Source organism: Salvelinus sp. IW2-2015, linkage group LG6.1, assembly GCF_002910315.2.
Source record: "Salvelinus sp. IW2-2015 linkage group LG6.1, ASM291031v2, whole genome shotgun sequence".
NCBI lineage: Eukaryota > Metazoa > Chordata > Actinopteri > Salmoniformes > Salmonidae > Salvelinus > Salvelinus sp. IW2-2015.
Window position 1 is genome coordinate 7,526,856 of NC_036845.1, and position 54,784 is coordinate 7,581,639.

The following is a 54,784-nucleotide window of genomic DNA, read 5'->3' on the forward strand; positions in this document are numbered from 1 at the left end:
ACAACAGGTGTAGACTAACTGTGAAGTTCTTACTAACAGGCCCTTCCCAACAATGCAGAGAGGGAGAAAAGGGACTAGGTAACAGGATAGACTAAACAGTAACAGCAGCGTATGTGATGAGTCAAGAGTTCGCACACAAAAGGTCAATGCAGTAACTCCGGGTAGCTATTGGTTAACTACAAACAAAAATATAAATGCAACATGTAAAGTGTTGGTCCCATGTTTCATGAGCTGAAATAAAATATCCCAGAATTTTTACATACACACACACAAAGCTTATTTCTGAAAAATTGTGGCCAAATTTGTTTACATCCCTGTTAGTGAGCATTTGTCCTTTGCCAAGATAATCCAGCCACCTGACTGGTGTGATATATCAAGARGCTGATTTAAACAAACTTCTAAAATAGTCTTATGGCTTGGGGGTAGAAGATGTACAGGGTCTTGTTGGTTCCAGACTTCAACCCTCTCTCTCGATCTCTTTTATATATATTTCATTTMAATTTGTCCTCTTTAATATTAGTTTTCTGTTTAAGGCATCCTTACCTTAGCAACACAGCACACACACCATAAATAATCAAGTCAACCCTTGTCGTTCTAATGATAGTCTACAATCCTGGGGGGTTAGTCATTTCAGGGAGTGGGTTATATTTTATATTCCTGGGGGGGTTGGATGTCTCAAACCATTCCTCTCCTCTCATCCCCCTCTCATCTTGGAGAGAGTTAAACTGGGTTGGTTTTCCTCTTATTGCTCTGTCTGTGACTGACAGCAGGCAGGCTTTCCTCAGCCCTGTCCCTCTGGGCTTTCTGCCTGCCTTACTTCCCGCCTGCCTGCCTGCCTTCCTGGGATTACAAAGTGTGTGTGTGCGCGCACACATRAATACAGGTCTGTGTAATGACCTGTGGTGTGCAAGGTTGACTCAATTAATACTCCCCAGTGGAGACGAGCAATCCTGGGTTTCAATAGCCCTCCCTCCTTCCCTCACTAGAGCCGAGCAGGTCCCAGAGCTAATCTGTAGTTGGTTTATCTGCTGCAGGTGGATTGAAGTGAGGCTGCTGCCTGATCCCTCCCAAACACCTAGATCACACAGCAGTAGGCCCCTACACTAGGACACYATACACACTGGTCTTCAAGGTCTGGAGAGGCACCAGGATCCAGCTAGAACACTCAGATTCTGAACCCTTCCCCCCACATGAGGGGAATACCAGTGCTTCTGGCTCTTCCATCCTGGCAGCAGAGTCTCAAGGTGGTTGTAAAGAGGTTATGTGGTTGCAGAAGGGTTATTTTGTGGTTGGAGTCTGACATTGGGTTGGTGCTGGGAGTGACGGTGGGTAATTCTAGGAAATGCCTTGTTTTCTTTCGCTATCTTTTTTCTCTCTCTCTCTCTTCCTGTTTAAAGACCATGGTAGCAGAGGTAGGCTGTGTGGATTGCTCATAACCACCACCACAGAAGACCGTCAGTCCTGGCCTTTGACTCGTYTCTCTATAGGGATGGTGTGTTTTCCACCCCACCTTCTCTAGTTTCTGTTTCTCCACTCAGAGGATGGACAAACCAGTAGAACCAGTTATGATGCTAAAATTGATWTCGGTATCAATCACGTGGGTGTGTGCATCATGTTAAGAAGCCTGTGGCTGCACAATATGGGAACACACACGCACGCAGAGAGAGAGTGAGAAATGTTGGTAAACATTGACAGGTGTGTCGCAGCAGATAATTTGTCTTTACGTAGAACAGGTAGACCAGACACACACACACACCGATGCACACTCATTCATACAGTTAATTACATTTTCACGCAGACATGCACGAAAGACACCTTCTGGTGACTTGTCAGGATGTTGTGGTCCTGATAATGTAGGACAACATGTACACAAACACACACCAATCCCTGTACACAGTGTGTGTGTGTGTGGATGCCCAGAGTAAATAGCTGGTTCTAGAAAAGCATAAGCAATCCAAATGATTTATGACCTGTGTGGAGCAGACTGGGCTTTTTCCTCATCACTACATGTGCTCACACACACACACACACACACACACACACACACACACACACACACACACCACCACACCCCTACTTAGGCAAGACTCCTGGAGCGTGAGCCTACTTTGCTTACTGTAGGTAGTCTTATGCGACTGTACCAGACGCAATTCCACAGAACTAATAATCTGCATCGGACAGACTAGGGCTGGTACCGCAATAAGTGCCAAAAGCTTCCTCTCCCTCATCAGGCGGACTGGGGCTGGGGCCTGTCCCAATAGTGCCAACAAGCTTCTCTGCCTACTCACCTTTCCTTCATGGCCCTGACAAAGAACAGGGAGGGAAAACTAGGAATGCTTAAGCGTTCTCTTCCTCTTCCTCCCAGGGCGTTGTCTCAGCGGGTGAACGGTGGAACCGGAGCACGTATGTCCTACCCGAGCCAGGCGGTCAAACCTTGAGGTTTGCCTCTCACGACCCTGGAGGGATACAGCTGCTCACACAGCGTCAAGCATGTCAGACAGAAAAACATCGTATGTAGGACCAAAATAAACATGATTTTTACAACATGAAGAAGAAGTACCTAAAGATGATCACGACAGCACATTACCCAGGAGAACTCATGGCCATTCATGAACCATTAACACAGAGAAAATTCTACAGTTGATTACTTAAGCCACTTTGTCCTTGATCATCCAGTTTTACGTGCACTGTACATGACTGTACTGAATATGCTATTTGATCTTGAAAGCTTTTATTGCTACCTGTGTAGTGGCGAGCGGCAGGTAGCCAGTGTTAAGAGCATGTGGGCCGTAACCGAAAGGTTTGCTAGATCGAATCCGCGGGCTGACAAGGTTCAAAAACATCTGTCGTTACTGCCCTGCTGAAACAAGGCAGTATAGCACCTGTTCCCTTGGTAGACGCATTATTGTAAATAAGAATTTGTCTTTACTGACTTGCCTAGTTAAGAATAAGGATAAAAAGATCTAATCAAAGATTGTAATACATGTTCACAAGAAAAGAGTAAGCTGTCGCTGTTATTTATTGACCCCTTTTCCCCATTTGACAGGTTGTGTAATATTTGAATGAATGAACTTGACTCTACTACGCAGGTGTCCTGGATCTATGAGCCGAAGGAGGGCGAGCGGCTCAACATCGCCGTGTACCACCCTACCTTTGGGGCAAGCTACCCCACATCTCCCCTGAAGGGGCGGGTCCGCTTCACGACGGAGCCCCCCCCCCTCAGCAACCCCTCCATCCAGATCACGGACGTCAAGATGACTGACGAGGGGAAATACATCTGTGAATACGCCACCTACCCCAGCGGCAACGAACAGGGCGTCACCTCCCTCGTCATGCTCGGTAGGACTGTCTGTGTGTGTTCTGTTTCCCTAGACTGTGTGTGTGTATCCATGTTCTATTATGTATCTGTGTAAGTGCTCTCGTGCCACCTCCGACCTCTACCCTGTCCATGCAGCTTAATTGCTATTAGAAGTGGTATTGTCAGATCAATTGTGTTTCTGTTAATGCGTTAGAATCATTGCTCTAACCTGGGCGCAGCTCCCCGCTCTCCCCTCTGGCGTTTATTGATCCGGCTGCTTGTCATGCTTGGTGTCGGCTCTTGTCCTGATTGCTCTACTCACATTCAACAGCCATATGGAGAGGGAGGGAACAAACAGTTAGTCTGTCTTGTTTTCGCCAGTCTAGTCGTTTATCAATATTGGTATTCATTAATTATTCTCTCTCTTCCCTTCATCAGCCAAACCCAGGAACTCTGCCTCCGGGGTAACAGTGATAGCCTCCACTGTCGCCGCGGGAGCCAAGCCAGTTGTCGTGGCCCGCTGTGAGTCGGCCGACGGTCGCCCTGCTGCCCAGATCGCATGGGTGACGGCTGTCAACGGCAACGCTACCTCCGCCTCTACGGCGGGCGCTGACAACACTGTGACGGTATCCAGCCAGTACATGCTGGTTCCCACAGCAGCAGACAATGGCAAAGACATCAGCTGTTTGGTGTCCCATCGAACCCAGGGGAAGCCTGAGAGCTTCCTGATGAAACTGGCCATCGAATGTAAGGCCACTGCACACACTGGTGCACACATGTATCACACACACACACACTTACTCATGCAGAGCGTATTCTCAGACCTTTTTAATGTTGTCATGAATATGCATCCGAATATAATAATTTTCTCTCTGTAGGAAGTCCCACTAATTAACCTCTCTCTCTCAGACCCCCCACAGGTGACCATCGTGGGCTATGATAATAACTGGTACATGGGTCGGACCAACGTGGCTCTGACCTGTCAGGCTACTGCCAACCCCATTCCTACCACCATCACATGGAAAACGTGAGTATCTATCCGTCGGCCGGTCTCTTTGTCAGTCTGTATCTCGGTCTCTCTCTCTCTCCTTCTTTAATTATCACTCTATCCACAGGCCACTATAAACCACAGATAGTATTGATAATAATGATCAACTCGACAGCCACTGGCCTCTTATCTTGATGATGGAGAAATGGTGTAACTTTCCATAGTGGAGTTTAACCCCAGTAGAAACAATAAGCCATGCAGTGTCCTAACTGGCTCCTCCATAATCACTTACTTGTATTACGTTTTTCTAGGTATGAAAAGGTCATTTGGAAGTAGGGAGATCTGGGCCAGGTTCCAATACTTATGTTTTCCACCCTCTCCTCCTCCTCTCCCTCTACCCCCAGTATGACTGGTCAGATGCCAGACACAGTGSAGATAAAAGAAAATGTGCTGACCGTGCTGAAAGTGGACGAGCAGGCCAACACAACCTTCGTCTGTGAGGTCAAGAACCGCCTGGGCACCGGCAAGGACCAGGTCACTGTTATGGTCCGAGGTGAGTCCACACACACCTGAAATGACTGTAATCATACACATGTGCATGCTATGCTACAAACACACCTGGACACACACCTGAAAACACACTTACTACACATGCAGGCATGCTGGGTCTCWCACACACACACACACACACAGAGGGTGTGGTGATGCTTGCCTGTAGTCAGGGAGAGAAGCATGCTCTGTCCCTGGGGTTAGTGGTTGGGGGGCAGTTTACTGGGCCTCTATTCCTCCGTTTGGGTTTTCCATCTATCCATCCTCTACCCTTTGAAACCTTATCACCCATCCCTCCTTGTTTGCATGCAACCCTCTCCTTCTGTTCATACCTATGGATCCTAGCTGTGATGTTTGACCTCTACTCGTCTGTTCATCTACTGGTAGAATGGATTGCATCATCATCAGAGACCGTTTCAGGTCTCCACACACTGGCAGGGTTTGTTTGAGTGTACAGTTTGCATTGGACTGGACTGATACTCAACCTTGCTATCTCCTTGTTGTGTACTGTGACTAGACAACCACTACACCACTTGAAAGAGATGTTTGGTCGACCGCGCCGTTTAAATAAATAACACTCCGTCCATCTATCCCCTCCACGAGTTCCACCTTGATCTCTCTCTCTCTCTCTCTCATAAAAAAATACATCCGCCCCCCTGATATGCACTTTACCTGAAGTCGTTTTGTGCTGCCACGGGGGAATGCAGGACAAATGGAGAAAAAGGGCAATTCACTAGTGAATGTTTTAAAAGCCACCACTCCTCTACCTCCCCGCTCCGTCCCTCACCTCCCCCGCTCCGTCCCTCACCTCCCCCGCTCCGTCCCTCACCTTCCCATGGTACTAATGTGTTCTCTCTGATGGGCCACTAGCATCTCTCTGGAACATAACGGACGTCCCCATGCAGTCCCACAGGGTTTTACAGGGCTGGGTATGGAGAAAGGGCTGGGTATGGGTACAGGGCAGGGTCTGGGGGGAGGGAGGTAGTGGGAGGAGGGGAGAAAAAGGGGTGATTGAACGAGTGAGATGGAGAGAGTGAGAAAGGGGAAGGCTTGGTAGAAGGTAGAGAGCGAAAGTGACTGCTTTTAGAATAAGGAGGGGGGTGAGAGGGGAACAGGATGCAGATGCCATTTTAAAACCCCTATGGGAATCTATGGCACTGCTTCTTCTCTACCACTATCACCCCCTCCATTTTCTCTCTCTGATTAGTGTGTGTGAGAGCGAGCAGGCTGACAGTGCTGTGAGTGTGTAGTGTAGTCTCTCTCTCTCTCTCTCTCTCTCTCTCCTCTCTGAGCGGATCAGTCGGCCTCTGCTGCTTCAGCTCCTGGCTGCTTCTCCTTAACTCCCTCTCTTCTGTCCTCCCTCTCCTCCCCCTCACCATCCTGTCTCCCATAAACTCTGCTGTCCTTTCCGGTCTCCCAGAATGATTTCCTGTCCTCCCTCTCTCTCCTCTGGTCCATCACCCCTAAATTCTTTCCTTCTTCCTCCCTCCCCATTCATCTGCTCTCTCCTGCTATAGGGAAAGGTGGATGCCTAGTCAGTTATACAACTGAATGCATTCAACTGAAATGTGACTTCCGCATTTAACCCAACCCTTCTGAATCAGAGAGGTGCGGGGGTCTGCCTTAATCGACATCCACGTCATCGGCCCCTGGGAACAGTGGGTTAACTGTCTTGCTCAGGAGCAGAACGACAGATTTTTACCATGTCAGCTCTACTCCCCTCCCTTGTCCTGTCATCTCCCTCCTCTCTTCTTTTCTCCTGTCATTCCCCCTCAGTGAGAAAGACAGTAAAAAGGGGGATGAATGAACTGAGTGCAGGCCCACACAGAGAAAGACTGAGACTGAGAGAGAGGTAGTGTGAATACAGATGGAGTGCTAATGCAGTGGAGCTGTGTCCAACCAGGGCTGACAGGGGCCGTGGCCGTGAAATGGCCAGCGTCTGGACCAGGCTAGAGCAGGCTCCTGTCCTGCTGCTGCTCCTGTCCTGCCCCCAGCTGTGTGACAACTGACGCAGAGAGCCCTGCCCAGGGTTACGAGCTGACCTGGGATCTGTCTGTTGTCTCTGCCCCTGGTCCGGTCCTCTGTCAGTGTTCCTATCAGACTCCTACAGCGCTGTACTGATCTGTGCTCAGTGGAGAGACATGCCGTTAGCCCTCTCTGTGACCCCCTCTCTCTGTCTCTCTCTCAAATACCAGCCCACAGCACTGAGGCAGTCTCCATTTCCCCTCTATCTCCCTCTCACCCTGTGTCTCTCATTCTTCCTCTCTCCACTCTCACCCCTCTCCCTCTCATCCCATTCTCTCTCTCTCCATCTCCCTTCCTTTCTCTCTCATACCGCTCTCTCATCCCCCTTACCCTATCTCTCTCTTTCATCCTGCTGAGCTGGTCTCCCCTTCTCTTAAATACCTGKTCTCTTAATCACTGCTTAGCTCCCCTGATTCTGCACTGGATCCTGCTCCGCCGCAGTTAGCTAACCCACTTTCTGCCATCACCACTGTCTCCAGAGCTGGTCTCTCCAATATTCCCATGCACTGGTGTCACATCAAAATCCTCCCCACCTGTTCAGACAAACCTTTGTCCTTTCCGTTTCCCCCATTCCCGTCCAAATCAGCCCCTCTTAATGAGTTAACCTGCATCCTTCCTATTTCWCATATTCCCCTGTAGTGGTGTCAACCCCCCTTCAGAGGATGCATCTCCTTCTTTCCTTTTTCCTCCGGTCTGTCAGTCAGTCTGTCTCTGGCCATGCGTACAGAGAAGAGCGACAGATCTAATGTAGTTTGTTCCTCTCCAGCCTCCAGGCCTGACTGCCCTCTGCCATCTCTCCACCCCTCAGTAAGAAATGATCAAGACCAGAGACCTGTATAAATGGTCTGATCCAGACCATTCAATAAGTCACATTCAGTACTGCTGCTAACTCACCATCTCTCTCTTTGTGAAGAAACCAACCAATCAGTCTTCTCCCATGATGTGATGTAATATATGCCCATGCACCACTGAGTGGTGTGTGTGTGTGTGTGTGTGTGTGTGTGCGTTGGGGGGCTGCTGCATGTATTTAGGAGGCGGGCGGCAGCAGGCTTTATATCCGCCCCATCTCTCTCATTACTTGCGGTTACTTGGAGCTTATGGTCGTGCATGATGCAATCTATAAAAAGCATAATTTTCCTCAGCCAGTGGTTTTTGTGCTTGAGCGATGCATAGTGTACTTTCTGGGGTTGTTTCTTTCTTTTTGGCCGGACAGCCCTGGGGGCCAACGAGCTCTGGGGCCCCATGCGCCTGTCTGACATAAATAATTGTGACAGTAACCCTCTAAAAAGTAATTAAGAATCTTTTTAATGTACTAGGAAGCTAAGCATTTGTTTCTTGGCCTTCAAGAATGTGACTGACCAAAGTGCCTCAGGCCTTGAAAAAGAAATGAACTGATTGAAAGTATAAGGGGATATCGGTGAACAAATGCCGTTGGCAAGGCTACGACGGCGCCAGTGCAGTGAGTGGAGCTTACTCAGGAGTTTAAAAAACGTATGTCGGATCGAGAGCCTAATGCTTCTTAAGTAGGTCTTTATGAGTTTTAGTTTAGAAAACGATCTCTCCACAGACGCGACAGTTACAGGAATGGTTATAAACAGCTTGATTGCCGTAGCAAGAGGGGAACTGGGCAGAAGGGAGTGGTGGTGCAGAACTGCTAGATTTAAAGCATCTTTATTTTAGCCTCTCGCATTCTCCTTAATTGCCGGACTCAACGGGTTACGGAAAGAGATGAACTGAATAGGAAGCTCTGGGACAGGTCGTCTGGATACTGGACAGCCAATAAGTTGGCAGATGCAAATAAATGTATCTTGAGCGGACAAAAGTCCTTGAGGGCTCAAACAAAAAAAGCYTGTTGTGATTTTGTTCATWCTGGTGAARCGTCATTTGAGTTGTGTGGTTGCAATATTAACAGTCCCTTATCTCTGGTWTATCTTGCTATGCACCATTCAAGACTAAGTTTAAATTGTGTGCAGCGCAATGGACATATAATGCACAATGTCACAGAAAAAACTGTCTGGGTTGTCAATACTCAGTATAGAACACAGTCGGGTCTGTAACCTGGACCTACAGGCCGTGGTGAGAACATTTGCACACAAAAATGCAATCCGACGCAGCCGCATACTGTAGCTACTATAGGCCTCTACATTAAGACTGGTTTTACACACAAAAACTTTCTATCCAAGCTGGGAGAGAGTGCGAGGAATGGCTCATGTCATGCAGGTTCAGCTAGGATATACAGGACAGTTGTATATCAAATGAAAACATCAATTGGTTGCTGATTAGTATGCTGTTGTATTAAACATGTATTTGACCATCTGCAATGTTTGAATTTCTAACTTTTAATTACTGAACAAGTAATGACTTTCTTGCCCCCTGACAGCAGTCTAAATGGACTCCCTACGACAACGTGTATAGCATCGTGAAATGTTAGGTTTAAAATGAGAAAATGACGACCAAATAAACATTTATCCATTAAGTAAAGCTATAGGCTTTCTGTGGTGCCAGGGCATGTAACCTATCATCGTTTTGATAGGCAGCTGCATAGACAATTTCAGCATCATGGACAGTGATTGGTTGTCTATACTTTGTGAGTGGCTCTCTGGCTGACGCATTTGATTTATATTTGGGGGGGGGGGGCTGACCTTGTGGGGGTGAGACCGAGGGAGATATGAGTGCATTTTTCATTGAGAGGATTGTGTACCGCTCTTCCCAAGGCGTTGTGCTCAGTGTGTTTACTGTCTGACTGGGAGAAGTGTCTCCCCTGTGTGTGTGTGTGTGTAAGGAAAGTTCTCAGGTGGGGAGATTTCCCACATCCTCACGAGGACAAAAGTTATTTTAAGCTTAAGGGTTAGGGAAAATTGGACTTTGAATGGAAATCCATTTTGTGTCCCCACAAGGATTGTAAAACATAAGGTGTGTGTGATCATGCTGGTGAGAGCTTGTCCCATGCTGTTTAAAATGCCAAACACCGTGGGAGAGGAAGCATTCCTTTACAGGAAGCTGTTTAGTGAAACCTTGGGACACAACACTGCTGTCCTCTCTACCTCTGCTACCTCTGCTAGCGCTTCTGCTGTCCTCTACTCACGCTCTGCTGTCCTCTGCTCGCACTCTGCTTCCTCTGCTCGCGCTCTGCTGTCCTCTGTTCGCGCTCTGCTGCTCGTCCTCTGCTCGCCTCTGCTTCCTCTGCTCCGCCTGCTTTCTCTGCTCCCTCTGCTGTCCCTCTCTCGCCTCTGCTGTCCTCTGCTCCGCTCTGCTTTCCTGCTGCTCGCGCTCTGCTGTCCTCTGCTCGCGCTCTGCTTCCTTGCTAGCGCTCTGCTGTCCTCTGCTCGCGCTCTGCTCCTCTACTCACGCTCTGCTTCCTCTGATAGCGCTCTGCTGTCCTTGCTCCTGCTGTCCTCTGCTCGCGCTCCTCGTCCTCTGCTCGCGCTCCTCGTCCTCTGCTCTAGCGTCCTCTGCCTAGCGCTTAAGCGTCCTCTGCTAGCGTCCTCTGCTCTAGCGTCCTCTGCTCTAGCGTCCTCCTGCCTCAGCGTCCTCCTCTCTCTAGCGTCCTCTGCTCTAGCGTCCTCTGCTCTAGCGTCCTCTGCTCCAGCGTCCTCTGCGCTAGCACTCAAGCGTACTCTGCGTGTACAGGTGAGCAGTGTGTGGAAAGACAAATGGAGAGAGGAGGGCTGAGGGGTTGGGGACATGGAGGAAGAATGGGAGAGGAAGTAGAGAGTGGTAGCAAATAACTAGCAATCTCACCAGCCGATGTGTCTGGAGTCATGAGCCTTGCAATATGACCAAACTGAGGGAAAACACACACACCGTCCGGGGCTTATACAACGGAGCTCAATTGGGTGTTCAGTAGCTAGGGGAGAGAGGGCAGACTGACTCTCCTGTTTTACATTATAGTAGCTTGAAGCAGGAGTTGTCATTCTACTGTCTTGCTCTGTCAGTCACCACCACCCGCATCCTCTTCTCCTTCATCCCTGYCTGCATCCCTCCATCCATTTATCATCCTCCTGTCCTGTCCTCCTGCATGGCCTCCACCTGTTCATCCAGAGGATGTCTTTTGTTTTTGCTCAGTCGTTCTGCTATTTTGTGGGTGAGGGGGCTGAGACTAAAGAGAACCTGCACACTGCCCTCACACTGTTTAGGAGAAGATGTCATTGGCACGTTGCCTTGATGTTGCAGAGACCTTGTTATAGTGTTGCTCTGACGTTTATTAGGGTGTTTGTGAGGGAATAGGGACAAGAGCAGCTCAGAGGGAGAGTAGGAAATTCCAGTGACGTTAAACACTGCTGTTAGAGCCTCAGCACGCACACTCCCACATGCAAAAACACATCACATGGAATACAGTGCAGACTGCTGACATCATCCAACCCCTCTTCTCTCCCTCTTGTCCTCTTTATTTCCCCTTTATTTCCCTCCATCTGCTTTCTTTCTCAATCTGCTTTCCTCCACCTGTCTCATCCTCTTCTCTCTGTCTCTCTCCTTTCCCTTCCCTCCTTCCCTTCCTACAGAACCCTCTGTGGTCCCCTCCAATGCAGGCGTGGTGGCAGGTGCTGTGATTGGCTCCCTTCTGGCCCTCCTCCTCGTCGCCGCCCTTATTGCCGTCCTGGTTACCCGGAGCCGCCGGCAACAGCATGGTTACCGCGGCAACCAAAACCCCAGCTCCTACGACATAAAGTCGCGCATCTTCGGTGGCGGCAAGAAGGGGAGCAAGAACGGGACGGGTGCTGGCYCCGGGGGCAACGGGGCGGACGGCAACAACAGCCCCATCTACGTCTACAAGGAGGGCTCCGCCCATGATGGCCTGGCTGCCAAGGCCAATCACCACGTGCCGCTACACCTGGGGGGGCATGGTGAGGGGGGGGTTGCCACGGCGCAGGACATCTTGCTGAGCGGTGAGCTGGACGAGGCGGAGCGGAGAAAGTTTGACCAACTGGAGGACGACGACGAGAGTTACGACCACTTTGGAAAGGGCGAGCCCATCCTGCAGCTCCGCCCACCACATGACCAGGACGGAATCATGGGCGGTTACCTTGACGACGACATGGAGTCTCTGCGCGACGGGTCGGTCATCTCACGGACTGCCGTGTACGTGTAGAAAGAACGGGCAGAGGAAGAGGAGGAGGAAGGGAAAGTGGGATGGAAGAAGGAAAGGATGAATGAAAATGTCCTCCTTCCAGAGGAGTTGGTGGTGTTTGGTTCTCCTCTGTTGGATCATTTGAAATATAATAACAACGACCAACAATGCAGCCCATAGAGAGAGCAAGATGAACTGGATGACGTGGCTGTGGGAGGGAATGTACAGAAACAAGATGGAGGACTGGTGTATTGATAAGACAAATCTTTTTCTCTGGTCCCAATATGAAAAGTGGATCACTTGGTATTTATCTACCAAAACAAAAGAAATCCTAAAACTATCTTCCTCACATTGCTGCTCTGTCTGTTGTGTTCCTCCTTTCCTTAGCTTAGGGACCTTGGAGATTGAAGCCTCCAGAGAGACACATTGCGTTAGGGACTTGTGGGTAAAATGGCATCTCCATGCAGCCGTTCCCTCGCTAGCTAGAGAAACTCCTCACGAAAATATTCACTCTTATCTCCACTAAACGCACAGTAGCAATGTAAGGGGTGTCACGATGATATCTGCTCCCTGCTATTCTCGTCTCTCTCCTGTGGGACAACGTTTGTTCCGGCTACAGTAGCCTTGTTTCTGCTGTATGTGGCAGTACTGGGGAAGGGAAGGGGAACTTTGGCAGCGGAAGTGGTCGATGTAGTTGTAGTTAAGTAGAATGTCAGACTCTCTCGTGTCTGTATGTTGCAGTAGGCCTCCTCTTTCTACCTCATTCTCTCTGCTATTGTGCCACCAACTGGAAGTATGCACAGAATTTAGTTTGGGACATTCTGAAATGATAAACAACTTACTGAAGGAGGGGTAGTCATCTAGATGAAGAGTACATGAAAGGGGGATTGATAGAGGGAACCATACAGCTGTTCTCATCTCTGGAGAGACGGGGAGAGAGGGATTAGGATGAATTGATAGAGSGAGAAAAAGGAAAGGCTCTCAAACAGCAGGGCTGTTCTCCCTCTCCTCTGTTTGATCCCTCTCTTCTTGTGGTGTTCCTGACARCTAAGAGTTTGATTGCTAATGAGCCATGAAGTCACCGCTCAGCTTAGCCCACGCACACCAAATGACCACCGCTTGGATGTTATGACGTGGACATTTTCTCTCTCTCCCCGTCTCCTCCCCCAGTCTTTCTCCATCACCTCTCTCTACCCTGTGTGTGTGTGTGATTTACACAGGGCTGTGTGGAGGTCAGGGATACAGGGAGAGCAGAMGGAGTATTACATGGCTCCCTCCCTACGTGTCAAACACCCCACTTACTGTACCCCCTTCCTCCTGCCAGACCTGACTCAGAAAGCCATGGTGGAGTCATGCCCTGCTCACTGTACATCTCAGCTTTCATAGGTTGGTTAGTCAGGTTATATAGAAATCCAAATACATGATGGCATATTTGCATCTGTAGCCAATTAAGATATAAATTAAGTCAAATGCATTGATTGATTCTGTGCATACACATGACCTATTATAGGACCTATATTGACTAGCAGAGGTCTGGGTATAATCCTTCATGATTCAGAGAGACCGGAGCCTGATAGTTTAGTGACTAATTTGTCTTTCTAACAAGAKAGGGCTGTTCAAGCCAATATCACCATGTACAACTATTATACATCACTAGAGGCAAACAGATGACCACTGGAAGGCTATGACCAGCTGTCTTCCTGAAGAGCCTTAGTTTCCTACCCTCAATAGCCCAGATCTGAATCAATCCCTGAACGATTCCTATCTCATGACTCCCCTGTGATTCATCGTGTTCCCTGGTTAATCAGTGGGGTTTCCTTGGCTGCCCTGACCAGGCGAGGCACCTGATTGGCCCATTAAGCCTGGGTCTGTTTCTGGGTCACGGCCAGCCAAAGGTCATGGGGTCACAGAGAAACGCACATATTACACACACAGTGTTCCAGGATGACGTTAACTCTTGTGGTGGCTGTTGACCTTGGTGTGGGGGAGAGAAAGGGACAGAGAGGGGGGAGACTGGGAGGAAGGGATAGATACTGACCCACTGCGACTCGCCTAACCATCAGCACTTGATAACACGATAGCCTAAGTCTGTCAGTCCTCAGTATAGGCCGAAACTCTGGCTTACATAAACATTATAGATACAGTACACATGCAGGGAGCAGGGCTCTACAGTGCAACCATTTTACTTTCATATGCGCCTAAGTATTTTGCTTGGCAAAATGGAATCTTTATTTTGGAGCACCGGTGCGCCTAGACAAATTTAGAATTCTAGCTTTATTACCTCAAATATTTTTCACTGTGCTCCTAAATTTCTTTGTGTGCGCCTACATTTTTCAACTTAGCCACACACGTGCTCCTAAAAAAGGTCAGCGTAGAGGCCTGTAGTGAACTACTTATAATGACCACTAAGAAACACGTATCTCCAATCTTTGCACTTGTGTGTAACACCAAAACAGGATATGCCCACGAGTTATATTTGTATGAAGGTGATAAAGTGTGTCTGGAGAAATATTGATAATGTCCTTAAGTGTGAAGTGAAGAGGGAGGGAAGGGAGAAAGTTGTATGTATATTTTGGTGTGAGGTATCTGTATACTATATATGTACGGATCTTTATTTTTCTTGTCGAACTCCTGTGGAAAAAATGTGGATATTGATCAGTGTAAATTATTGCTGTATAGTCAATGGTGTCATGTGGAACTCACTTCCTAGTTTGGCCAAGGTCAAAGTTCAATCAGAGCCAATAATACTGTACTCCGAATGTAACTGCTTGAATAGACAACCCTTCAATGAAAAGGTATAAGATGCACATCTTCAGCTATTAAATACTGGTGAGTCTAGTTCATCTCAAGAACAATAGTTGAAATGTTTTTCAGCCAGGTTGATAACTGAAATAACTGGACTGGCAGGTTCACTAAACTCAATCAACATACTTAAGATACCTGCTCCTTCACCCATAAACACACATACTATTTTTCAGATAGACTAGCTCCCACAGAGGCAGTGATCTGTGTGGTTTCTGAGTCAGCGCTGTGTGTGTGGCTCAGAGGCTTTGGGACATCTGTCAGTGCCACAGGGTGTGTAACCCGAATGGCCATTTCCTGCCCCCTCTGTCTCTTAGCATTTGGGAGTTAGAGGAAACATTACTGTACACTGTCCCCTGCAGCCTGATCTCACTCTCTCTCACTCACACACACACACACACACACACACACACACACACACACACACACACACACACACAGAAAGGGGTAACTAGTAGGAGAGACACTTCCCCAAACGCACACAAACACTTAGTGGTCCGAACTCTGTCAGAACATTCACAGACCCTTCTGTTCTTCAGAGAGTGGGAGAGAGCCACACACACACACTCCTCTTGCCCACTGTCAGGGATTTAAGGAACATGTGTTCTGAGAACACTTTCTGAGAATCATCTGTACTGTTGCTCTCTCTCTGTGAGGGCTGTGTTTTTAAAGCTTTCATAAAATAAATACCCAATTGGCCAATCTTTTACAACATTTATTTTTWATTTTTTTAAGTAAATGCTTTCTGGGAATCTACTTCTCTTGACCTCRGCTTGTACTGCCTGGCACAAAGGTTTTAAAATAAAAATGCTTTTAGAGAGTTGACGTAATGTTCCTGACCTGGAGCTAACACAGCGTTAGGTTATTTAGTTGTTGTTGATAATCCACATTCCTCCTTTGGCTCTAAACACTGATGACTAATCGAAGCCTTAACTTCCTTGTCGTCTCAATCGCTCCCCCCTGACGTGTACATAGTATAAATATATAAATACAGTATCTAGTGGAAAGAAAAATAAAGAATTACTAATTTATGGTGTCACATGTTCTATTTCTCAGCGCCAAGCATGAAGGATTTATTATCTTCTGTATCAATGCTTATTTTACAAGTCCTTATCTTTTTATCTCTTATTGCAGTGCTTTYTAATTTATGTTTTTGGAGTGCTTTATTTCTCGACTGCTTTGCTGTGACTACTACGCCAAAACAGGCTTAATGTGCTTTTACCGTGCACCATTCTGTACAGTGCACACTCAACAATCTTATCACAAAATTTGCTTTTTATTCACCGCTCTCTGAACTTGTTTGTTTTATTTTTTTWAAGAAACCTTTTAGAATTTGTCACTATTTGTCATGTCTTTCTATTTTGTTGTTTTTTTGTATTTGGTTGCAATTAAAATGTTCTTGATTTTTGAAACAATGACCTTGTTGCTCTGTATATGTACATAGAAGGAATATAAATAGTAATTTAATYTCGGTATCTGGGTATATTTATTATCAATGTTCTCTGTTAGCTAGTGTAACATGTTAGCATACCCTGGAGGGTGCTGAGTCTTGCTGTTTGTCTCGTTTCGGTTGTGATAAAACTGTTCATTGTCAAGAGTGCTGATAACGTACAGTATCTAGGCTATGGGAATCAACAGGAGAAGGGTAGCGAGGGAGAGAGGTGAAGTGTGTTCACTCACACACCCAAGCCCCTCCCCCTGTTTGTTTGATATGCATATGTCATCTGGTTGACTAAGGTGAACCCGCTGCCGTGGTAACGGGTAGTTTGGACAGAGTGGGAGAGTCAAGGAAACGTACAGATACAGTGTGTAATGGCTTAGGAATGTGGWGAGGCTTTAGTATTACCACATAGAGGGAGGGTTTGTTATCAGTTGGGGAATGTGCATGCTGGCTGAAACTAAGTAATTAGACCAGCTCTCAAGGGCTGCATTCTTTGAACCCTCTGACTCAACCAGACTGGTTTGGTCAAAAAAGTGGGAGGAGACGCGTGCTTGCATGCGCCCATCATTTTATCACTGTAAAACCGTGTGACCTTCACTCCCCACAGTAATACAGTGCAGAGATGAAGTCGAAATGGATTCATTGTGTGAAGGTTTGAATGTTTTTCTGCCCTGTAGTTCAGCAGAACCAATTTGGTTCTTTAGGTCCGTATCTTCCCTGTGTCTCGACGCATTGCACAGGTCTGTGTGTGTCGTCTATAGGGTTTTTCCGTCGATGCTCAAACTATTTATTCGGAGTCCAGACAGCCATCTGGCTCCACTAATTGCTTTGAGTTTGAGGCTGGCAAAATCAAAAGGCGACTCGCTCGCTCGCTCGCTCTCTCTGCGCTCCTGCTGAATGCTAAAGGCTTCCTTTCACCACGAACGGAAATGTGGCATCAATTAAAACGCCTGAGAGGAATACAAGCACACTGTGTTGCGCTCGACACAAATATTTGAACGTCCCTCTAGTTTAAGAGCAGTGACCCCTTAAACCAAAACCTGGCTGTTCAACCAAAAACCACAACCTAGATTTGAAGCCAAACTGACAGTGCGGGGCCAAGCTCTCAATGTTGTTCCAATCCCTGTTTCTAACGCTAGTGCTGTAACAGTCAGTGTCAATCCCTGTTCTAACGTAGTGCTGTACCAGTCCAGTGTCAATCCCTGTTCTAACGTAGTGCTGTACCAGTCCAGTGTCAATCCGCTGTAGTTATATTGTAGTGATGCCCGGGGCACTGTCATGGTGGCCCTGTTCTGGCTCCCTGTGATGGGAGGATGAGGCAGACATTGTTTTTGTGTGTCTGTCGGACTCGGTTAGGAATCATCGTATGTGTTTCTGTGTTTGTTCACGGCAGCGTGTACTATAACAGCATGTCAGTGTTTAGACACCAGCAAAGTGGGACAGTTTGTTTCCGTGTCTGGTATGATGGCCTGAGGGGGGTGCCGTGTGTGTGGTGGTGGTATTCGAGTGAGGAGACGTGTGTGGACATCTGAGTGGGTAGACGCGTATCTGCGTGTACGCCTGTTTACCCTGCAGCATTCAAAGTATATACTGTCCATGGCTTCTAATTGTCTGAGCTACTGTCCAGTCCATACAGTAGTGTATAGATTAACACACAGCCTTAACACACACTTTAAACTGTTCTAGTCTGCTGATGGATGGATAGAAGCKGTTTAACCTCTCACCCTTAGGCTCCAGGCCTGACTCAACAATCCCAGAGTGTGATAGCTGGCCTGATGAGTGAATCACAGTATGATGTATTGATGGGCTGACCCATGAGGGCGTCTCTTCAATGACCTATATGAYTAGCCAGCCTGGTTCTGACCTTGTTTTAATGGGAGGTGAAACTCCTTTTGGCCTCATCACATGCTTTGTGTAGATTCTGTTTTGACTTTCTCCAATCCAGAGCCACAGACTTATTGTGTATTCATAGTTTATTTATTTTTTGCAGTTTCTTTTTCTTTTTTTATCAAATCCTGTATATGAGCCGGGTGCTGCACACCAATGACAATATTTGACATCTTACAGAGCACTTTTCCCATGTGCTGTAATTGATCTTCTACTCCCTGCTGTTTGCATAATGATGGCTTCTCCTGGCCTAGCCTGGGTACCTGACTGTCTGCATTATATCTGCATTCCACACTATTACTCTGTTGTTGTGTCAATGTCAAGTACACTAAAGCAGAACACACTGGAACTCTTGAGACTACTCTTTAGCATAACAGACACAGGAAATGGTATTGTTCACCTATCAGTAAGTCATAATGTTGACTCTTCYAGTTTTATTAAGCTACATTTTGTGTGCGCACACACACTCTCTCACACACACTCAACCCCTGCCTTGTGTGGGGGGGATGCCCCTGTATCCCCTAGCGTCCCAAGGAGATTACTCTTCCTCTCCTGATGCTGACTGGGCTTGAGCTGACGGCAGACAGGGAGCAGGGGATTGTGGGTAGCAGGGCTCCCAGGGGTGGTGCATGGTTGGCCCACTGCCACCAGAGCAGAGGGGGTATCTGACAGGGTTGGGGTGGGAGTAGAGGGTGGGTAGTTGGATAAATGTAAATCCAGTTGAATGCACCTTCACCATTGAACAGAAGCGGTGTTTTGGAAGGAGGACGTGGGAGGGAAGCGGGGGGGGGGTTTGGTAGAGGGGATGGGTTTCAGTATAGTTAGGAGGTGCAGGAGGACTGTGGAGGAAGAAGCGGGGGGGGGGTTGTACGCAGGGATGGGTTCAGTATAGTGTAGGAGGTGATGAAGGGTGTTTGGGAAGGAGGGACTGTGGAGGAGAAGCGGGGGTTTGTAGAGGATGGGTTCAGTATAGTGTAGGGAAGGTGATGAGGGTGTTGGGAGAACTGTGGAGGAGAAGCGGGGGGTTTGTAGAGGATGGGTTTCAGTATGTGTAGGAGGGATGAAGGGTGTTTGGGAGGAGGACTTGTGGGAGGAGAAGCGGGGGGGGGGTTGTAGAGGATGGGTTCAGTATAGTGTAGGAGGTGATGAAGGGTGTTGGGAGGAGGACTGTGGGAGGAGAAGCGGGGGCGGTTGTTAGGGGATGGGTTCAGTATAGTTGTAGGAGGTGATGAAGGGTGTTTTGGGAGGAGGACTGTGGAGGAAGAAGCTGGGGGTTTGTTAGAGGGAATGGGTTTCCATATAAGTTGTAGGAGGTGATTGAGGGTGTTTGGAGGAGGGGACTTGTGGAGGAGAAGCGGCGGGGGGGGTTGTAGAGTGCATGGTTCAGTGTAGGAGGTATGAAGAGTTGTGCGGAGGAGGACTGTTGGGGAGAAGCGGCGCGGGTTGTAGAGGGATGGTTCATCGTATAAAGTGTGGTTATTTGGGTGAGGAGAGGAACGGGCGGGAGTAGGATTAGAAGAGGGGGGCATGGGTATAAGTTCAGCTGATTCCTTGAGATCAGCTGTGTGTGTTACTCTCTCTGTCTATGTCCCACTCCATGGTGCGAGTTACCTTCAACACCACCTGCAAAAACAGACCGGCCCCAGCCGCAGAATGAAATTGGTGATGTCGTGTGTGTGTGTTGTGTTGATGTGTCGTGTGTGTGCTGTGTGGGGGGTTTGTTGTGTGTGTGTGTTGTGGTTGTGTCGTGTCGGTTGTGTGTGTGTGGTTTGCGCAAGCTCCCATGCTGTGATGTAACCTGCAGAACTTAACCTCTCCCTGATAGACCACGAATAATAAATGACCATTTTCAGGGCTGCTGTTAGCATTTGCCAGACTGACCACCCAGTCTGCTGTAGTCGGATTCTTTATCCAAATGAGAATGTTACTCCTTGCTCCGCTCTTAAGAATAGAATATGTGTGGTTTGGCTCCGGGCGCTCTGTTACATGATCAGATGCACTGGCTGCTTAATTCACCGTCTCAACAGTGCTCTCAATCGTGCTCTCACCACCACACACACACAGACACCACACGACACAACAACCGAACCGTCAAGAGAAGAGCGAAACAGAAATACTCTGGGCTCTAGGTTGCGTTCAGAATAAGTCGTATACCAATTTTATTGCGACTCTTGTCAGGTTCTAGAGTGAATCAACTCTCAGAGTCGTCTTTGTGGACTGTGTACATGCGTCCTCTCCTACCGGATATGAGATTGCTGTGTTTTCTCTCTGAGCAGTCCGGAGGATTTGTCCAGTGGACTTGGGGTCTCGTCCTCTGTAGGTGTGAAGTCTATTTCTGTTTCTTGTGTTTGACATTCCAAATTGAGTCAGCCGTTGCCCGGAAGTACTGTGAACAACTTCAACACAGCTATGTCGTTGTGTGAGGGCAACTTCTCTTGACACTTCTACACACACACTCTGTATTATCTCTCCATTCATCCTCTCTATCAAACATCCATTCTCCATCCTCTATCTCTCTGCTCACTCTCACCTCTTCTATTCTGTCCCTCTTCTTTGACCTTATTCTCCCTCTTTCACTCTCATCCACAGTACGAAGTGGAGACATGATGGTGGGAATCTGACAACCAATCCCTCGCTCCTCCGTTCGCACTGCTCAGAATACGACTCTCTTCTTCCCCTTAATCTGTTCTCCTCTGTTTTCTCTGATCTTGGTTACCACAGGAGACTGACAACCCCACCGGACATGTTGCTGCATGCCCAATTCAGATCGCAATCTATTCTGTGTAATAAAGGAGTCCTTACCCTTTCCACTTATTGAGCTTCTCTGTTGCAAGCCAGACGTTGTCTAGAGGGCAGAACAGAGGGGAGCTGAAGGTATTGAACTGTGTGGTGTATCTACCTGTCTGCTGAGTCTTAGCCTACCTGCTGAGCCCTGCTCTTAACACACTGCAGGGCCACAGTGACAGGTGCACAGTGACAGGTGCACAGTGACAGGGCCACCGTGACAGGTGCACAGTGACAGGGGCACAAATATGGTGCTGTGGGTCGGCTCCATGGAGAGGCCTGATTCATGTCCATGTGCAGAGGAGTGTCTGACACGAGAGCAGTGTGTGTGACATACGAGAGCAATGAGCAGCCTGGGCCTTAGTCACACACACACACACACACACACACACACACACACACACACACACACACAGAGCAATATTAGAGCTCTCATCTTTACCACCTATGGCTCCTTGGGCGTAGCAGCACTATATTGGTTTAGCTGTACTTTAGTGTGTGTCTGGTCTGGGAGTCTCTAGTCTTCTATCATCTGTAGCCCCATGCCTCTATTCTACAATTTATCTCTGTATTACAGGGCCTGTCTATGAGCTTTTCTCCTGTCCTTTATCCTCCATAGGCCCACACCAAGGATGTGGCCAAAATGGATCCCTATGTGGTGTCCCAAATTCCCTATGTAGTGCACTYCTTTAGACTAGAAATGGMCTCTGGTCAAACGTAMTGCACTACATAGGGAATAGGTTGTGATTTGGGACACAGGCATGTGATGTATGGAGCTGTTCTATATCTGTTTCTGTGCTACATGGTCAGTCTAGTGTCTGAGGTTTTCTCTGCGTGCGTAGTCTATCACGTCTGTGGCCAGGTTGTCTGTGGTCGTTTATCCTGCTTAGGGCCCTCTACACTGCTGCTGTCCCGGTGTGGTAATATCTCTTTTATATCAGTCTCTCTCAGTTCTCCTCTTCCCTAGTCAATCACTGTTCATAGTGTGTCTGTGGAACAATGCATTGGGTTGCCTTCTGTAGTGTGTGTTTGTAGGAGTGTGAAGTTGGGCTGTGTGTGTTTACCAGAGTGTGTGTGGCTTTGACACTGCATGGCTACTGGTGTAATGTGATGTACCTTTTGTAGCATGTGTGGTTCACGTACATATGTGTGACAATTTATGTGGTTGGAGGATTTTCTAGAATGTGTGTGCGCGGCTACTGCTGTATTCAATGTGTGTATCTGCTCTGTATGTGTAGGCAGTCTATTTGACTTGATGAGCCAGGCTTTGTATTAGGCAGGTTGAGCTGCAGGGGGAATTTTGTAACAGTTGACCGGTTTCACGGAGTCATTTGTGTGGAGGAGAGAGCGGAAAAAGAGAACGATGGGAGGGAGGCAGGGAGAAGGGGCACAAGTGGTTTTAAGGGTGATCGGTGAGAGACGAGTGCTGTTGAAAAGCAATGGAGGAGAAAAAGCGAGAGGGGAAAAGAGAAGAGCCAGAGGGAGCAGAGATGACACTGCCTCCATCATTCCTTCTCTCCCTCCCTCCTTTATTCCTTCCCTCCTTCCTTGTCCTTCATCCATGGGCCCTGAGCCTGTCTGTAGTGTATAGCCCCACTCCTCATTACGCTCTCTCAACCTTAAAGGTCACAGGCATGATGGGATGGAGGAGGGCTTTTAAAATGCAACAAGAAAAGCTCCTTTATGTAACTGCTGCTGGAGCTTTGTCAGGGAGTTGTGTGTGTGGGTTGATAGTAATGTGTTGAACTCTCTGCTTACATCATACTAACATCCACACAGACTAGTTTCACTGGGCTCTCTACAGCTTGAGGTGCTGTACAATAACCCGGCCTATAGCCTGTCTCTGAGGCTAAGTCTCCATGCCTGTCCCCTATAGCTCTGGCTGTCCTGTCCACCCTGTGTCCCCTGTCCCCTATTGCCCCTGTCTCCTTCACTGGCTCCCCAGTATTCACTATCCACCATCCTCTGTTCTCTCACTCCATCCCTCCTGTCTCTATTTGTGGTAGTAATGTTTTTGTACAGTGATGACAACCAGGGTCATAGCTAGCCTGCCACCACGTCCAGCAGTGGAGCTGCGAGACACACACACACTGCCGTTTGGTGACATTTTACAGCAAAATGATTCATCCATGTTGACATTCAGCTCTATGAATAATATTCATGATCCATACAGCATAAGCATGTTACACACAAGCGTGTATACACACACACACACACACACGCTTCTGCAGGCGGTGGGGAGAGCACACAGTATGCATATACACAAGTTACTGGTCACTAGAGATGTTCTTCCACTATACAATGGATAGACTGTAGATGTGTAGTCCGACCTGTAGATGTGTAGTCCGGACTTTACCCCCCCAGGGTTTTATTTCATTCATAGTTTTAATCAGACAGACATTTTGGAATTAATATTTCAGTCAAATTTTTCTCTGTTTTCAGTAACACCCTTTTCCTTCAGGCATTGGACCTGTGTGAAGTCTGGTATGATGACAGCCGTTTTTGAAAAGAGCTGAAGGTTTATTGTTGTGTATTGAAAAGAGAACAAATGAGTTGGAGTGAGTGAAGATAATGCGATGATGGGTTTCGGTGCAGGTGAACATTCCTTGGTGTCATATAGCAGAGGGTGAAGGGAGAGTGTCTTTCTGTCAAACGGGTTGGTGGCATTTCATTTGTGACAGTGGACACTGTTGTCTATGGCATGTATGCTAAGTCAACCAGCCTAATATTGCTTAATGGTCTACAGACTGGTGTGTTTCACAGAGGAAGTGGTTGATCTAGACATTTCAGTCACCTGCTAGAGTCAACTCTGTCACCTTCTAGACAGTTCTGTCACCTGCTACCAGGGGTGGGCAATTCCAGTCCTTGAGGGCCTGATTGCACCAGTTTTGTTCCAGCTAACACACCTGACTCCAATAATCACCTAATCATGATCTTCAGTTTAGAATGCAATTTGATTAATCAGCTGTGTTTGCTAGGGATGGAGAAAGTGTGACACCAATCAGGCCCTCGAGGACTGGAGTTGCCCCCCCTTTGCTAGACACCTCTGTCACCTGCTCGACAGCTCTGTCATCTACAGGAAACACTGATGGTCCTGATACAGGTGTCTCAGAGACCGGTGTGTGTTGTTCACCTCCAGTTGAGCTGGTAGAGCAGAGACAGAGGGACCTGATACAGGTGTGTCTGTGTCTAGAAGAAAGATGAGTATGTGTCACCTAGAGTAGACACATCTATCTGATACACATCTATCTGATATTGCCGTGTGTGTCACCTGCAGGAAGTGTTGAACATCAACAAGCCATTGATAGATTACACAGAGAACAATGCCAGTATCTGCTCCTGTTCAGGTGACTGCTATTGTGTACACAGCAGGGTTGGGATCAATTCAGTTTCAATGCAGTCAATCCAGGAAGTGAACTGAAATTCAAGAACTGCAAACTTCTCATAGAAAGTAAATGGAAACTTTTCAATGATTGAATTGAAATGGAAGTTTCCCCAGCCCTGGTACACAGACCAAAAGAAAGTTGAGCGTTGTGAGATGTTGAGAACAGACAGAATACCGACCCAGGCGAAGACAGTTGGAGTAGAAAGGAAGTCACTGCCCATCTAGGTGTGTAATAGCTGCTATTTCTGCCTCATCCTTCACAATGAGTAGTCTCCATTCCCTTAGCAGCAGATCAAAAACACTCACATCAGCTCTGTTCCATCCTTCTGACTCTGTGTTGTTACACAGGTACCTTTCTTCTCCACACACACTCCTGTCTCTCCGTGTGTGTGTTCCCTCTCCTCTCGCCGTGTCTAACGCAGTCTGACACACACTTGTGCAGAAGCGTACACACACACACTACTTCAGGAGGATTGGGCTGGTGTAAAGCTGCCAAGAAATCAATCCTCTTCTCCCTTCTTCCACTCTCTTCTGTCCTCTGAGCTTTGTATTAAATATGTAGAGCCCTGTGCTGTGCTGGGTGTTTAAGGGCTAGTGTAGTGTGGACCAGTATAAGAGGCTGAGGGTATGTAGTGTGTCTCTTTAGGGAACACTGATATAACTCCCCTCAACACAGCTCTCAATGACGTGTGTGTATACATAAGCACTTACAATAAGGAGTGTAGTGTTACTGTAGACACAAACACACACAATGACTTAGTGTGCTCTGGTGAACACTTAAATTGACTGGTATGCACCACTGACTGATGTCTACAGTAAAACGATCATAATGTGAAAAACAACCAGCAGCGTTGCAGTTTGACACGCACACCTGTGCACCTGGCACCCACTACCATACTCCGTCATAAGGCACTTCAATATTTTGTCTTGCTCATTCACCCTCTGAATGACACATGTCTCGAGGCTTTAAAGTCCTTTTTAACSTGTCTCCTCCACTTCATCTACTCTGATTTGAAGTGGATTTAACAGGTGACATCAATAAGTGACCATAGATTTCCCCTGGATTCAGCTGGTCAGTCTGTCATGGAAAGAGCGGGTGTTCCTAATGTTTTGCACACTCTGTGTATGTGTGTCTTTCTGTATTGTGTTGACTGTCATGTTGAGCGTCGTCATAGCGTGCCACCAGTGTTTGTGTCATGTCTTTCACGCAGGGCTGGCCTGCTGCTCCACACTGCATCAAGTGTCCTTCACTGCTACCTATTGATTACCTCACACACTCTGTTCCTCGCCCACTGCAATTTATTTATGTCCACTCACCCACTTTATACTTTGCTGTTGCTATTGAACTGTCTATCTCTGACACCACACACACACACACACAGAGGTGGGAGAGATGGAGGAGCATGATATAGTTAACTGTATATTGAGATTCTGATGAATTGTGACATAAAAAGTATTATCTGAGAGAGACAGACTTGATGCAGTGTGTTAGATGCTGTAGGAAGGATCATTATGTGCTCATGGGGTTGTCTGTCTGGAGGATATTGTCGGGGATGCCTTTTGATACATGTACAGCAGTTTGATATTCTTCATCTGTGACATGCGGGGGTGGGTGTGCATGTGTAAATGTGACTAGCATCCATATGCATGCATTGTGTGTGTGTCTGTCATCCTGTATGATTGTGTTTTTGTAACACACTAAATGTGTGCATGCTTTTGTAGTATGCTATGTGTAATGTTGGTGTTAAGGACAGACACTGTGAAGAACACACGTCTATAGCAACACCATAGTAGGTGGTAATGACTTCCATCACAGGAGGCTCATAATAATGGCCGGAACGGAGCAATTGGAATGACATCAAACAACTGGAGACCGTGTTTGATACCCTTCCACTGTTGCCGCTCCAGTCATTACCACAAGCCTGTCCTCCCCAATGAAGGTGCCACCAACCTCCTGTGACTTCCATATATGATCAGCACAAGGCTCCCACAACCTCGAACACCTCCCAGGGAACACAGTAGATGTAGACGTGAGAGGAACTATATATAACTGTGGTTCTGGTTTGCATTGTGATTCCACACCCATATGCCCACAGGCCCATTAGATGTCCATGCAAATAACGTGTGCATAATTGAATGTGTATGTTACTTGCAATGTAACCCTGCAAAATCAACAACAAACTAAACCTAGTCACGGTAGCTCGCCACATAACGATAAGTCCTTTTTTTCGACATGCAAAATCTTACCCTCATTGCTTATTCTATTCCATTGTTTTTATGCCCAATAGTTCACCATGGCAGAGGAGAATTGTCTTAATGAGAGTTTAAATCCAAATGCAGAGCTAGAGCCGGGCCTGTGCCGTTCTGGCTCTGCAGAATCTCTTGAGGGGCTTCGGATGAAAGGGGGAGAGAATGCAACTGGAAAGCGGGGCCATTACGGCTCCCCGTTCAGTTAATCAGTCTCTTATTCGAGGTAGTCTACGGGAGATGGCCCCCCAATTAGCCGTCTGCTGTGGCCGAGAGGATACATCTCAGTAGCCTGAAGTCATCTCCTCTCTTTCCTCCATCTCTACTGACGTTGAACAAATATAGCTATAAGTGATATTGAATTCTAGCAAGGCATCCTCCTCGATATTGCTTTGACCTAACACAGCCTAACCTGAGACCAGCACATTGTTAGTACAGGAAACCCTAGTGGACATGTTAGTTTGTCTCACCTCAATCCCCTCTCAGTAGGAGGCTGCGCTCTGGGCTGGGATCCCTCTGCATGGCGGAGTAGTGCTCCAGTAGTTAATGAAGTGGATGTTCTCCCAGGCAGAAGGTCACAGGGCAGGTAAACAGACCAATGGGTGACAGACCAGGCCCCAGGGAGGGAGGCGGAGGTTAGGGACAGTTCACATTATGACACACTAGCTAACAGGTGACCTGGGTTCTTATAGTACAACTCCTAGTTATCCGGACTGGACTGTGTGTGTGGCACATGTACTTGTGTGTGCATGCCTTGTTATGGACCTGCCAGCTGCAACCTGTGTATGTTCTCTCTGTTGCTGGGATGAACAGCTATTTGGTGTTGGTGTGTGTTGCCTTTGGACTACTACAGCCTGTCTAGTCCTATTCCTACCCCTATTAAACCTCAGCTGGACTGGAAAGCTACATTTGGGTAATGCAGCAGGCCTGCTCCATGCTGGCTGGACCCAGCCACCTCTGTTCCAGTGTAAAGTGCACTGTACATATTGACGCAGAGACAGCYAGAGGGGAGCCTCGACCTTGTCAGAGAGAGAGGGTATGAGGGTTGGAGAGATACCCTGCCTTCTCCCAGGGTGCCTGTCGGTGCCTTAATGCACCATGGCAGGGAGCACACGGTCTCCCTGCAGAGAGAGGGGGAGATCAACGTCAAACACTCACACACCCACACTCAATTGTATGCATACACACTGTCTTTCCTGCTGTTACACACACACATACACAGACACACACAGACACAGGCTTGGTGTCCCTGACATCCGTTTAATCCCAGACAGTGTAAATGCATGGGGCCAGCTCTGGAGTCACCCTAGATTAATACTGGGCCTGTCTGACAGACTACAGCTTCAGTACAGCACCAGGCCCAGGCAGGCAGGCAACAGCAGGAGACTATAGGCAACAGCAGTCCACATAGTACTACTGTAGTAGTGTTGATGGTAGTTGGTAGTTATATTGTGTATAGTGTGTTTATTATTAGCAGCAGTAATATAAGACTAGCATACTTGAAGAGGCAGTTTCCAAAGTGATCTGAATTCCTCTCCATCACCCCGTCTCTCCCATTCATGCGCTCTCCTCTATCACTGTATGCCCCTGTCCTTCTCTCCCTCTCCCTCCCACACACACCTCCAATCTGTGTGATTATGTATGCGGCGCCTGGTTACCAGGATACAGGGTCGCTAGGGAGCGAGGTGTGTTTGTGTTGGGCTGAATGGATGTTGGTAATGTACCACTGTTAAGCCTTTAGGATCTAAGGGCTAGACTTCTCCTCTCCCTGACTGAGCAATGGGATTACTTCAGCTCTCTCTTCATCCTCATCTTTATCTCTATCAGTGCTGATCAATCCGTCTAGACCTAATCTGTAACCTCATCCGGGCTCAATGTAACCGTGTTTGTCTCATGTTGATGCTCAAACACAAAAAAACAATACAGGTGGATTTTATGATCAGCAGCAATAGGATTGTTTGGCCAATGAATGACCCTTTAATCTGTTTGGGTCAATTACTTTTATAGCTGAGGTATAATAAATATATAGCTCTGGGAGCAGAGATGGCACACAGGCGTGTGTGAGGGCAGGGAGGGTAATAAAACAGGCTTATCTCTGCTCGTTAGGAGATTAAAGATGCGGAGCTGGAGACGCTACAGATTTGGGCTGACATATTAAGGAGAGATAAACGAGCGTTTCCCAAACGAAGGCAGCAGTGGAGGATAGCAGGTTGGGAGAAGGGAGAGGCAGGGATAAGTGCAGCATAGTGTGGCTAGGCCAGGTCAGCCAGCCCGAGGTCACATGAGTCATATGGGCCTGTATGGTTGACTGGGGAAGCATGTTAACCTTAATCCCAGTTGGGAGAGGCAGACTGGTATCACCGAGAGGGGTAAGCAGGCAGGCCGCACCGAGAGAGGTAAGCAGGCAGGCAGAGCGAGATGTTACTCTGTTTCCTGATCAGCCAGTCTCTCAGACCGGAAAATCCCCCAGCAATCATCTAGAGGCTGCTTAATTATGCACCAGCTATCTTATGCAGCAGTGCTCTAGTGTTGTAGAACTTTGGCAGTATTGGCAGTATTTTTTTTTATATTTTAAAACTCTAGCAGTATTTTAGACCATACCTCACATTGAGAATACAGGTAGAATCCTTGAATACACCAAGAGTGGATAAAGTCTGCCTCAATCTGTGGGTGGGGGTGTGAGTGAGTGGGAGGGTATGGGGGTGTGAGTGAGTGGGAGGGTATGGGGCATGCAGCACAACACAGAGAATTGTGGGTGTGTATAAATGTTAGTGTGAGTGACAGGGATATTGGATAGTATACAAGATGGCCCTGCCAGCTGGACTCTGCTCAGTGTGTGTGCGTACGCACCCATTTTGGCTAAATTTACGGAGCCCAGCCTGTCCTTGTCGGAGGGCAGCGGAGTGCGGCACCAGCTGAGAGAGACAGCGGGCATGCTCAGGCCGTCTGGGAGATTTCGTTAGAGCGAGACATGGCTGGTATCCACCACAGATAGAGAGGGCATGATCTCTATTCACCACTGCTGGAGTTACTCAGACAGCAGCTGCATCTCAATACACTAAAGTGGCTTCCTCTCCTTTATCTGAACTGATTTGAAAAGAAAGTACCCTAATAAATAAAGAATGCTTACCAGATAAAGCTGTCACCAGCCTAGTTTATTCCCTATCAGTAAAAAGGAGATGAGGGGAGGAAATCACTCTGGAGAGGGAGGAAAAGTTTCAGGTTTTACTAGTCGTATGTACAGGATACACATGGTGTATATACACTGTCCAACTAAGTTGTTACTTGCAGGTTCCTTCTTGACAATGCAACAACAATAAATAAAATATAAGAATACGAACATAAAGTAAACGGCTCAGTATAATAGAATAAACATTTTAGCATCAGTATAAAACAGGAAGGTACAATTTATAGTACAATATTTGCACATGAATCAGGGAAGAGGGGATTGGGGTGCAAGTGAGGGATAAAAAAAGAGATAGATACATAGTCGACGACCATGGGAGTGATGAAGAGCAAAGAGAGGACGGAACAAAGCAGAGGTAGTGAAGATTATTAGTACTTCAGAGCCACTGTTATGGAGACACAGCACTGCCATGTGGACAACAGGCTGTATTACACAAATCACCTAGTAACACTCCCTTCTAAGTCCTATAACTGGACTACTGCTATGGTGTAAATCTTTGTCTCATAAGACCTATTAAACATGCCATGTTCTGAACAATAATGACTTTATACATGTCAGGGTGAACTACTCTGAGATCATTTTAAGAAATTATAATTTATTATTGGGGTGACAGGTAGCCTAGTGGTTAGAGTGTTGGGCCTGTAACCGAAAGGTTAGTGGATCAAAGTCCCGAGCTGACAAGTTTAAAATCTGTCGTTCTGCCCCAGAACAAGGCAGTTAACCCACTGTTCCTAGGCCGTCATTGTTAATAAGAATTTGTTCTTAACTGACTTGCCTAGTTAAAGGTTAAATAAAAATAAAAAATTGACCGTTTTCATAGTTTTACTGGGAAACCAAAGCGTTTTTATTTTATTTACATGTTGTGGTCTAATTGAAAACAACTGCTATTTACATGTGTAAAGGTCATTGGATGCTCCATTATTTACATTACAGAGCGTTGCTATAAGATCATCAGTACCACAGTCATAATTATAAGCCTAACAATCAGGGGCCAACCAAATGACTTTCCCTGTGTAACTCTCCTCCAATTAGCTGAGCTCCCCATTGCCCTTTAACACTCCCTTATTAGCATAATCCCCTGGGCAATGATGGGGAGGATATGGGGATGGGTCACACCGTGTGTGTATGTATTCCTATCTTATTGTTAGTATTGGTACTTGTGGTCATGGTTCATTAGAGGACGGTACTACAGTCATTATGTCTGATTGTCTGCCTCCCCATGTGACTGTAGTCTACACTAATGTAGACCTTCTGTGAAGGCAGACACACACTTTCTCTGCATCTTGGGTTGCTCTCTCACACACACACACGTCAACACTTTCTCTATACCTCTCATCCACACACACTTTCTTTGCACCTCTGTCTCACTCACGCACACACACCATTGACTGTAGTTAGGCCTACTTCATTACTTGGGGATTACATTTTGAATTCCGCTTTCAGAACCTTTCACCACAAATGAAACGATGTTGTGTAATGTTGGGTTATTCCTGTGCGTGTGGGACTACTCCAGCATGTGAATGTTATCACTACTCTTGTTAATGTTCTCTCTTCTCTCCCTCTTTGTACTTATCCCCTTTTACCTCCCTTATATATTTTTTGTCTTCCTTCCTATCTCACTTTTTCTCTTATCTACTTTATTTTCTCATGTCTCCTACTATCCCTCTCTCTCTCTCTCTCTACAGGTACTCGACTGCCAGTGAAGGGTCCCACTACAAGCGGTGTTATAGGAGGGCTCATTGGGGTGGTTCTGCTGCTGGCCATTATCGGCAGTGTTGTGGTCTTGGTCCGCAAAAAACGCAACCAGCACAATGGAGAGTGAGTGTTTGTGTCTCTGTTACTCATTACTCAAGTGATCATCCTTAATCTTTGTTTTGATTCCTTCCTTTCTCTCTTTCTCAGTGGTCCACCCAAGTACAAGCCCCCTCCCCCTATGAAGCAGCAGACCACCACCAGCAGCTCTTCTGATAGGGTGAGGGATGCTGGCCAGCCATAACAGTTTTAGACTTGTTGTAATGGCCCCTCAATTTGTATTTTACWACACCACAACATGTTTTTATCAACATTGTTAAATGATAAAGATTATGCTGGAAAAAGCCTCCATCTGAAATAGATTTTKAAATCAAAATCAAATTTGATTAGTCACGTGCGCCGAATACAACAGGTGTAGACCTTACAGTGAAATGCTTACTTACGAGCCGCTAACCAACAATGCAGTTTAAAAAAATGCGGATAAGAATAAGAGATAAAAGTAACAAGTAATTAAAGAGCAGCAGTAAAATAACAATAGCGAGACTATATACAGGGGGGTGCCGGTACAGAGTCAATGTGCGGGGGCACCGGTTAGTTGAGGTAGCATGTACATGTAGTTAGTTATTAAAGTGACTATGCATAGATGACAACAGAGAGTAGAAGTGTTGTAAAGGGGGGGTGGGGCACTGCAAATAGTCTGGGTAGCCATTTGACTAGATGTTCAGGAGTCTTATGGCTTGGGGGTGGAACTGTTTAAAAGCCTCTTGGACCTAGTTTAACCCAAACTCAGAGTACATGAGAATAATCCTGTGTGTGTGCGTGCGCATCTGCAGCTGAACACCAGTCAAGACCCTGTGGAGAGAAAGGACGGGTCCGTGGAACACCTGTACTACACTCCGCAGGATGCCGAGCCCAGCACGGTAAGAACACAGCCKTACATGGGGTGCATCTCTCAATAGTCCTTCTCTCCTGACTCCTTTCCTCAATCTTCAGACATAAAAAGACCTGGACGGGTGAAAGCAAATTCCCAGCTGGCCTCCTTGATATTGCTTCCACCTGGCCTGTGTTTTCCTATCAGTGAAGATGGAGTGACTGGAGACCAGGAGAGGAAGCCGTTGTAGACTATCGGGATACATTAAGCTCTGTAGCTTTGGCTTATAAAGTGTCTTAACCCAACTCTTAGTTCATTATCTATATAATTCATAATACATCCTGGTAAAGGATTCATGAAACAAAAAGAAATCAATCATTTAACATCTACTTCTGATCATTAATTCATCAGTTACTCAACATGATTGCCCTATTTACCACAACCATGAGAACGTGTAGGAAACTGAAGGGTATGGAGGGCTGCTATGTGGATAGAAGGTGATATACTCAACATGATTGCCCCATTTACCAGAACATGACAACGTGTAGGAAACTGAAGGGTATGGAGGGCTGCTATGTGGATAGAAGCTGTTACACTGAACATGCTATAGATAGAAACATGTATTTGTAATACTGTAGCAACCATTGCCTTGGTAAGCTAGATACAATTTCCCCCTGTGATTTAACCCTATTGGAGCAGTGGTTAGCAAGTTTGCCCATGGGCTAGAAGACCTGGGTTCAAGACTCTCAAAAGGTTGCAGTTTGTTCACTAATGCAAGGGTCGCTAGAATACTATGATGACTCCATTGGTTCTCCTTATTTTTACATGATTATTAAGATGTTATCTTTCCCACCAGGACCTGGATGCGTGCAGTGATGAGGAATACAATCGTGATGCGGAGGAGTTGCGCTACGCTGGCGCCCCTTCTGGCTGGGATGAACCCAGGCTGAACGAAGTCCCGCCCCTGTACGCCCCCAACCAGTACAAGCCCAATGATTACCATGACAACGAGGAGGACCACCCCCCTGCCGCCGGAGCGACTCGTGGAGAGAGCTTTGTGTCCCAGGCCATGTTTGTGTGAAGATGGGAGACATTGGAAGTGTGTGTGGGACTAAACCTGTTTGTACGTGAAGAACATCGGACACTGGATGTGTGTGTCTGTGGGATGGCTGCAGTCATTGCCGTTCAATCAGTATCTCCAATCTAGAATTTTACATTGTGAACTAAAGTGAGTGTATGTATTGGGTTCTAATAACGGGAARCGTGTTTTTAAAAGGGGGATCCGCTTTACCGTTAAAATGCTGTGTAAGTCAAACACAACATAAAAGAACACTAACTTTTGTCGCGGTTGGTTGAATCTCGCATGTTGTGGTTAAAGTTCCATGTGTACAGTAAGTGTGTGAGATTGTTTAATAGGCACAGATCCAGGGCCAGCTTACCCTCTTTGAATCCTAACCATTATGGGATAACGCAACACTGACCTTGGATCAGATCAGTGTGTATTGATAGCTCCATCATACTGTGGAATGTAGATGGGCTCTGGGGTCAGGAGTCTAGTAGTACACTATTCTGAGCTAGGCAGTAGGATGATGTTGCCTATAGACACTGGTGTAAGGTCAGTTGTGTGTTTTACTCCCTAAGGATTATGTTTAAGATTTTACATAATGTAATCTGATCCTAGATCTGTGCCCAAGATACAATTATGGATTCCTGGAACACAATACAAGCCATAAGAGAGGGACAATCAATTGCCTGAACAAAAATCTTGTATATATAAAAAGGAAATCTCTGTTACCTTTTTAACATTGACGCATCTAAACATTGATGATTTGTGCCTGTTCGCTCTGTTGGTTACAGAATGTACTACGTAGGCCTACTGTTGAAATGTCCAATATTGTCAGGGTCTAGGTTTTTATACAATTTCAGGGTCTTCTCTATACAATCACTTAATTGTTAAACCAGATGTGCCTATTTTTGTAGCGTGTCAGATTATAAAATGTGAATCAAACAGAATTATGAATGATTTTGTCATGCTTTGTGACAGATGGAATTTACCAGTTTTTACTGCGCTATGTATGTTTTTAAAGCAAAGCCTGATGCTCTGGTTACTTGATGATTTGTAATTCATTAAACATTTAAACTGTGTATCCAGATCATTCTAAAGTTATGGTCAGTATTGCTGCGGTCACATTGTGTTTCATCTGATGAGTTGGGAAGTTAGTGGAAGTACATAAGAGTCCAGGAGGGGGAACTCTGAGGCTTGAGAAAACGGTTAGTGCTACCCGGAATCCTTAGGACATCCCTAACCTTAACTGTTTTATATTTCAACTTCAATGGCTTAACGTCAGAGTTGGGACGTTCCAATGATCCCTTTAAGACTTTTCCCTGAGAACTCCTGTAAAGAGGCTGTCCACTCCACCTTATAGGCCTAGAAATCCTCTATCTTTTCCTCTCAACCAGCGGTATAAAACATCCTTCTTTAGCCCTGTAGCTAACCTGTTGTAATGATGCTCAGTAAGAACATCTGCCTGGGTGCCAGTACATTCCCACTTTATATAATGTTTTATATTTACATCATGTTACTTTGAAACAAATAACTAGTCAATACCCTGGACGTACAGGACACAGAGAAAGAGGCTTGTTACAGCTTTACACTTCAATGACAGTTGAACTGCCAAACAATCCGGTAAGGATTCGGTCTGTGGCAGGATCGCCCTGCAGTTTGGAGCCAATGATCAAACAAAGGTTTTGGTCGGTGAAGTAATCTGAAAGAGAGGAAATATGTTAATTATTGGTAGTTCTAAGTAGAGGACTGTCCCAGTCTGTATATTGGTGTACGTGTCAGTTTGTGTTGTTGATTGAACTCACCTGCTGCATACTCTCGAATATCTGTGGGTCTTTTGAGAAATACATCTCTGTAAAAAAACAAGAAGCAGGTACCCAAGCAATTGGCCAGTTAGACTTCATTACTGTAGCTAAATATGAAATATAATTATATTTGTTATTGATGTCTGGAGCTTGAGAGCCCTAATTGAGATGGAGAATAATATGTCTGAAAATATACCGTCAGTCAGTGCCAGCCAATTATCAAACCTTAAAAAGTCGCTTATTAAGACCTCCACCTCTGGATGCGCTCTCTAATATACATTGTTGGCTTTTCTTGTCCCAGGATAAATATAATGGTGAATGTCCCTTAATAACTTTACTGTCCATTCTACTTTCCCATGCCTCATGATATTGGGAAAAGCCAGGTGGTCAATAGCAGATTTAAAGTTAACCCACGTGATGTTTGTCATAGCTAGCAGAAATTCCTTGGGTAAAGATAGGCTCAGCAAACTATTACCTGGATGAATGCAAAAATAATGCAGTGAGTGATAGAACAATAAATCCTATTGTATTTTAATCCCTAATTATATCGATAGAACTATTTAACTAAATGTTGTTGGAGAAGCCAAGGAGCACTCATGAAGCTAACAACGTTAACTAAGGTTACAGTAGTAAAGTGTTAGCTAGCTAACTAACCTTATATTGTCGGAGTAGCTGCTGTTGCTCGATGCTTAATGCACCAAAGTCCAGTTTCTCCAAACCACGTTTATCAGCCATTTGATCTCATCAGCTAGCTAATATTCCTTTGATAGCCTGCTTGCTAGCTACCATTAATATCTTTGCTAAAACAAAACCCGCCTGTTGTTGATAAGCTCCGCTGTTACTATGGCAACAGCCTGAGTAGAACAGAAGCAACACTTTTCCCACAGAGTTTATCTTTGCTTTCCCCCATGACATCTTTGTACGTCTCTATGGCTCTGGGTGGCAGCCAATGTGACAATATTTTTCAGAGCCTGTATTGAGGGATCCAGCCACAGAACATGAGAGTGCTGCCATATTGCCCAAACAGCTGTGACCGATATGTTGTGACCTAAGCAAGTACCTCTGGAGTAGATGTCTCTACTACAGGTCCATGCAGGGAGACCAGAACACTCATGGATGGATACTCTGTGTGTGAGATTCGTGTTTGCTCCTATTCACTATTGTAGACTATAGCAAGCACACACATTTTCTTAAGAAAATGTTCCTTTTCTACTCAAGGTACTAAAGTGGAATACCCAAGGTTCAAATATTTGGGTAGCAAGCAACCATTAATATTAATTAATATGCTAAACTTTATTACAATCATTTGGTTACAGATTAAAATCTTAGAATTGTATTGAGGGGGTTTGGAAGTGTGTACACATGAGGGACTTGGTATAGAGAAGCCTGGGGACAGCCTCTCTCAAAGGAAGGGGTTAATTAATGACCTTAACCCAACAATAGTCACCTATAGTGACCTTGTCAACAGTTTTGGACCACTTGTTGTAACAGTTAAGGTGTCACAAACCCCATCACATTCATTAGGCCAATTACTGTCTGGAACATTTTCAAGTGTCCCCCTGACTATTCTTCCATCAAGTTCATTAGGCAAAATACTGTTAGGTATACTGTTCATGACATGGTTTCAAAGCAATTTTCTGATAGCACCATGGGTCCATTATCAGTGGTGTAAAGTATTAAAGTACAGTACTACTTAAGTTACTTTACTATATATATTTTTGACTACTTTTGCTTCACTACATTCCTTACTTTTTATTCCATAAATTTTCCTTGACACCCAAAAGTACTCATTACATTTTGAATGCTTAGCAGGACGGGAAAATAGTSAAATTCACGCACTTATCAACCGAACATCCCTGGTTATCCCTACTGCCTCTGATCTGGCGGACTCACTAAACACACATGCTTTGGTTGTACAGTGGGGCAAAAAAGTATTTAGTCAGCCACCAATTGTGCAAGTTCTCCCACTTAAAAAGATGAGAGAGGCCTGTAAGGTACACTTCATCATAGGTACACTTCAACTATGACAGACAAAATTGTCAGGTTTTGGCCAGGACTATTATGGTTTTGGTCACTAGATGTCCCCATTGCACCTTTTTTGTACCTTTTGTTTTTCTTGCTCTAATTATTGTTTGCACKTGTAAGTCATTCCCTTGTTAGTATTTAAACCCTGTGTGTTCCTCAGTTCCTTGCTCAGTGTTTGTATGTTAGCACCCAGCCCCAGCCTTTGTGAACATATATTCTCTAGTTGGATTTTCCAGAGGTTCTCTGGTTTTGTTCTTGTTTATTTTTTGATTAGTCTTTTGAGGTTTGTTTTTTCCCTGCTGTTCTTACCACTTTGTGGATTTATAATTTTGGCCTGAAGATTTTTCCTTTATTAAACCTCCATCTCTAGTACTGCTGTGTCTGCCTCATCTTCTGGGTTCTGCCAATTATTAGTGACTGTTTCTCGCACCGGGTCCTGACACAAAATGAGAAAGAAAAATCCAGAAAATCACATTGTAGGATTTTTAATGAATTTATTTGCAAATTATGGTGGAAAATAAGTATTTGTAAATTACAGTCAATAACACAATAGAAAAATCTGTATACAGTGTGTGCAAATGAAATAAGGAGGTAAGGCAATAAATAGGCCAATAGTGGCGAAGTAATTACAATTTAGCAATTTACACGAGTGATATATGTGCAGATGAGGATGTGCAAGTAGAAATACTGGTGTGAGAAAGAGCAGAAAAACAAAAACAAATATGGGGATGAGGTAGGTAGTTGGTTGGTTGGATGGGCTATTTACAGATGGGCTGCGTACAGCTGCAAAGATCGGTAAACAGCTCTGACAGTAGACGCTTAAAGTTAGTGAGGGAGATATAAGTCTCCAACTTCAGTGATTTTTGCAATTCGTTCCAGTCATTGGCAGCAGAGAAATGGAAGGAAAGGCGGCCAAAGCAGGTGTTGGCTTTGGGGGTAACCAGTGCAATATACCTGCTGGAGCGTGTGCTACGGGTGGGTGTTGCTATGGTGACCAGTGAGCTGAGATAAGGCAGAGCTTTACGTAGCAAAGACTTATAGATGACCTGGAGCCAGTGGGTTTGGCGACGGATATGTAGCGAGGATCAGTCAACAAGAGCATACAGGTCGCAGTGGTGGGTAGTAAGTATATGGGGCTTTGATGGTAACAAAACAGTACTGAATGCTCCCTCTAAACCTCACCTTCTGAACAGGACAACATTTCAAGAGGAGCAAGACATGATGGATCTGTCTGCCTGTTTTTTCCAGCACATCGCTTCAGGGAAAATATATATTTTTCAGATTTGTCGTTATTTTTCTCTTCTCTCTGGTGATGAACCTACTCATTGGATTGGTGACACCGTTCTACACTTTGTTAAATTTTCAGCTGATATGTGGTCTTTTGCATAGCTTCATTGCAGCATTCTTTGTCTTGCACTCTCTTCTGCTCCAACGTACTGTGATTATCGGGGTGGTGCATGGAACATTTTAGTATTATGTGTACCATCCTTTGGAGCGTTCAGATGACTCTGCCCCTCATGGAAATAGAAAGATATGTGTTTATTTGCTACAGCATCCACTAGCTGAGCATAATGACATCCACGCATGTGTGGCTTGCCTTGCCGCTAGTCTGGGTACTGAGTGCCATTGTTGGTAATAATCACTGGTCCAGCTCAACATGGGACACACATGGTGCATTTAATAGAGCCACTGCAGGGCTGCTATGTGAGCCTAGAATTGTGAGAGCATCTGTGAGCTTTAGTCCTGTGCAAGAGGCACTGTTCCATGGCCCTCCCATCATCACCCCAACTCTTTCACTCTGAATTACTTGCCTCTGTTTTGTGCGTATGTACAATGAGGCACGCAGGGCTGTTGTGGCCCTCCAACAAGACAACCACCGTGCTCGTAGAACTGTAGCCTTCGACCTCTGTCTGTTTCTACTGCAGCTGGTGCCAATAATCTACTGTCTTACCCGTCTGCAACTACACGAGCAAACTCTGCCCCTTCACTTGTCTCAACACATTGTTTGTGTTACTAATGGTGCATTTACCCTGTCGTCTATACCATCCGTAACCAAGAGGTGAGGCGTGCACTGATACATCTGTGCAAAGATGGGTGGAAAAGAGCATTCAGGAAGAGGAGGATGAGGGGGGGGACAGTATTCAGGAGGATGAGAGTCCAAAGGGGAGAAGAAGACCACAAGATGGATGGGGTGGGGCAGGAGGGGAGCAAGAGACTGCAACCGACCCTCTGTCCTTCCTCCTTTCTCTCTGGTTGATGTGTGACTCACTGATCTGATTGCAGGACAGTTGGGAAGACAGTTAAACTAATTGGATATTTTATTACAGTTGTGACTGTCACAGTGTGCTGTTTTCACTGGATGTGTTTTGGGACCATTTAAAGGTCATTTGGTATTTTACAACGTTAGATGGTTCATTACCCTGTAATTATGAGCCAGGACAAACTGTAATCCAGTTCTGTATTTCTTTAACAGCCACTACACACATTTCAGCTAACTTTAACCAGGCTAGATAAAAACCAATAGGATTGATGGGGCAACTGTGTTTATCCTAGCTCATAGACTACTTTCAGAGTAAGAAACCATCTTACATGAGGTTAATAATGAATGAATCCTCTTAAACTGTGTTTCAACATCTTACTATGTGCGTTTGTAATAAGTTAACTGTTTGAGGTGTGTTTTCAGCTTTCACATCAGTGCTATTGGTCGCTGGATATGTTTTAGGGTGTACATGTGAGTTGGAAGATGTTTTTGTGTTGCTTTCAGGGTTGGGGTCAATTCAATTTAAATTCCAGTCAATTCAGAAAGTAAACCAAACTCCAATTCAAAATGTTCCTAATTGAAAGCATTGAAAATAATTGGAATTTCAGCGTCCATCCTGAATTGACTGGAATTTAAATGGAATTGATCCCAAGCCTGGGGCCTGTGGGGGGGTGGGCCTTTCCTCTTTTGTTCTCTAGTGCTTCTCTATTGTTCCTCAAGCAAGGGGGGAGGCCGATGACATCACAGATTCTCATACATTTTTATTGAACCTTTATTTAACTAGGCAACTCAGTTAAGAACAAATTCTTATTTACTATGACGGACTAACCCGGCCAAACTCTTACCGGACGACGCTGGGACAATTGTGCGCCGCCCTATGGGACTCCCAATTATGGCCGGTTGTGATATAGCCTGGAATAGTATTTTTTTATTTTATTATGTAACATATTTAGGAAGTAAGACAGTGGGATAATCTCATGTTGATGTGTAGATGTGCTGGTGCTTCTTGCTTTTATCATTCTGATTTATCTTTTTTATACTGCTTTTGTTGTGTTTTTTATTCATATGTTACATTTATCATTATTTTCTGTCTCAGAATTCTAAATCTATAATGACTGAAATATGAAATTTTCTTAACAGGTACAGTACAAAGATGCAGCAATACAGCATCTACCAATGTATATTAGTCTAGTAACAACCATATTATGGTGAGTACAAAAATAAGGACATTGAGAATTATTCCTTCAAGTAAAATAAATAAGTAAACGCACACCCAAAATAGTTCAGACGTTCAATAATTGGGGGTATAGATAGTGCGTGCAACTTTATTTTTCTATAATTCCTGCAACCCAGTGATAGGTGCAACTTTGTTATTACGGAAGCTTGCCACTATAATCTAAATGATGACACTTCCCTCATTTAATCCTTAAAGGTTACATTTTCCAGCCACATCCCTCAGCTGTTTAACAACACAATGATGGGGTGTCAACTTTGTTGTTGTTTGAACTGCAGATTGCCCCTTTAACCACTGAAACACTGCACTCCAAGATGTAGGCTTATTATACAATATAGAAGTGGGTTATTTGACTTCACCACAGCAGCGCCACACCACGTAGTATCCAGTACTCAGGCGGTGGAGCAGTCTTCAGTTCCACAGTAGCAATGTAATTCAGGTCCATCCTTACAGGCTTCTTATATATGGGACAGGAGTATAACCGGGCATCCTTGACACCTGAAATGACCACAGCAACGATAAACATCCATTACTTGTACACAATGATCACATTCGTTTCTTTGTCACTGCATGCTGTCCATTCAGTAGGTCTGACATACTGTAACCATTGAAAACCACATTGTTATTGACCTAAAAGTTCTATATCATTCCCACTGACATATTCAACATATAACGTATAGATGAAAACAAGGCGCAGCTAAATGAGATACTGTTCAATGTCTCTAGGAAGTTACAGTAACTACTGACTACAGTACTCACCATTATTTTCAGCATACATCCTGACTACAGGCATCATCTCAAACAACACTTTGGGTTTAGAGTCGATGAGTTTGCAGTTCCTCCTGTCCCAGCCCGCCCCCTCCAGATAGAGGCCGTACACATACACCCCCTCAGAGGGCGGCTGGGTGATGTCATCCTTCATCCACTTGGTCACCTCGTTGCACAGCACCATACGGTCTAGAGCCCAGCCCTTGTTTGCACGAGTGATCTCCTACACACACAAAAACAGAGTTACATAGACTGGCTTTGTCTTTGTAGCTTCATGATCAACTATGACTGTGTAGTGTGTGTGCAACCTCTAAATATAACCTCAGTGGCCTAGCCAGGTCAGTAAGTATGTTCAATTGTGAATGCATTAGAATGTGTGAATGTGCCGTCTGTACCTGTCTCATGGCGGTCAGGAAGCCCTGTGGGTTAAAGAACCCTGTCATCCAGAAACAGTTGGGCCGTCCTTCAAAGATCCACGCCTGGAACTGACGGTTCCTATCCAGCAACTCAGTAAACCAGAACCCTAGAGTGCTGGAGGCCCATGACGCCTAGAACAAAGAAGTACAGAAGTAGAAAATATAACACGGAATACATGCGTAGAAAACTGAATAAATGTGTACCCAGAGGCAGTAATAAACATACCTTCTTCCAACGTGAGGGGATGCGTGCGTCATACATGCAGTCCAGCGCGTCCCGTAGGTTCTCACTCATGATGATGGTGCCGTCGATGGCCAGTTTGAGGTCGGTCAGCGTGTTCCTGACCAGCACGATGACCCTCTGCATGCGGTCTATCTCCTGACGCAGGAAGATGTTCATGGGCTGGAGCAGACCCATCTTCTGTAGCCTCTCTCTCACCTGGATATATTGAAAACACGTTCTTGTGAAATTACACTTTAAATAAATGTTTATTTGATTTGATTCTTAACATATGGGAATGCAAATGCATAACACAGTTCTGAACATTAAAAAGTAAACCTGTATTGCAGTAAAACATTACCTTCAAAGTGCATCTCATTGCACTATGGGGTACATTAATGAAATTAATTTTATTGCATGGGTTATTGTTAGATGACTTGGCGTCATCCTGTGAGAGTTTTTTAACGATCTACCTTGCTGCAGCAAGGTATTATGGGAAATAATATTTTTAATGGCCAGCACTGTATTAATCATGGGTGATTATTTCCAGTAGGGTTAGCTAACTCCAGACCAGTGCTACTCACTTCAAACGGTACGTAGTCTGGAGGTAGTTTCTCCAGCATGTCGTCAGCTAGCCTGGCCACAATGGCCTCCCTGGTCTCCCCTCCGCCACTGGAGCTGTCCTTAGGCTGGATGGACAGGATGGTGTCCAGGACGTCTTTGGCCAGCTTGCTCTGYTACGTTATGTCAGCATTGGGGTGCAGGCCAAACACCTCTGGAGTGTCGTAAGCCGGTAGGCCCTGCAGGGGAAAATACATAGGATTAGAGTCTGCATGTCTGTGCATTACCAAACTACAGTAAACTGTGTAATGCATTGTGGATATCTCATAAGGTGTTATAAGTGCTTATAATGCATTATGAACAAGGTATTCATAGGAAGTGTTACCAAATGTCTCAATGCTGCACATAATGTATACAGCACACATCTTCATGCAGTCTGACTACATTAATTCAATATAATGTTACACAGCACTGTAAACTGCAGTAGAGACTTTAAGTGTGAAAAATGGACTGACCTGAATGTATGTCAGATATTGGTCCACGTTGGWACACTTGGGAATGCTGTAGCCTTTGTAGAAATAGAAGTCAGGTCCAAACATGTTTTCACTGAACCAGACCTTGGCGAAGGTGTTGAGCAGACGCTTGTCATAGTCGTCTGTCACCCTACCGCCATACTGGATCTCCCCGATCATGTAGCGCACTGTATTCCAGGATACACCCTGGGGAGACGTCAGARTACCATCAWCACAGGAACAGACACATCTTACATAGGAAGACAGGTAGCAGTACTAACAGTAGAAGTAAAGATAGATCTTTACTTAGTTACAGCAGGAGCTTCTCGTCTCTGCACCTACCTTCTTGATGTCCATGTCYTCCAGGTGGTTCTGAACAAACTGCACAGTGGCGTTGAAGTCAGCCTGGTTGAACTCGTAGGGGATGTTCCAGCCCAGGGGGCCGTATTTACGCCTCTCCTGGACCGTAGAGTGGAGGAACACCACCCCATACAGCATGGGCCTCCACTGGACCATGTTACTGACATCCAGCAGGTCCTGGTTAATGCCTGGGGCAACAAACAAGAAGCTAGGGTTGTGGTTGAGACTAAGGTTGAACCGGGAAATGGACGTGAATCTAGGGTTAGGGTTGAACTGGGATGTGGACATGATGCTGGGGTTAGGATTAGGGTTGTGGTTGAGACTAAGGTTGAACCAGGATTTGGACATGAAACTAGATTAAGTGTTAAGGGTAGGGTTGTGGTTTAGGGTTAACCGGAAGAAACGGGGGTGAATGTGTGTGTTTGTGTAGGTGCGTACACATGCATGCATATGTATGTGTGAACTGTGGTGTGACCCACCTCCATAAGTCCTCTTCAGCCCTGCCTTCAGTCCCTGTGGAGGCTCATTAGTGAACTTGTTGGACATCTGCAGCAGTGTGATGGGAAAGTGTTTGTGGACCTCTGTAGTAATCCACAGGCGGAAGGTCTCATGGACGGCGTCTGTCTCTGTCACAGTATCCATCAGCTCATCCATGAAGTCCAGGCCCAGGTGGCAGTTCTGGAGCAAGGCCCAGCCACCCTGTGTGTGCATTCGGGATAAAATACAAAATAATATAATACATAGTTAATTGTCCATATTGCGAGAGTGATTCATTACTAATGTCCTTATGTAATTCAATTAATAATGTGAGGGAGATGCATGTGGTGTTAGTCCATTTAATTTTTAATACAGTCTAAATCAATCACATCCATTTTCATTAACACATTGGTTCAATTTCAATTCATATTCCATCCCTATCGCAATTTGAATTCCCAATTTGATTACAAATGAGATGACATGGACCACAATTCATGGCAGAACGCTGATTCCTAATAAGTTAGTTTCACTCTCCAGACTTCCTCACTAAGCGCAATAGCCTGGGGACGAGGATAATTATAACTTGACTGTTAGGAGTCCAGTCAGTGTGTACTGTAATGCTGTGTTCAGGACTCACGTTGGCCATGGTCTGCTGGAGCAGCTTGCGTGCGTGGACCTCCTGTCCCTGGCCCATGGAGACATAGCGAGTCTCTATCTTCAGCCTCTTCCCCAGGACGATGATGGAGTCGGTGGGGTCTGAGCCCATGGACAGGAAGCAGATGAGCGGGGRCCGGGGGTCTGACTCCTCCCACGTCTTCTCTAGGTCCAGGATCACTCCCTCTGCATACTTCTCTCCCATCGAGTCCATGATGTACTTACGGGCCTGGAGGATAACAGGTAAAGCATTAGTTAAAAAGTKACCTGCTACTAGATTCAAGAAATATGCAGTAGAAATACTCTCTAAAACTCAGTCCAAAGCTTTGATGAAAAMACCAAAAAGAGTAGACATTTCATAAAGGATTATGTCTTGGATTGATTGATTGATTAATTACTTAATCATTCAATGAGAGTTACCGGTGTACCTGTGCGATGGTCCTGTCTGGGCACCAGGAGCGTATGAGCAGCAGGCGGTGGAAACAGTCCAGGCTCTGGTCATATGCATTAGGGATCACCTCCTCCTCAGGGGCCTCCTTATCAAACCATGCCTTCCACTGCTTCTCATTACAACAGATCTGGACAGACACACACAGCTCAGTACAATGACTAGTTCAATGCCATATGTGACAGAGCTTAGAGGAGTAAAAGGAGCACTGTAATCAGAGGAGCACTACAATGAATAGTGGGGTTTACCAGGGTGAGGGGGCCATGAAACATACTTATTTTGGGGGCCATGAAACAGACTTATTTAGGGGGCCATTTAAACAGACTTATTTAGGGGGCCACGAAACAGACTTATTGAGGGAGGGTATTAGAGAGTGGGACAACATGAAGTAGCAGTGTAAGAAAGCACCGCATGGGGAACACACCTGATTAAGGATATTAGAGAACTGCCACAGTTTACTGAGCTCCACCAGATTGAGCCAAGTCATGTCTAAGATCCACTTGGCAGGCTTATGGGGGCAAGCCTTCAGATCCAGAGAGGCACCTCCTGCATAGGACAGACAGAGGATGTTCTTTCCAAGTCAATGGTCTGTGAGCAATGAACAACATTTTGCTATTCAACATTTCAGTAACTGTGGACTACAGATTGGTGGAATTAATTGGAGGGCGGAGTTTGTTTCACACCTTTAATGAGGGTGAGGAACTCAGCGTGTTTCACGCGGTTACTCTGCATGTCGATCTTCAGCGTCAGCAGGAGGGTAAACAGGAATTTGTGCTCCTCATACAGACCCCTGGCTGCATACTTGTGCACCTCAAAGGTCATGTGCTCAATTACGTTCGCTATTCGCTTGCTGGTAATTTGACTTTTGGTTGATCTGTTCAGAAGGCATAGTGTGATGGTTATTATGTTAATATTAAAATATAACTGTTGCTATGGTTTCAGATATTATACTTCAAGAATCAGGCGACTCKTACAACTACACAAAAGGTTATGCAAAACCACAAATCCCCCAGTGTAACTTATCAATTCACTAATCATTCAATGTTTACATAAAATGAGTGAACCACATCTGAGGACKAACAATTCAAATGAAATACATAAATACAAATATATGTTATTCAGTATGAGAAAAAAGTGTATTGCTACTGTACCTGGCCAGAGAGAGGTCAAAGATTCCCAAGAACTGTCGTAGTGACGTTTGGTACATGACGTTAACCATAGACATCTCAGTGATGAGGAAGTACAGGATGCTGCCTCTGGTGGCCACTGTAACAGCACAATAACACACAGGCTGACAGTGAGTGACAGACAACGCTCATTCTATATTATCATACATCCAGCTCTGCTCAAACAAACTTGCCACTGAAAAAGTGTGAGGAACAGATTGCTCCTGAAGAACAGTCAACACAAGGTGGTTAGTGCCAGTTGCTATTCAGCAGAGCACTGTGATTGGTTGGTCAGCCAATCAAAAAAGAGCCCAAAATGTTTTGATCCTTACCCTAAAACAAACTGGTACAATACAACCCACCCAACTCACCAGGTCTGTACCGAGAATAACTCTACCCTAACCACAGTACAACCAACTCACCAGGTCTGTACCGAGAATAACTCTACCCTAACCACAGTACAACACTCCCAGGTCTGTACTGAGAATAACTCTACCCTAACACAGTAACAACACCAACTCACCAGGTCTGTACTGAGAATAACTCTACCCTAACCACAGTAAACCAACTCACCAGGTCTGTTTGAGAATACTCTACCCTAACCACAGTACAACCAACTCACCAGGTCTGTACTGAGAATAACTCTACCCTAACCACAGTACAACCAACTCACCAGGTCTGTACTGAGAATAATCTACCTAACCACAGTAAACCAACTCACCAGGTCTGTACTGAGAATAACTCTACCCTAACACAGTAACAACCAACTCACCAGGTCTGTACTGAGAATAACTCTACCCTAACACAGTACAACCAACTCACCAGGTCTGTACTGAGAATAACTCTACCTAACCACAGTACAACAACTCACCAGGTCTGTACTGAGAATAACTCTAACTACAACAGTACAACCAACTCACCAGGTCTGTACTGAGAATAACTCTACCCTAACCACAGTACAACCAACTCACCAGGTCTGTACTGAGAATAACTCTACCTTAACCACAGTACAACAACTAACCAGGTCTGTACTGAGAATAACTCTACCCTAACCACAGTACAACCAACTCACCAGGTCTGTACTGAGAATAACTCTACCTCCCACAGTACAACCAACTCACCAGGTTGTACTGAGAATAACTCTACCCTAACCACAGTACAACCAAACTCACCAGGGTCTGTACTTCCTCTCTAGCGGTGTTGATCTGGATCTCGGTCTCGGCTGAGATCTGTAGTTTCTGTGTGACGTCTCGGCGGTGCGCTTGGTGTTGCCCAGGACGATGATGAGGCTCTCGTCGTCCACCAGGAACCCTGGGTAGAGGTCAGACGATACAGCAGGTTGTCCTCCAGCTCTTTCATCTTCCTCTTGTTGGCCGTTACATCTTCAGCAGGTTGTGCGCTCCTTCTCCACTCCTAGATATACCAGGGATAGATAAGAGCACTGTTCAGACACATACACTAATGTCCTTGTTGGCCGTCACATCTCCAGCAGGTCCGTATACTCCTTCTCCAACAGGCAGAAACACCGGTCGACACAGCTCAGAACAGGAGAGTTCCCACCTGGACAAAAGGAACACCTATGTGAGAATGCTATTCATTGACTACAGCTCAGCCTTCAACACATAGTGCCCTCAAAGCTCATCAATAAGCTAAGGACCCTGGGACTAAACACTCCCTCTGCAACTGGATTCTGGACTTCCTGACGGGCCGCCCCAGGTGGTAAGGGTAGGTAACAACCCATCCGGCACACTGATCCTCAACACAGGGGCCCCTCAGGGGTGCGTGCTCAGTCCCCTCCTGTACTCCTGTTCCTCATGACTGCACAGCAGGCAACGACTCCAGCACCATCATTAAATTTGCCGATGACATAACAGTGGTAGGCTGATCACCGACAACGACGAGACATCCTATAGGGAGGAGGTCAGAGACCTGCCGTGTGGTGCCAGGACAAACAACCTTCTCAACGTGATCAAGACAAAGGAGATGATTGTCGACTACAGGAAAAAGAGGCCCGATCTCGCCCATTCTCATTGACGGGGCTGCAGTGGAGCAGGTTGAGAGCTTCAAGTTCCTTGGTGTCCACATCACCAACAAACTAACATGGTCCAAGCACACAAAGACAGTCGTGAAGAGGGCAGCAAAAACCTATTCCCCCTCAGGAGACTGAAAGATTTGTCATGGGTCTCAGATGCTCAAAAGGTTTCTACAGCTGCACCATTGAGAGCATCTTGATTGGTTGCATCACTGCCTGGTATGGAAACTGCTCGGCCTCCGACCGAAAGGCACTAAGAGGGTGGTGCGAACGGCCCAGTAATCGCCAAGCTTCCTGCAATCCAGGACCTCATTCAGCGGTGTCAGAGGAAGGCCCTAAAATTGTCAAGATTCCAGCCACCCTAGTTATAGACTGTTCTTCTCTGTAACGCACACGCAAGCGGTACCGAAGCGCAAGTCTAGTTCCAAGAGGCTTCTAATCAGCTTCTACTCCCAAGCCATAGACTCCTGAACATCAGGTCAAATGGCTACCCAGACTATTTGCATTGCCCCCCCCCTCTTTACACACTGCTATCTCTGTTGTCATCTATGCTTATTCACTTAATAAACTCTCATCTACATGTAACATACTACACTTCAACTAACCGGTGCCCGCACATTGACTCTGTCTCGGTACCTCCCCCTGTAATATAGTCTCGCTATTGTTATTTTACTGCTGCTCTTTAATTACTTGTTACTTTTATCTTTTATTCTTATTCCGTATTTTTTTAAACTGGCATTGTTGGTTTAGGGGCTCATAAGTAAGCATTTCACTGTAAGGTGAAACAACTGTTGTATTCGGCCATGTGACTAATAACATTTGATTTGATTTCAGACCAACAGCAAGAGATAAACAGGCACACCATTCAGACAGACACTGATTTTGGGGGTCATTTTTCAGGTCATTTAACATTTCTCTGCATACAGACCTGGCTGGGTTCATGCTCTCTGTGTTCATTTTGATTCAGTGCATTTCAAAATGGGTGGTCACAGTCATTATGTACAATTCTAATAAGGCTCACTATTAAACACTACAACAAAATTACCTTTTGTTTTGATACTTCAAATGTTTTTATCCATGATTTCATAAGCATATGATTGGACGTGGTTCTGACCTGTTTCTCAGTGAGGATGACCCGTCCAGCAGCTGGTCCTCCAGACCCTCATGGTGACAGTGAAGTCTATGATTGAGGTGCGGGCGCTGATCTCTGGGGTGTACGCAGGGTTGGGGAGCTTAGTGGTCACATAAAGACGGAACCCCATCACATCCACCTCCTTTGTCTCCCACTTTCACTGTGAGGACAGAATACAGACAGTTTGAGAGAGAAAGACAGTTATGAAGGGAGAAAGACAGTTATGAAGAGAGAAAGACAGTTATGAAGGGAGTTCTTGAACGTTGCAGATAGAAATGCCATGAATAGAGCTGATGTGATTCCTCATTTTACATGTCAGAGAGGCATGTTTGATCTTTGTAGCCTATTTCTATCTGAACGTTCCAAAACCTTCAATCCTGCTGAACGGGATTATGACATATTTCCGTGACGTCGTTTGCAACCAGAAAAACGTACCAAGCAAATGTTTGCCCGCAGTAACTGTTATAAGAGTAAATATAGCATATAGGCCACATGAATGTCGAGACCTTGGGACTATAAGGTTCTATCTGCAAAAAGATGATTCAGAGATAATTGGCTTTAAAGTTTTGAACCCTCATTGGTTTGAATTGTGTCAGCGATTTTTATATTGTATTCTTATGAACTTAACAACATGAATTGGGGTATTTAAAGTACTTTATAGGTAGAGAACATTGAACCGAACAAGGTTATGACAATAACAACATTTGGACACATTTTGCTCTCTATGTATTATATTAGAGAGAATAGCCCCAGAGATAATAACCCCATAACGATAATGTGTTTCATTTGATAATGTGATGATTGATAATGTGGTTAGGATAATAGTACATACCTTATAAGTGGAGCCCGTCTTGATGAAGTTTTTCTCCAGTACGTTGTCCAGTGCCGGGTCCAGCTCTTCACCTACGTCCTCGATCAGTAGGGGGCGCCCCAGAGACAGGCTGTCCTCCAGGTGGTTCCTGAAGTACTTGTGGTTCAYGGAGGTGATCTGGGAACCACAGAAATGTCTCATTACTGACACAGCATTACACATAGTTTTTTACCAAGAAGGACGATCTGACAGATCCAAAGGTTAGTTAGGCCTAAGCCTAGTGTAAGCGCTGTTCAGAAACATACAAAATCTATCGGCTGGACAATGGGAGGGCATAGTTATGGGAGAGAATAGTYTGAAAATGAATGCAGTCCAACCTGCAGCTCATTCCTGGATTCTTTATTTTTTATCCAGATCTTGCCCTGGGTCTGAGGGTCTATGAGGAGAGGGAAGCGTGAGGCCTTGGTGATGATGATCCCGTTCTGGATGGATAGGTCATCGTTGGGCAGGCCCTGAAGGTTCCACTCGCTGACTGTAGGTGCGTCGATCAGCATCTCGGTCAGGTTGAGGTTGTTCCCGAACGGGATGTGTCTGGTCTTCATCTCCCTCTGCCAGTCGGTCAGGAGAAGGTTCCGGAACTCCTGGTTGAAGGGGCCGGAGTAGGACAGAAAGGCTGTGGCCAATAAGACGTCACCTGAACCAGGAAGTAAGCACACATAGGTTGGTTCATGCATCCATTCTACTGTATAGCATAACTACAGATAAAATACTAATACACATTGAAAAATATGGTACAGAAGCAKCCGGAGCATCTCCCCCAAAAAATAAGATGTAGAGAATTGTAGACAATGGACAAAAGGTAATACGAAGCTTTGGGAAAATTAGTCCTGTTATTACTGTAAAATAGGTGGAGAAAAAAGGGTTGAATGAACCCACCTACAAGGCGCTTGGTCTGGGCGGCAAACTCTTTGCTCTGCTCTGTCCAGCGCTCRTTCTCTCCAGCCAGACCACTGATGAGGCTAGAGGCCGTCTGCATCTTGTGTCTGCAGCGTTCAGCATCCTCCAACAGTGTCTGAGAGGCAGAGAGAGAGAGATATAAAAACAATATATATGTTTTTAACATCATCTTTTTATTTATTTTTTAATGTAAGGCAATGAGAAGAGAGGTGTTCAGTACCTGTTTCTCCAMCATGGCCTTCTCATACTCTGCTTGGACCACATCCAGCTCTGCCTGCTTGTCATCCAACTCTGCCTGGGCCGCCTGCAGGTCTATGTTGGCCATGGCCAGCCGGTTCTGCTGCACTGCCAGGTTAGCCTAAGAGGAAATACAGTATCAAATATTAACTGGACACTCAGGGACAACAAAATGTACTGGAAACAAGAAATCAATTAGCAAGTTTGTGGTACACATGTCAAAGGTTATCAGAGAGGCGGGTGGTGTTACATAACACCACCGGGGTTAGGCCCACCTTTAATGGGAGCACCTCCTTGTTGATGGAGAAGAAGGAGGCCATGGCTTTGGTCCAGGAGGCCAGACCAGCCACGTTTCCACACACGCGCTTGGCCGTCTCCAGMGTGTAGTCTGGCATGTCGAAGTAGGGCAGCAGTAGCTCCACCATCTCCTCATTGATACTGTCTTTGGGGAATTGCTGTTAGAGAGAGACAACAGAGRCGGAGATCTCAAAGCAAGCTGCCATTGCATCACCACTGAAGTTGATTTCCTGGTCATATGTGCCTGTAGTGCAGTGTCTATAGTGTAGTATGTTACTGTAGAAATGCACAGTGTAGTAATATTACAGGATGTAGACGTTTTACCTGCACACTGTAATACTTTATTTGCTTATCTAAGTAATATTACTTAGATGCTGGCCATCTGTTTCCTACCTGCAGACTGCCCAGGAAGTTCCCAGCAGTCATGAGTTTGAGGGACTCCTGCCAGGAGGGCATGGTGCAGTTCTTCTCCGGGTCGATCTTCACCGTGTTCACCCTCCTCTGGAACAGCAGCAGAACACAGTCCATGATCCTCATGATGAGGTGGGGAGGRCGACCCAGGGTCCGCACCGTGGCAATGTCCGACGGCTTGATGGTCTGATGAATACARGAGGAAGGAATACAACTACATGAGTAACTGAGGGAGCGTTCATTAAATATTCTCACCTGAGAGAACTACCACATTGAGCGGTGGGCAATCATTTCAGCTCGAGGGCCACGTCAGGATTTCAAAATTCAGCGGAGGGCAATTTGCGGCATAGAAAAAGGGCAGTTATTTTAAAACATATAGGTCCATTATATTTTTTACATACTTTCTATATAGTTTGACATTCAAGAGTGGCCTGGAGTGTTTTTTAACCCAAGATAATCATAAAACATGTTTTTACTCCAACCTCTCCTGGGCGACTGGGCTCGTATGCTGCCCACCCCTGATGTTGAAGGACAAGACTTGGGTCAAATACATTTGTCAAAACTGATTCTGTTTTTTTGGGGTACAATGGAACCAATGGAATTGTCTCAAAAGTGTAAATTCCAGCTTAATCAAATGCATCCATGGTCAGAGAGGGACACACCAAACACACTCAGAAGAACCCCCTTGTCACCCCCTTGTCACCCACTCACACCCCCCAGGCCCCTCCCAACAGACCTGTAGTGCACCCTCAGCCTCCTCCAGGGCTGGCTTGGCAGCCTCCAGCTTCTCCTCAGCGAAGGCCTTGTCKGCAGAGATGCTGTCCACTATGGCATGGCCTAGCCTTATCCTTGACCTTCTGGACCTCCACCTGACTTTCTCTGCTGCCTGGGCCTTCACTGTCACCACCTTCAACACCTGAGACACAACAAACCATCACAAGAGAGACAGGAAGTGAGGTGCATCTTTTGCATAAAGCAACAGTTAATATGCAATAGAAGAGTGTTGGGCCCATGTTTTTATGAGCTGAAATAAAGTTGATTTTTTTTATTATAATTTCTCTAAATTTTGAGCACACATTTTTTTAATCTATGTTAGTGAACATTTCTCCTTTGCCAAAGTTAATCCATCCATCTGACAGGTGTGGCCATTCCAAGAAGCTGATTAAACAGAATGATCAAACAGGTTGCATCTTGTGCTGGGACAATAAAAGGCTCTACTTTCCGGCTACCCAGATAAAGCACTAAATAAACTTAGGTTAGTGCTAAATAGGCTGCTAGAATCCTGACTAGAACCAAAAATTTGATCATATTACTCCAGTGCTAGCCTCCCTACTGGCTTCCTGTTAAGGCAAGGCTGATTTCAAGGTTTTACTGCTAACCTACAAAGCATTACATGGGCTTGCTCCTACCTATCTTTCGATTTGGTCTTGCCGTACATACCTACACGTACGCTACGGCCACAAGACGCAGGCCTTCTAATTGTCCCTAGAATTTCTCAGCAAACAGCTGGAGGCAGGGCTTTCTCCTATAGAGCTAAATTTTTATGGAATGGTCTGCTACCCATGTGAGAGACGCATCGGTCTCAACCTTTAAGTCTTTATTGAGACTAATCTCTTCAGAGGTCCTATGATTGAGTGTAGTCTGGCCCAGGAGTGTGAAGGTGAACGGAAAGGCACTGGAGCAACGAACCACCCTTGCTGTCTCTGCCTGGCCGGTTCCCCCTCTCCACTGGGATTCTCTGCCTCAACTCTTTTACAGGGGCTGAGTCACTGGCTTACTGGTGCTCTTCATGCCGTCCCTAGGAAGGGTGCGTCATTGAGTGAGTTGAGTCACTGACGTGTCTTCCTGTCTGGGTTGGCGCCCCCTTAATGGGTTGTGCCGTGGCGGAGATCTTTGTGGGCTATACTCGGCCATGTCTCAGGATGGTAAGTTGGTGGTTGAAGATATCCCCTCTAGTGGGTGTGTGGGCTGTGCTTTGGCAAAGTGGTGGGTTATATTCTGCCTGTTTGGCCCTGTCCGGGGTATCATCAGATGGGGCCACAGTGTCTCCTGACTCCTCCTGTCTCAGCCTCCAGTATTTATGCTGCAGTAGTTTATGTGTCGGGGGCTAGGGTTAGTCTGTTATATCTGGAGTATTTCTCTCTGTCTTATCCGGTGTCCTGTGTGAATTTTAAGTATCTCTCTCTAATTCTCGCTCTCTTTCTCTCTTCTTTCTTTCTCTCTCTCGGAGGACCTGAGCCCTAGGACCATGCCTCAGGGTACCTGGCATGATGACTCCTTGCTGTCCCCAGTCCACCTGGTCGTGCTGCTGCTCCAGTTTCAACTGTTCTGCCTGCGGCTATGGAACCCTGACCTGTTCACCGGACGTGCTACCTGTCCCAGACCTGCTGTTTTCAACTCTCTAGAGACAGCAGGAGCGTAGAGATCCTCTCAATGATCGGCTATGAAAAGCCAACTGAAATTTAATCCTGAGGTGCTGACCTGTTTGCACCCTCGACAACTACTGTGATTATTCTTATTTGACCATGCTGTCATTTATGAACATTTGAACATCTTGGCCATGTTCTGTTTAATCTCCACCCGGCACAGCCAGAAGAGGACTGGCCACCCTCATAGCCTGGTTCCTCTCTAGGTTTCTTCCCTAGGTTTTTGGA

At 45.8% G+C, this 54,784-nt stretch overlaps 2 protein-coding genes and 1 long non-coding RNA gene across 4 annotated transcripts in view; 1 reads left to right on the plus strand and 2 right to left on the minus strand.

The window, feature by feature from the left end:
* The first annotated feature begins 3,010 nt into the window (after nt 1–3,010).
* Nucleotides 3,011–34,429, plus strand: si:ch73-22o12.1 (nectin-2). 2 transcript variants are annotated; one of them, XM_023988865.2, is made up of 8 exons: nt 3,042–3,339; nt 3,737–4,045; nt 4,208–4,325; nt 4,691–4,839; nt 31,347–31,479; nt 31,564–31,633; nt 32,247–32,333; nt 33,141–34,429. In XM_023988865.2, the coding sequence occupies exons 1-8, from the start codon at nt 3,063–3,065 to the stop codon at nt 33,363–33,365; spliced, it is 1,368 nt and encodes a 455-aa protein (XP_023844633.1). In that variant the 5' UTR covers nt 3,042–3,062; the 3' UTR covers nt 33,366–34,429. The 2 variants fall into 2 exon arrangements, with proteins under 2 accessions (XP_023844632.1, XP_023844633.1); XM_023988864.2 differs by lacking the exons at nt 31,347–31,479; nt 31,564–31,633; nt 32,247–32,333; nt 33,141–34,429 and adding an exon at nt 11,363–16,145 and having other exon boundaries at nt 3,011–3,339.
* A 286-nt stretch (nt 34,430–34,715) lies between these two features.
* Nucleotides 34,716–35,995, minus strand: LOC111964966 (uncharacterized). Its single transcript, XR_002877454.2, has 3 exons — nt 35,807–35,995; nt 35,153–35,199; nt 34,716–35,049 (listed from the first exon to the last, which is right to left on the minus strand). It is a non-coding gene; the product is annotated as an uncharacterized lncRNA (long non-coding RNA).
* A 4,575-nt stretch (nt 35,996–40,570) lies between these two features.
* Nucleotides 40,571–54,784, minus strand: part of LOC111964629 (dynein axonemal heavy chain 5-like) — a 65,481-nt gene continuing 51,267 nt past the window's right edge. The window contains 27 exon segments of the mRNA XM_070443802.1: nt 40,571–41,169; nt 41,431–41,662; nt 41,835–41,987; nt 42,082–42,294; nt 42,660–42,875; nt 43,152–43,355; nt 43,491–43,696; nt 43,988–44,207; nt 44,623–44,868; nt 45,068–45,217; nt 45,512–45,633; nt 45,771–45,961; nt 46,239–46,353; nt 47,326–47,335; nt 47,438–47,502; nt 47,505–47,561; nt 47,564–47,666; nt 49,400–49,428; nt 49,431–49,448; nt 49,451–49,577; nt 50,250–50,405; nt 50,606–50,922; nt 51,165–51,300; nt 51,406–51,543; nt 51,698–51,877; nt 52,113–52,316; nt 52,867–53,046. Coding sequence (XP_070299903.1) covers nt 41,027–41,169; nt 41,431–41,662; nt 41,835–41,987; nt 42,082–42,294; nt 42,660–42,875; nt 43,152–43,355; nt 43,491–43,696; nt 43,988–44,207; nt 44,623–44,868; nt 45,068–45,217; nt 45,512–45,633; nt 45,771–45,961; nt 46,239–46,353; nt 47,326–47,335; nt 47,438–47,502; nt 47,505–47,561; nt 47,564–47,666; nt 49,400–49,428; nt 49,431–49,448; nt 49,451–49,577; nt 50,250–50,405; nt 50,606–50,922; nt 51,165–51,300; nt 51,406–51,543; nt 51,698–51,877; nt 52,113–52,316; nt 52,867–53,046 — 4,131 coding nt within the window. The 3' untranslated portion in view covers nt 40,571–41,026.